Below are 72,089 nucleotides of genomic sequence, written 5' to 3'. Positions count from 1 at the left end.
TTTTAGGCAGTACTGATGAAACTCTTTTAACAGAAAGAAAAATGTTGAAAATCGCTGGGATACCAATTGTGTTTCATAATGTCTGCAATTAAATTAATCCGTAGCTGGGAGTTTTTCTTACCCTTCATTCTGTTCAACAAATTGTTAATGTGAAATTAGGAAGGATTTTTCCTCTCTTAGTGTATTGGCAGGGGATTTCTGATTTTCTGGAACTCACTGAAGATATTTTTCATATATCCAAGACCTTTTCATATATCCGGAATGGCTTGAATTGCTGTAACAGAGAGGATTGGGGATGAGATGATTAGTGTAGTAGTCGTACTTGGCATAGCATTGATGAAACTTCTTCCATTTCCCTAAAACTCTCAGTTGCCTAATGTTTACTTATTACTTGAAGAACTAGCTGCTCTTCTTCTTTATGTACCAGACTCATCAGAGCAACAATAAAGGGGGAGGGAGGGATTACTAGGGTGCAATATGGGCAGAAAAGACATGTTGCATGAATTTAGCAAAGGCTTCTCTGACTTCTCAGAAAGACCTGGCCTTGCTGCTTCTAGAAACTTTAGAAGTGTTAGGCTGTGTTCATTTTGTCATTCATGTCTGAAAGCTTTTAAAATAAAGTGCTTGTACAAGGCTACCAGTCAAATCTTAAAAGCTGGCTGTTCCCTCTACTCTAAATCTGCTTTTGTTCCTCTTCTATTCAATTATATAGAAGAATGTAATGCCCAGAGGAGGGCTTGAAGTCCAAACTGAGAAAACTTATGGTTGTTTTAGACTTGAATCTGTCTGAGGTGCTATTTAAGCATAACCATTACTTCTTTCATTAAACTCTTTTACAGTTTAGGATGCAGATGTGTTTTCCCGAAGCTTCGCTAAGACTTTCAAACTGTCTTCCTAGGGGAGAAAAGAAACCTGAAAAATACCATTTAAACTACTCTCCCTTCATAAACTTTAAATGAAGTTCAGTCTCTCTTGGGAAAAGCCTTCAAATAGAGAAATGTCATACTCTGGTGTGGCAAGCTGTGCTTGATGGAGGAGCAAAAACCAGAAGCCAGCTAGTCTTCTCCCCTTTGTCCCCTGTCATCTGCCTCTTCACAAAGCCGTTATCATAGAATCATTAGAGTTGGAAAAGACCTCTAAGATCATCAAGTCCAACCATTAACCTAACACTGCCAGGTCCACCACTAAAATATGTTCCAAAGCACCACATCTACATGGTTTTTGGACACTTATGGGGACTGTGAATGTCTGTGCTAACTGTCTTTCTGACTCCTTATCTGATCCTACAACTGACCCCTCCGAACGTCCCTTGCTTTTCCTCAGACGTCCCCAAGGAGCAGCGGCTGCAGGCGGTGCAGGCTGCTATCATGCTGATGTCCGATGAGAACCGGGAGGTTCTGCAGACTCTGCTGTGCTTCCTGAGTGACGTCACCTCCGTGGAGGAGAATCAGATGACTCCTATGAACATAGCTGTTTGTCTGGCCCCCTCTCTCTTCCATCTCAATATAGTGAAGAAAGAAAGCTCACCAAGGTACATTTCTTCTCAACGCTATAAATAGTCATATCCTTAATACAGACTGATGCTTTCAGTGGTATGCAGGACAAAACTTTCCAAAGCATCTGCTTTCCAGCACACGTTAAACAAGGCATGGCTTCAGCAAGAGGGGAAAACCCATGCTGCAGAGTCAGAAGCACACTTGTTTTCACAAGCCCAGAAGGCATTTTGGCTGTCTGTTGAGAATATGCAGTGCCTGCTTTCCATGCGAAATTTTCAGTGGGGCACTAGTGAGTTTTGTGTGACTAGTGTTAACATCTGTGAAGGGAAAGGGCTTGATTTTGCAGTGGCTGAAGTAAAAGATTGACCATGTTTTAAAGGATTTTAATATGTAGATTTTCAGTGAGTGTTTTTTCACTTTCAGTTTTCTAACTACATTCTGCCATTTGGGAAACCAAGTTTATTTCAGGCCACATTTTAATGGTGTGTAACATGGTGAGTGTAGACTAAACAGGGCATAGACCTGGTTAAATATTAGTGGTCCCTCCTGATTTTTTTTTCATCCCTCTGGTTCAGAATATACTGAGATTCTTGCTTATGTACATATATAACCAGTGTCTGAGCAAGTGCTTACAGCAGTAACTTTACACTATGTCTGTTAAAAATCCATTTCAAAATGTGCAACACGTAATGCAGGATGTGCATAACCTTTCCTGCTTTTACCTTTGGCTCAACAATATTTTAGGTAAACATTTTTCCTTTAAAAAAGGCCCAACAGTCTGAGCAGTCTTTGTGATAAATAAAAACTTAGGATAGGTTTTCCTCTCTGGTGCTCAGAACATCTTGCTGCTGTTTGCTTTCCTATTAAAAAGTTCAGCTCTTTTTACCTGAGATACTGAATTCAATTACAGAGTAATACAGAAAAAATATGCAACAGGGAAGCCAGATCAGAAGGACCTCAGTGAAAACCTGGCAGCTACTCAGGGACTTGCTCACATGATAATGGAATGCAACAAACTTTTTGAGGTGAGTGAGAGACTCAAACGGCATTATTCATGGCCACATAATGCAGCATCCTTTGAAGTATTTTTGTTTATGCTTACATTTTACATCTTGCATTAGCTCAGAGATTGATGGTGCCTCACTTATTTGTAAACTTGCTTCATCTAAAGTTCAGTTATTTCTTTATAGCTGTTCCCTTCTAGTATGCAAAAGATGCAGGGTAATTATTCTGTGACAGTTTTCAACCCAAATCACTGGATTATGAAATTTTAGTCTAATTTAAATCAAAATCTGTTGGTTTAAAATTTCAGTTTATTACAATGCTTTTAACACCTCAATTAAAACTTATTCCTCTGAAAAAGAAGAGTCCATACACTTTATTTCTGTGTGTCATGCAATAAAGTTAAAATCGCATAGCTATTTACACTGTAACTGGAAGAGAGAAAATGCTCCTATCTCCCTTCCCCAAAAGCACAAGGCAATGTTTCTGAGGGCTAAAGGAGAAACAGAGGTGTAGTGACATCCAGTTGATCAGTCTAATATGGTTCTGCATTAGTAGTGCTGTTCTGAGCCATGGACTGTTTCATTAGACTACTTTGATTTTCTATCTTGCATAAAGATAGAAATAGGTATACATTTTACAAATCATAGGCTCATTGCAATTGGATGCTGAATGGTCCATCAGCTTAGAAACACATTGCTTTAAAGAACAGTTCTCAGCAGGAGATCTTCTCTGTGTGTTTTCGCTCCCTTCTGTGGCACAGGTCCCACACGAGATGGTCACACAATCCCGAAACTCCTATGTTGATGCAGAAGTGCATTCTCCCACACTGGATGAGCTTGGGAAACAAGTGGATGAGGAAGGAGGGAACTATCAGATGTACCTGGAAAATCTCATGCAGAATCTCCAGAAAGAAGCAAAAGAGAAATTCAAAGGATGGGTCACATGTTCCAGTATAGAGAACACAGAACTCGCGTACAAAAAGGTAATCTGGGGAGATATGGAAGAAGCAGTAAAGAAACCTAAGCAAATTACAGCCTAGCTATGGGACACCCTGACATGTTGCATGGCTAAATACATACCCTTCTTTCTGGCAAGGCACACTTTTTTTTTTAAGGACTACTAAAAGCAATTAAAAATGTAATAGAATAGTGAATCAAATATGAGATTCCAGGAAAAGGCATATAAAGCAAGCTAAGGTCTCCAAAACAGATAAATAAGTGAAACAGCAAACAACACAAGCAAAGAGTGAGCTGGAACATTAAACAACAGAGAACATTACTTTAGTAAGCTCTCTAATGGGAGGACATGCAAAGTTTCTAACCAGCTCCTGATGTTTGCTAGCAGTTTGGAGAACACAGCCAAAACATAGATATTATGAAATCTTTTCAGGCTGCCCAGTGCTTTATTAGCCAGACCAGCCATATGGCCAGTTTTATCCCCGATCCTCTTGTCCTTGACACTGGTGGATTTTTGATCCTGCAGCTTTATTGAAATTTCTGAATTTGTTCCAGGCTCCATCACTTCTGCAGGGAAAGCCAGACCACTACAGCCAGGAGGAGGGTGCTGTAGGGTCCCTGCAGACAGTGGAGTACAGGACTGCTGGAAATGCAATAGCAAAACAGAGATCTCCAAACCAGAAGCAGCTAGTGAGAGGAGGGGATGGATTAGGAGTGGATTATACTAGTTAGGTAGGGGAAGGGCACTGGGACAAATGTGTGATCTGGATGGTGAGGAGGTAGGAGGCAGCATTACCCCTATTTGGGAAAGTGCAACTCCTCTGTCAGGGCAAAGAAACTGCAGTCATTCTGGTTTGTAGCCAGCTTCTGTGAGTGACCTCTCCAGGGAGGGACAGCAGGGCTCAGGTGGGGGCAGAATGTGGAAGAAGGGTGGGCATGTGAGACTACAGAGGGGATTGGGAGTCTCTGCAGCTCTAGTGTGGAGTAACTGGGGAACTGAGAGATTTGAAGAGAAAGAATTATAACAGCATGAAATAATTTCGGGGGGGGGGTTCTGGGGAAACAATCCTGGGTCTGTGGGAGGTACTAAAGCTTTCTGGAGCACTGACAATGGTATGTGAGAATGCTAGGGTAGGGAGGAGTTAGAAAAGCAGGGCTTGCAAGATCTAGTGATTACAGTTGAGTTGTTTACTGCCTGAAATATGACCCCTAACACCATGCAGAAAAGCTGTACGTGTAGAATCTAGGACATTCACCTGGTGCATAGCCCAGCACTTTCTGCTCGCCTTATTGCGTGTGTGGAGGTGTTTGAAGAAACAGGACCTGTGAGCAAGGAAGACTTAGCAAGCAGTCTGTGCTCATGGAAAGGCATTTTCCCAACCTCCACTGCAGCTATTTTGAGGAGCAAACATCTGTGTACCCAACACATAACTGAATCAACATATGTTCTGCTCTTCCACCAATTAACCAGGAGGGTTAATGGACCCTCAGTCCCAGGTAGTGTATCAAATTGCCCAAGAGAGTTGCTTTGTTTCAACCCAGGGTTGCAGTCTCTCGCTTGTTTTTTCTTTGGCACACACATATTCTTCATTATACTGAGGGTGCTTGGGGTGCTTTCAGCTCCTGCTTGGGGCTGAAAAAGTGTCTGTTACACCAGAAGTAATACAGAACTTCTGTGGCACTATGGGAACTAGTCCAGATATATACTGTTGTGAGAGCAGTTTTCCATCCAGGACTAGAATGCATATATTTTCATATGCAGTACAGCAGAAGCAATAGCAATAATATTGATGATTAGCAGGGAAATATGACTGCTCTGAAGCTGAAGTCAGACACACGTATTGAGATTTTGTCTTCAGTTATCATCAGCTGAACATAAGTATATAAATCATGGGAGTTTGTGTTCTTGGTTACTTTACTCCAGGTTGGGGATGGGAACCCATTAAGGCTTTGGAAAGCCTCAGCTGAAGTTGAAGCCCCCCCATCAGTTGTCCTGAACCGAGTACTGAGAGAACGTCATCTCTGGGACGAGGACTTCTTGCAATGGAAGGTGGTTGAGAGCCTGGACAAGCAGACAGAAGTTTATCAGTATGTTTTGAACAGCATGGCTCCTCATCCCGTCCGAGATTTTGTTGTTCTAAGGTAAGCTAAATGTGGTTCTCCGGTACTTTTGCTTCCTGCAGCGCATCAAGGAAGATCTGGACTTCTCTCAGCCTTCACATCTGTATAAATGTGCTCTGAGAACTCTATTGCTGGGCAGCAGTGTTGATTTCTCAAACTGAATTAGAATCATACACCTAGAGCATGCTGACCTTTTCTCTGATGTAATTTGAGCAGCACATATTCCTGAGGCCATAAATATAATTTCTTCCTTAGAACAGATGTCTGATAATAGCTGCTGTTCTCTCTTAGCTTTGTTTGTTGTCAAAACAGTGCAAATAGAATCCAGTTGTTTTTTACACTGCTTTTGCTGTTCTCTGGGGAACATTTGATGTTTAAGAGCCAAATGTTTAGTAGAGAAGATAGTGGTGCTTTTAAGCTAAGGCTGTTTATACAGTGTCTATATAAGTTGTATCTTGGATTTTCATTTGGAGTCTTTGTAAACCAAGAAATGCTGATCCATAAAAATCCTAGTGTGGAAATGAACAGAAAGAGGCAGTAGGCATATATTCTGCCTTTAAGGGGATGACATCTCTCAAATAAATGTATAGCAGTATATCAGTATTCCACATTCAATCCCAGTTCTGCCATTGTCTATGTGCCTGTACAGAATAGTCAAAAAAAAATCCTCTTAGGAACCTTCTGCCTTTGAAATCCTGGCCTTTGCTTGCTAGGAGCTATTGTGGAGCTACTGGCATATTTCACTTACAGGGTCAGTCCTACAGTTATTTATTTGAGGATGATTTTCTGCACTCCTGTTCTTGGTCTCTGCTTTCTTTGATTGAAATGATGTGCCAGAGAAGTACAAAGCAGTTTTGACAAAGGAAGTAGTCTAGTGAGTCAGAATTGTATTATAGGGAACTAAGATTGAAGGAAAAAGATGAACCCAATAAAATATAATTACAAAAGTACATCCCTTTTATGAACTTTAATAGTCTCTTGGAGAACGATAACGTGCAGATATTGTTGGTATAAGGGAAGAATTATTAGAACTCCTAGGGGAAGATTTCAAAAATGTTTTTTGTTAAGTTCTTCATAATGTTAAAACACCAGTGTTCCCATTACTCTATTTGATTTGCTTTATACATACTGGGATAAATTAATTATTTTATAATTAATTATATATTCTATATTTTCTATAATTACATATCTCTATTTTATAAATAATCTTCTTATATAATATTATTAATTTTAACCAGTGATAAATTTGGCCCTCTGCATGGCACCAAGAAGATTGTCTGGAAGCAGCAGGGAAGTTTTGATGACCGTAATTTGGTCCTCTTATTTGCCACTTAGTTCACTATTAGGTTTCATGGTGGTTTATGTTCTTTAAAGACCTGCTGCGCAGTCACATCAGTTAAAGAAAAATCTTACCATCCAATTCTCATTCTTTTCACTAACCCAGGCAGAATGACCCCAGAGGACTGAAATACATATCATAAAAATGAATCCTGGTGGGTTTTTAAGGGCTGAAAACAGCCCTCAGGCAGATCTGTCAGATTCTGTTGTTTATCTCTTTTGATTTATATGATTAAGTCTAGAGCAAGGCTAGCCAGTGATGTCGCCGTCAATTTGATACCTTGTGATTGGTGGGAAGTGAACAGTGAAATTATAATACACCTCTGGGGACAGGAATAAATATATTTTAACAGACGCCAATTTTCTCATTCTCAATCAAACTTTTGGCTGTGAAAGGATCAACTTAGTTGTTCTCTTCTTTTTTTTTCTATTCGACAGTCATAACAAGGGGATTAGGCTCCCTAGAGAAGCCTCTAATGGTAAGAGGAGAGGGGAAATGTTTCATATGCCTGAGATCTAACACAGCACTCAGCTGCCCTGCACAGGCATTGCTTTTCATTAAAGAACCCACAAGTGTTTAATGTTCATTAAGTATCATGGCATTTTGGTGAGTTAGGTGCCATGCCTGGTTTTACTACTGTAAGATATGTAGAGAACTACTGAAACTGGCCTAACTCCATGAAACTGGGAATAGGAATCATAAGTCTTCTGCAATCTCAGGGATACAGAACTTTCCACTTCACAAATGGCCCAACTCAGTGCCATGTAGTTACCAAAATGATATGGGCACGTGTAAGCACTGTGCCATCACTCACAGGAGATGGTTCATCATTTTTCACAGTAGATCTCAGGTGTGATTTCTTACTGCCCGTGTGGTTCATCTGCCAAGATAGCTCATCAATTTTATTAATGCATGGACACATATAAAACCTTCTGGCCAGTATCTTCCTGCAGTGTCTTGAATAACAGCTCAGTTTCATGTAAGAAAAATGCAGAATGTTAAAATTATCTCCTGAAGTCCTAACTTCAACAGTCCATGAAAGCAGCTTACCTGCTAAAACATGATACTTCCCAAGGAAGCATAATCCCTGTCTCAAGCAGTCCACAGCAAGATGCCACATGTTTACCCAGCACAGTAGGAATTTCTCATTTCTTCCCACAGTATAGGAAGGAGCATAGACCTATCCTCTAAGATTCAAGGCAGACGAGAAAGATGCGAGACACCAGAATATGTAGAAAATGCTTACAGAACAAGAAAAAAATGTTAAGTATTAAAGTTTAGATCTCCTGAACCTGGTGGAAAACTTCTGCAGCATGTAAGAGAGGCTAGAAACTTGGGAGAAGGAAAAACTGAAAGGACATTTTTTCTTTAATTCAGATGACCTTGAAACGTATCCTGGGAGTTTCAGAAGTCAGTGTGCGTAGTAGTGAGGATTTCTGCTCTACTAAACTGCATTTTTTGTTCTGTAGGTGTGCATGGGTGCAATGCACATTTTCAGCCTTTGCCAGATGGCTTATACTCACTCCATCTCCTTTCCAAAACTTCTGTCTGTCTGCAAAAGGCTCTATCGTGCCCTGTAGTGCATAATGGTTACAAAATGTTCCTGTGGAGAACAAAACTTCTCACCTGGAGCCTGTAGCAATGTAGATGGGTGCCCATTCCACATGATAGTCAGACTACCATCTGGGCAATATGAATTCCTAGGACAAGTCCATTGGCATTGCAAGCAACAGGATAAGCAGACAAGCAAACTGTAACTTTAATTCTGGTTCTGACTCATATCCTCAAAAGTTTCATTGCTAAAAGTGATTCCATCTTGAATATGTTCCTGCAGGACATGGAGGACAGATTTACCAAAGGGAATGTGCATGCTGGTTGCCATCTCTGTGGAGCACGAAGAGGCTACTCTTATGGGAGCTGTGCGAGCCATCGTGATAGACTGTCAATACTTGATAGAGCCGTGTGGCTCAGGAAAAGCCAGGCTGACCCATATCTGCAGGATTGACCTAAAGTAAGTATCCCAACTACAAAAAGTGGATGTCCATTCAGTAGGACAAAAGCCTCAAGCTCAGGGAAGGGAGATGTTGGGAACAGAAGGTCTGGTCAGAGTAGCTTTGGTGCTTTGGAGTCTCCCTGAAGTCTTTTCTCTACTCAGTGCCTACTGATGTTATGAAGTGATCTTAGAAATAAAATCTGCTTATTTGATTACTGTAAGGGAAAACTTCAGAGCATGCTTACAATGGCAAGTATTTGAAGTCTCCACTACCACCGTGGAAGTGTGGCAAGCCTGTTTCTATGGGGCATATTTCTTGAGTATTTAAGTTTCTCAATAATTTTCTTCTCATTTCTTCAGAGGACATTCCCCAGAGTGGTACAACAAAGGCTTTGGACATCTGTGTGCAGCAGAAGTTGCCAGGATCAGAAACTCATTTCAACCTCTGATTGCTGAGGGACCAGAAACAAAAATCTAAGTGTTCCTGGGAGCATGTGAGCATAAATCAGGGTCTGGCAGGGAACAGGAATACTGAAAGCAAAGGTCTTACTTATCTGTGGAAGTGTGACCAGACCTGGGTCTATAAAGAGTTGAAACAGGAATTTTATAGGAAAGTTCTTTTATTCTGTAGACTTCACCTTCCCCCCCATATCCCCTCTGCATTAATTTTCATTAATTTTGATTATTGAACTGAATATTTCTTCAGAGAGCTTTTATTACCTTAAAAACAGATTATTGCCATTACTTGTGTGTTACATAACTCTGGTATTTAAAGGCTTCTAAGAAGCATATTTTAATTGTAAATAAATCTTGTACAGTATGTATATATTTATCTATATTCTATCTATATATATGTATATGTATAAATTAATTATTTTGTATATAATTCAGTGAAAATCACTTGCATCAGTTGGACCTTAAGTGAATCTGTCACTTGTTCCTTAGTGTATCACTGCTACATAAGCTGTGTTTGCTGTTATCACAGAGCTACCAGGCATATTTTGTGTGATAACAAATGCCTGTTCTCAAATATGTTTTGTGTTTGTGTGTGCTATGAGAAGCTACATAGAAATAGATGTAGGAAGAATTAAGAGAACTAAGGAAGGAGGAGGTTACAGTACATTTAAAGATAACAAGGACTGAATCAGTTTCACCAAATGAAATATATAGAAATGCATCTAAGACAGACAGACATTTTGAAGGCCATTTATGTTTAGCTGCAGAACTGTGACTGTTAGTACAAGGTGTTGAAAACTTACCTGTTGCCTTAATTAATGATATCTCTGTCACTAGAGAACCTCATTATACTGTTCATTTCTCAGTACAAGATAACACTGTGTCTATTGAGGTGTCTGAAATCAGACCGGTAAGTTATTAAGCTGTAAATCTTTTTTTTTTTAAGCATTTTGTCTCGGTTCTGAGTGTTTCTGTGTTGCTCTTTCCTTCTCCTGTAGAGATGGCTAATCATTAAGAAACTCCAAAGCAGGTGTTCCACATCCAGTGGACACAAAGACATGCGGATGAATAGCATACCTTTTAATATATTCTTACTATACAAATAACTACACTTTTTTAAGCTTTTAAATACATATTGGAGATTTAAAAGACTAAATGTAGACTATGCTTGAAAAGATTGCTTTTATTGTAACAGCAAGCATGTTCATCTTACGTTGCACTGATCTGCATGATCCCACCTCTGTAGGCATTGGTGGGAGCAGGATTAGCCCCTGACTATGAGGAGTAGGAGCCATTTATGTCTATTACATAATTTCATTTTCAGGGACCTATTATTTTGCCAATGGAAGAATGCTTTAAAAGTAATAATAATAATTTGTCAATGTTACCTTTGAGGCAGGGTTCCATAATGTTTTTAACTAACCTAAGACCAAAAATGTTATTACATCTGTTCTTCAATAAGAATGTACAAGCCTGTTAATACTGATATTCATTAATCGCATTTGTTCACTTTGACTATATTGCTGCATAAACCAGCTGAGTCATTCATAGCCAGTGTTTTAACTCAGTCCTTTCAACAAAATCCATGAAGATTTAGTACAAGGTTGATTAAGCAGGATACATTTCCTACATGAAACTACAGCTTTGTGCTCTGATTCTGTAAACCAGGAAACGTCTTCAAAGCCAGTGCTTTGAGTCTGGCCCAGGTAAGGGGGCTGTGGGGTGGACCATGTATGGTGACAGCTGTTAGACCATGGTCCCATGTGCCATTGTGCACCCACATAAGGGGTGTGCTGGTGGGGGACAGTCCTGCAATCTGAGGAAGAACACCAGTGGGAGCTCAAGGTACACAGGGTGACTCATGGTGCTCCAGGGTGTCCCTGAGGAGCAGCAGGACAAAAAATTCACTGTCATCTTCCCCCAGGAGCTGTCTCACCCATGTTCTATTGTGTAAGTCCTAGGATCAGAGAGGTTGGCTTCCTGGGAGCTCCTGCCTTGAGTTTATGGCCAGCAATTGTTGCAATGTGCAATAATTGCGTGTTTTTAAGTCCTGCGGACAGGGGAGCACCCACACCCTTATGTGGCCATGTTGAGGTCTGGCAGTCATCCACTGGCTGCAGGGCACCACCACTGCCCAGGTTCAGCCTTCACTAGAGCAAGTGGTGGCTCCTGAGCTGGCAGAGCAAGTCTGGTCTCCTGGTTCCAGTTGGACTGCCATTCCAGAAAGGAGCACCTCCTCCCCAAAAGCCTGCGGCCATGACAGCAGATTTCGTGCTGGTTGTTTTCCAAACCATGAGCAATTAGAGTACTTCTGCTACATTAGTTTGCATAAATAAATACAATAGTGCCTCAGTATTAATGGGCTCAGAATTTGTAGCCCTGGGAATGGCAGTTGTCTGGCAGTACATCATTTCTTTAGGAAAAGAAAGGAAAACCTGTACAGTGGTTTTATCTTGTCTGACAAGTCATCGCTCAGCTGGAAGGGGCTCTGTGCCACCTGCCACCATTAGCAAGGTAGGGTTGTTTTCCTACCCTTGCAGAAGCTGTCATGTGCTTCTGGCATCTCTAAGCCATGTATTGTTGAAATAAGATTTCTTTAAAATGCACATTATGCCATGTCTACCATTCAGCTACCACAGTATTTTGTATTGTTACATTGCCATTGAGAATACATTATGATAATTGCATTTTTAAATGTTATAGTCATATCAATACCTCATATTTTTACCTCATCTCTTGGTATCAGTCATTAGTTGTTAATAAATAATTGCCAAGTTGAATAAATTTGCATACACTAAAGAATCATATTTCTTTGTGCTCTTATTTCATCCATTGGCTCAAGAAATGCTACACTTAAGCCCTTGGTTTCATTATTGCAACCTGCTATACACTAAAATGTTCTGATATGGGACTTCAGTAGTGATTCCAGGCTCAAAATGATACTGTTGTCCATTATACTTGTAGTATACATGAGCTTCATGGCAAAGATTATGTTTTCCAAAGAAGCCATTAAGCTAGGAAAGCTGGCTTCACAGATTCATAGAATATTCTGAACTGGAGGGAACCCACAAGGATCATCAAGTCCAGGCTTGAGAAATGTAAACTCATGTCCTCGACAGCTTAGGCCCCTGACTCTCACTGAATTCAACCATGTTTTTGCACCCATTTTCTTGTCAATAATTTAAATCTAGGTTCATAAGAGTGACTGTGGAGCTGGGATGCTGAATGCTGGGTTCATGTTATCAGATGTCAGCCATCTCAAATTCATCAAGCCACTGCAACAGAGAAAAAGATGCAACAGTAGGATAGTGAATCCTGTGGTTTGTCTTACACATATCTACAGATGGAATAAATGTTCCTTGGGATGGGTGTTGTGGTTTAACCCCAACTGTCAACAAAATACCAAGCAGCTGCACACCCATGCCCTACTCTCCCACCCAGAGGGATGGGGAGGAGAATCAAGAAAAGGTAAGACCCATGGGTTGAGATAAGAATAGCTTAATAATTGAAATAAAGCAAAATATGATAATAATTATTATTAATAGTAAGGGGTTAAAAAGGAGAGAAATAAAACCCAAGAAAAGCAAGTGATACACAATAAGGTTGCTCACCACCCACTGACTGATGCCCAGCCCATCCCCCAAAAGTGACTGTCCCCACCAGCCAACTCCCCCAGTTTATATACCGGTCATGACATTCTATGGTATGGAATATCTCTTTGGTCAGTTCAGGTCAGCTGTCCTGGCCATGCTCCCTCCCAGCTTTTTGTGCAGCTCCTCACTGGCAGAGCATGGGAAACTGAAAAGTCCTTGACTTAGGGTAAGCACTACTTAGCAACAACCAAAACATCACTGTGTTATCAACATTATTCTCATACTGAATCCAAAACACAGCGCTGTAGCAGCTACTAAGAAGAAAATTAACTCTATTCTAGCTGTAACTAGGACATGTGTTTATATCTCTCCAACTCTCTCTTGAATTTATTAAAAGAAGCTGAGTTTCAGAAAACAGGATGCTGAGCAGAGAGTCAGCTATGAGAGACTGTCTAGGAGGGGGGTAAGTATGTCCCACCATTCAGGGAAAGCTCAGTATTAAAATTTAGATTTAAAGGAAGCACTTTTCTCCAGTTGTCTGCATGGTAGAAATGGTCAGCTGTGTAAGTCCATCGATTCTTGCAAAAAAATACAGTATTTCATGTGCTCTCATTCCCATCTTTCCCTCCCAGCCCCCTGCAGCAATATCAGGGCAAAGAGATTGTCTTAACGCTAACAGTACTGATGTTTCAGCTCCTGGTGTGTGCAGTCTTTATAATGTTGAATTCTTGAGTATCCATCCTCTTTACAACACTTTGCAGGAGTCACCAGCAGGGCATCCCTCTGCTTGATGCATTTACACTGCAGAATCAGTATTGCCCTTGGAGCATCTTGATGTGCCTAAAAGGTGTTGCTCTTTGAAACGGCAGGTAATTGTTAGACACGAACACAAGCAGAACACACTGAGATGATTGGGAGATGGAAATATTGGAATAAATATGAAGAAGACTGCTGAAGCCTGAAAATCAGACAGTAGAGGATGAAAACACATACTGCTGCTCTAGCTCAGTAGTGATGTGAAAATGCTGGGGAACGAACAGAGACCTTGCCAGAAAGCAAGCAGTATGACTCACTGCCGATCCTATGGGGATTTAGCATGGCCATGTCATTCTCTCCTTGCCAGATATGTGTCAGCCACATTCATTTGGATGGGTGCTAGGCCAGGCAGACCATCTTGTTACAACTGCAGTTGCATATCATAGTGTTACAGGACCAGGAATACAAGGCATCAAACCACAGATTTTTAACAAGGTGGGTGTTAAGAAGTGGATTTTAAGAAGTACATTTTAAATTGTGACCCTCAATATTATGGAGCGCTCAGCAACACTATGTAAAATGCAGCAATGGAGGCAGAGCAGAACCCACCTAGCACTGTGCAACTGTAGACTGTCTTACTTATTTGTGCAAGACTGCTCAGCAAATACATGGGTGTGTGGAAATCAAGGGCAAATACGAGGCAGAGCAGTGGGTCTCGGTTAATGAGTAAATGACAGGGAAAATGTTCCAACGCTGCAGATAACTATTTGGCTGTCTTACATAGGCTAATACTGGGGGGGTCTCACACACTCCCAGATACCTTCTCTAATCCACAGCAGGTTTCAGATACCAGAGCCTCTACACCTCTGATGAAGGTTAGCATCTCTTGCAGAAAAAGTAACCTGAAGAGTTATCTCCTTCCACCCCTTTGATTCTGAAACAAGGATCTCTATCCCGATACCATACTATTGACCTCCCACAGGTGGTTATTTTCCACTGCTCTCTTGCACTGCTTGAGCCCAGACTTGGAGTCCAGCATGCCCTCTGCTCTGCTCAGTGCCTGCATGCCTGCTTGCAGGCTGGGCTCCAACCTTCATCTGCTCACCCACCCCAGGCTGCACAGGAGGCCACAGGGCTCAGCCTTCAGGGCAGGGTGATCATGGCCAGGTGGTCAATGGTCCCAGCTCCAGCTGCAACAGGGGGTCAGGTCTTGAGTACAGGGTGTCCCATGCCCTACACTAGGGGCAGAACGCCAGAGTGGGGAGAGATCATTTCTGCTTCTCTCCTCCAAGAAGGCAGGAAGGAGAGAGCAGTAAAATAACCATAAGCCTGTACCACAGCACAGGTGTTCCTCAGTCCCATTGCAATGACACAATGGGGCTCTTGCTTGGGGCTCCTGATCCTCTCCCAGGGGTGTGAGTCCAGCAAGACAGAGAGGCTAAAGGCAGATGTGGTTTGAATGCAGTGAACTGCTCTCTACCTTGAGCAGAGACTTGAACTGGTGTGCAGTTCATGGGCAGCAGTTTGCAAGAGACAAGATGGGATCCTGGCAGTGGTTGCCTGATTCTGCGGCAAGAGCAGTTGCACTGAGCTCTGCTGGCAGCCAGCTACAGGATTACAGCTTATTTCTTAATCAAAATATCAATTCTGCAAAAGGCACAAGGCAAACAGCCTAAAACTACAGATTCTGCTCTCTTTTACATGCTCATAGCAGCCCTGAGACAGGCACATGGCCACAAACACAGAGCCAGCATTTGCTGCAGTGAGGATTTGCAACAGCTTGCGATTTATGGGAGCAAATTAGCCACAGGGCCATCTGTACTTCCCCAGACCGCTGGCCTGCTCCTTGATGGAATGACTGCTTTTCCTTGAGAGGATGTGTATTGAATTACTTACTATTTTTTTTTTTTTAATTAAATAAATGTGGGAACCACAGGTGGTGGAGCAGAGGACAAGTAACTCTCTCAGCAGCATCTGTGGGCCAGCAGTACCCCAGCATGCATTCGGGACAGGTGTTGGCTGCAGGCAGTCTGAACCCCAGACCCATGTGGGGCAGCAGCCCAGGATCTGCCAGCCCACTCGGCCGGACCCCACTGCACCCTGCTGACACCAGCCAGACTTGGTCTTCATGGCAATAGGACCAGAAGTACCACAGCTGGTCTGGCTTGACCACAAACTGTGAGTCCTTTTTTGCCCCCATCTCTTTCATGAGGGTAGTCAAAAACAGGGTGTTTGTTTTTGAGCACCAAAAACCCATCCCTGTGCCACACTGCTGGCTAACCAGCACAAGCAAAGAGCCCACAATACAGGAAGTGTAGAGCACTGGGCTCACAGTTGCTATAGTATTTTGCCCTGTGTTGTCTGGTTTCCAGTGGGACAGGAACTCAGAACTGGGCCTCTGAAGAGAAGGTACAGGATTGGCCTGGACTTCTCCTTCCCTGAAGAGTCATGTTCCTTTTCTCCCGCCCCAGGAAGGAGGGATCACACCAGCCTGCACCCCTTACTCAGGCTCCCAGCTTTGGGCCCATCACGTCTGCTGCTTTGCAAAAGAGGCAAAAAAAAATATTTAGGGAAAACTTCCCATTGTTCAGTGGCTGTACTTGGGGATCCCTGGTGAGCAATAGGGCTGCTGGTGAGGAAGGACAAACTGCTGCTGCAGATGCATTGTTGCAGCATTGGCAGCAATGCCCACATACAGAGTGCACCAACAGCTTCCTCCTGGGGCCACGGGGCACCAAGAACACCATTTCAGAACAGGCCACCTTTCCTGCTTTCTACAACGTTGCAGAGCCTGAGTCAGATTGCCCTCTAGAACAGCATGGATGCTCACCTGGCCTTGCCAGCAGTGAACTCACCCACCTCGACCTCGGGAGAGCCACGACATGTTTTAACTACATACCCTTCCCGAACACCACATCATGCCCCCATCCACAAGCATAGCCTTGAATGGGGGTTACTGCCTGGCCATGCTGATGCCCGGCCTTTTTAAGCTGTGGTTATCCTCGTGCCATCCTCTCCACAGTCAAGCAGGTGCCAAGACACTTGTAAATCACTGAGCAGTGACATTCATTGCACTGCTGAAACCACCAGGACAGCAATGGAAAAGTTTGTGGCTATTTTCAATACAAATAAAAATAAAGGTTGCAAATTACAAAAAATTAAATGGGTATCGCTGGGCTAAGCCAAAATGTTACAATATGGCCTCCTTGGCCTCCCAGTATGTCTTGCCTTGGGCAACCTTTTTCAGCATTGGCTGGTATTTATCAGGAAAGAGATACAGTTATTGCATTTCTGTTTTTCAAATAATTGAGTAATTTAATCTTTTAAGTGCCTCTGAGATCACTTGTAATTAAAGACAGAAGATGAATGACTGAAGTACAAGAGCATTGGAGGACTTTAAAAATGAAAGTGTCCTTGACTACATCTCCTGTGCATTTATGTAATGATGATCCCACATTAATATGACCAAACAGATAAAAGGAGAAAATAATAAGAGCTTGGTTGCATTATTTTTCTTCCAGCCCAATAATAATATATCACCAGCCAGAGGAATGTGCCTGTGAATACCAAGCAGGAGCAACCATGTGCTGCTGAGTGCAGGACCCCACCGCCTCCCGCTGCGAGGTGCAAGGAAAAGCAATATCCGCTCACGGATCCCGCAGCAATGTGGCAGATAAATGAGTTACAAATGTCTATAAAATTCACAAACTTGCATCAGAAGTGGACTTAAAGGCTCAGCAAGTGCTTGGAGAGGCGACTGCAACACTGGCAGCTTCCTTTATGAGCATTTATTTTCTCAGCTTTTGGAAATAAGACCCATCTGATCCTAGTGGAGAGAGAGAGGCAGAAGGATTGCTGCAAAGTAATAAATATCAACAAAAAAATCTGTAGGGCCTGTAAACAGCTTTTTGTCTTCTAAATAAACTATACACCTTGATGTACCTATGTCATACCTTGGTAATTCACTTCCCATTTCATAGCCCAAATGTATATAAATATGTGCCCAAAGGGGGAAGAGGAGGTGATGAGAGCTGGAGCTGGCTCTACTTCATTCTTCATGCAGCACTAAGTCCCTGGACCATGCCTGCCCCAGGCTGCAGAAGCAGCAGCCTTGCACTGCTCAAGGTATCCTCCAGGCTGACCAGAGAGGCTGCAGCCTGCCAAGAAGACCTCCTCACCATCTTGCTCCCCTCCCTTTCCAGGCAGGGCATCTGATGGCCTCCAGCTCAACTGTGCTATTGCCAGACTACAAAATTTTGTCACCTCGTAAAAATTTATAGCACAGGTAGTTTATACCATTACACCTCTTGAACTAAACACTCAGCCAATTCATGGTTCCCTCTGGTGGGAGGAAAACCAGATTTCTTGGATCAGGTGTTGTGTTTGTGCAGCCCTGATGGTTTACAACATTGCTGAGAGCCTGTTACAGAGCCCTGAGCACAGAAGGCAGCAATACATCAGCCAGTTCGCTGCTGAGAGCCAAACTGCCATGTCAGCCAGGATCTCACCAGGGCATACCATTGGCTCTGCTTTTCCTCCAGGTCCCAGAGTATGTCTTGCCTGGGAGGTGCTGCTCTGGCTTGGGACATGCACCCCAGAAAGGGACAGCCCCGAGGGAAGTTTTGTCTTAGAAGCTCCTGAGAGCTGAACAGGTGGGACTGAGAAGTTTCTACTCAGGTCTTCTCATCCCCTGCAAGGGTTGATCCCATAAAAAAAAAAAAAAATCAGAAGTACATTATACATCTGAGGTTATGGGGGAAGTGTTAAAACTCATTTTTCCCTGAAAAACACAAAAACAAACAAACAAAAAAAAGAAAACCAACAAAGTTTTGTGTATTATTCTTCGTAAGGAAGAAAACGTTTCTACTAACAGGAAAGAACTAAAGTAGAAACTAATCCCACTTGCTGTGAATTTGTAGTATTTAGAAAAAATCATTGCTGTCATTCCCGCTGCTTTGTTCAGTGCCAATGACAGTGACCACCTCTCCTGCACTTCAGACTCCCATGGACCTCCTGGGACTTGGACCAGAAACACATTTGGGTGACCTCAGGAGAGCTGGGATCATATAACAATGCTTCACCATATGGTGTTGTGAATAATTCTTGTGATGAGAAAAAGGCTTTTGACAGTTAAATTCATCATGTAGGAGGTATGTCATTAAGGGAGAAATATGTCATTAAGGGAGGCAGGGAGTTTTCAGAGTAGATTCTTTTTAAAAAAAATTTTAATTTTTTAACAAAGAATATTTGAAGTCCCATGGCCCATTCCCACAGAAGGGGACTGCTCACTCAACTCTCAGAGCAAGGAACTCACACATCTTCTTGTGCCTGTAGCTTTTCTGCCCTACTTTAGTATTTTCCCTGGCTTCTCTCTGCCTCGCTGGCACTTTTGCCACTCCTTCAGAAACACAGAAAACATTACAAAATAATAGCCAGCAACATGTCAGCACCCACAAGTGTCCTGGCTGCAGGCTGCTGTTATTTCAACTTTCTGGTTTCTTAAAAATATTAATTTTCTCAGAACTGTTTGACAGTGGTGTTCCTGTTCAACTAGTCAGGAAAAATAAAAAGGGTGGGCTTAACAAGCCCACATCAGCTATAGCCTTAAGATGGCTGGTGAAAGGTGGTGGTTTGGCAATTCATGAGTGGTACATCCAAGACAGGAAGAGCCTTCTCTTTTCTTTTCCATGCCTCCTTTTCTTGGCCTTGCTTGAGTGAAGGAGGAACAGGAATGAACTTTCTCTGCTGAAGCTGAAGTCTGGCACTTAAAACTGACTTCTTCACCCTGAATAAGGGCATTTTCACCTAAGCAGTTTTTGCAAGCAGAATGAACAGATAAAGTTTTCTAAGTGACTCGAAAGCAACACAATACAGTGCATACAAAAAAGGGTAAGTTGGGTGTTTAAACATACTTGGACTTATATGGTCCCTGTCCTATTCATTGGTTTTGTCCATTTCTGTTCCCACTTCCTTTAGTCTTGACATTTCTATTCCTTAAGACGTTTAACAAAGATGCCACAAACTCAATGCTTGGTGCACAGCTATGCTGACAAAATCCCTCAAGCCTGTGAGTAACTCTACTGGAATAGAAGAATTGTCAAATTTACTGCAGTGTTACTATGGAATAAGCTATTGCACCAAAATACTCTTATACTGGTATGGTTACTTCCATAGGTTTTCTAAATAGAAACAGTGACTTTAAGAAAAAAATAATTCAAATAACAAAAACCCCTCCAAACCCCTCCAAACCCCTGGGTCTGTTGGAAAAACATCTGTTTAGCCACAGGCCCCAGCAATCTCCAACAAAAGTTACAGTTATTTATGTGGCACTGGAAAAACAAACAGCAACATGAACTCCTTGCAGAGTTATCATAATAGCCTCTCCTGAGGTACTCTGTACTTCATGCTGCAGGCAGAGAAACTAGACAGATTAAACAGTAAGATCATGTTACAATTTGTTACATTCAGTATCTTTATTTCACTTCTGAGATTGTTATAAAAACAATAGAACATTCATCCTGTCATTTACAAAGACATTCTTCCCACAGTTACTCTGCACAATCTTTTCAAGAAATAAACCAGAAGCTTTGCACTCACATCACAAAAATATTTTGAATAAAAATACAATTTTGTATTTTACAACATGTTTAATCTGAAGCATTGAGTAAACTGGTAACAACATTTCATTCTAGAAACACAGTTAAAAATAAAGTAGTCTACCTAAGAAACTGCATGTTAAACATGCAGAGCCCTGTTGCTCTTCAGAAAATAAACCACCATCCTCCACCAAGCTGTCTTTGCAGACTGACTATGGAGTCCCCTCTGCTCAAAGTCCTCGCTACTGTCGGCATTTCTGCCCTGGATGCACAGATGGGGGAAGTGCCAGATCACTGCTCACATATGAGCACTGAAGGGAGCAAGTGCCCCACAGCCCACGGCTGGATTGCAGGAGGTGATTACCGCATCGGTTTGCACAAGCACACGGCGGATCTCCTTGAACGGGTGTGCAGTCTTTGCCTATTCAGGGGCTTCTTTGTAAGTGAAGGGTGAGGTTTTTTTAGAAGATTTGACAGGAAACTCACACTGGACCCTGATTACACAAAATGAGGCAGATTCCCAAGGCAAAACCATACCACTATCTCCATCAGACCAGCGTGTATTTTCCGTAGCCCATCATTATGCAATTCGCTGTCTGAGAGCTGCACACTGCCATGCACAGGCAGCACCACAGGCAGGATGCTTAGGAGAAGGCTTTGGCAACTGCTGTGCCCAGCTCAAGCCAGTCACTACTCTGCAGCAATATTTAAAAACTGTTCTGAAGGCAATTGCACCAAAGGCTGCGTTAGTTCCACGGGTCACGGCACCATGAGATGATACGATTATACAGCAACAAATCCCAATTTACCTACAAATTAGATATCCAGCTGGTGCCATCTGCCTGTCAGTGGTTACATATCACCCAGCCTCTATGGGAAGAGCCTGCCGGGTCTCCTCCGTGCTGGGGCTGCTTTTTCACACACTGTGCTGTGGCTGGGCCATTCCACAGCACGCAGCAGAGACTGGATGAATGGTAACTGCTAGTGAAGCAGCAGGACAGACCAGTGCCCACCAGCATGGCACCTGCACTCTTCCAGATTTGCCCTGCCCAGGCCCCTTGAATCCCCTCAAACTCAGGGGAGGTATGTATGCCTGGCTTCTCAGAAAGACCAGGCTCAGACTCATTTTGTATTACCAACAGCAAAATATATAACATACACACACACACACATGTAACAAATAAGTTGGGCGTGACCTGGGTCCATTTTGTGTTAAATGAATATCACATTTTGTTACATACTGCAAAGGCATCTGACTGCTGGTGTAATGCATTGCAAGGTGATTCATGGCCATGCCATAGAGAAAGCCATTTGGCATTTCATATATTTAGGGAGAGCTATTTCTTCTCCACAGTGCACCAGGCACCAACAAATAAATATACAGCAGTTTGAAATGTTCTCTTCTTCAGCAAATCCTATCAGTCTATAAATAATTTTTATACGTTTTTTAATACTTCATCACTTACACTGAATTTTTGACCTTAATCTCAATACCAAAATATACATTAATGCAAAGAGAGACCATTTTAAGACTAGATCTAGAGGACAAATATATTAATCATTATGATAAGATACTAATTCTTTTCTATTTCTATGCATAATTCAAGAAAAATATAATCTTAAATTACAAATTAAAATAGTATTTCATAGGTAAGTTTTAATTTACAGTATAGAATCATAGAATCAGAGTTTTCAGATTAAAAGGAACCCTGGGAGGTCATTTAGTCATCTTCTAGTAATCTAGTAGATAAACATCACATTAAATACAGCATAATCAGCTTTAGTAGATAAATAATTCTTAATTAACACAAAGCACATTTCCTTTAAAATATTCTTTCCAGTGAGTGACATCATTCACATAGCAATAAAAATACAATTATAGCTGAAGGCAATGCAGGCCTAGAGTTCAGAGAACGGAGAAAAATGACCACACTGCTTTATACTGAGGACCCTCCTAATGCAGTAATTCACAAGGCAGGCAAAATAACATGGGACTTTTTCCCATTCTCTCTCTACTTCTACTAATAAAAAATTATGCTAATACTTTGCTATTTTATCTTGCTGAGAGAAAAACAAGAGGCCCTCAGACATTCAATAATACTTTGGGATGAAATGCTGCCAGGGCCAGTTGCTCAAAGGAGAACCTCCAACCAGCTTGTAAGAGGCTTGGACCAACAGCTCCACAGACTCAGACCCTGGCAAAAGCAGCAATAAAGTGCTGGACTACTACACCAAAATACTGGGAGTTAAAGTCTCTGCGCTCAACACAAATGGCACGCAGAGACCATCCTACTAAGTTACCACAAGTTTCCAGCAGGTAAGTAGCCAGGTAGCAGCAGAGTGACAGCTCTGTGCAACTTGCTCTGAGGAGGAATGGGGTGCCCTAGGCCTGCCATGTCCCTGGGTACAGGGCAACAGGGTACAGGGTCAGGCATGCAGCTTTCTGCCAACTGAAAGACATCCCAGTTCCTGCTCTTTGCTTTTTTTTTTTTCTGAGCAAATCAAAGAGAAGCCCTTCCCATCTCTTCCCAGCAAGATGGCATGACCCCTGAAATCCCCAGACATATTCCTGCTTCTTTTCCCCCAAGAAAGACACAGTTCCTTTAGCTGAAGTTCCCCACTGGCATCCTGAAGTCAGATGCAGCCTCAGTAGTAGTTAACTGATTTACCCAGAGTTCCCAGCAGCACAGACTCATTTCCCCCTGCTCCTCTCCCTGCATCTGCTTTAGGAAAGGAGGTGTTCTTTACCCTGGCACTGCTTTGTGCAATTCTCTCCCATCTTTCTTCTCAGTCACAATCCCTGCTCCAGTCAGGTTCTGGTTCTGCTTAAGCAACATCAGCATTAAACCCTAATATGGAAAAGTAAGCCATTTTGTTTCAACCCAGTCTTCTCTTGGAGAATTTGACATTCAGACTCTTCCATCACCCCACATTTTCAAAATATACTTAAACCTGTCCAACTCAGCAAGGCAAAACCAAGAAGGGGAAAACATCTGCTCAACAAAAGGTTCCAGGGAAAATTGTGATACAACTCCAACCACAGGAATTAAGGACTGGTCATAAACCAAATGTACTAAACCAGAGAAAATTATTTCTGGAAGCCATATGCTAGCAATCTCTTCTCAATGTCAATGTCCTGCAGTATCAGGCAATGTAAATGCTGAAGCAATCAGCAATTGTGCACTTATTTCAGATTTCCCACAGGGATGCAAGAAAAAGGACAGTGAGTGATGTATTCAAAGGGGCAGCTCTATTTATACCTTCTTTCTACCCTCTTGGAGTAGTAAGTAATGAAGAATATAGTAACAATAAAAGCAACAAATATGAAAGAGATAAAGGCTAATAATGACTTTCTGGTTCGGAAGAAGTGGCATTCAGGACACGAGACAACCTGTTCTGGACACAGCAACTCAGGAGTTTTAGGACCAGGAAAACCATTATTGTCAATTATTTCTCTGTAATGTTTCATAGAAGGCTTTGGTTCATATTGATTTGCAACGTAACTGTAGAGACCATATTTAGGAGCAGTCTTGTCATTAAAAGAATAGACAAAATATCCTTGCAGGTTAACGTTATCCAAGGTGTAAGCTGCAAAAGAAAACAAAGGGTTGAAGCAATGAATCAATGTCACTTTGGCATTCAAGAGCAGTACCATATGCCCATACATAAAGGAGGGTCAGGGGGATGTTAAACCCACATCTGCACTTCTCCTTCCCAAAATAAGGTAAGGTACAAGTACATCTGTGAAGTGTTTCTCATAAAAAGTAAGAATCTGTCAGCCATTGCCAGACAGTGTGATCTGTGAGTATCCTGCAATTTATTTCCCTGTGCTTGGTAAACACAGCTGTGAGTGCCTGACTGTGTGTAACGATCAGCACGGAGCCTATCATGAAAAGATGGCTCTTTGTTATGCATGAAAGAATGCAGGTTTGGAGTTCCCTGCACCTACACTTCTGCAGCCTGTGCCTCTGATTGCTCCTTCTCCCTTTGCAGGGCACCTCCGGATGGGGACAGTCAAGGAACTGAGGACGTCAGGCTGCACTTCTCACTAGCAAAGGCACAGTGACACAAGAAAAAGATGTGCACCCATGCTGAGGTCATGTACTGGGATATCACCAGTGCAAGTGGAAAGGTTAGGCAAATCACAGCCCTCTCTTGTTATTGACCAAAGTTTCTGATCCAAGATGACCTGTATTAGTCTTTATTGAGAACATGTCCACAATCCATACTGCTAACTCAGCTACTGGAAGAGGTCCAGCACCTGGAGTGTTAACCTTGAGCCATCCATCCCGCTTGACAAAAACAATCAATCCAAGGTAGTAAACGCAAAGTGTAATACTTTATCTCTCAAATCACTGTTTTAACAAATTAAAGGAACATCTAGCAGATGAACACGGGACTGAAAGTTAACAAATGATGAATTTTCATACACCTCTGGAAATAATTTTCTGCGGCCACATGCAAGATATTTAGCATGTCTAATGTACTTTTCACATCTAAAATGAAATAATATTTACCTGCCCTTTTACAGAGCTGCTACCCTGGATAATTAGTTTGTGTTTTAGAGCTGCAGGTGGATTTAATGGTGTTACATAAATGGTTACTGCTGGTTTTTGTTTTCAATTGGCAAAGATGAACTTAAACAGGGTACAAAGCACTTCAAAATACAGCCTCAGTCTAAAGGGTCCTGTACTGCATTCTGGAATCATTTATCTGCACAAACCTGTTGGCTCACCTGGAACAATGCAGGTGAGCAACATTACATGCACAAATATTTCCACATGCAGTCCCTGAAACCAGCTGGAGAAAGAAGGCACAACAGGGACTTTACGAGAAGAGCATACATGTACCAAATCCCCTATTATTCCTCTACAGTGTGACACTGAGGTAAGGACACAAGATTTGTAATCCACCTTCGTTACTGCACAGGGTCTTGCAGAAAAAAAATGCAAGTCTTGGAGAAACCTGAATCAGTCATGATGCCAAGGTCATGTAATGACAAGAAGGACAAAAGCACCAAAAGCACAATACCAGAGCTGATGGACCAAACACTACAGAGGAGTGTATGCTGTCTAAAGTGGGAGAGTGATGGCTAGTTAGCAGGGATATATTTATCCATGACAAAGAAGGTAAAAAGATAGGAACATAGTGATGCTTAGGCTGAAAAACACAGGAGCTATTTACAATCTGGACAGAAGTGGGGAGAAAGAAGTGACTGGGGGGATATTGTACCAGAACAGTACAAATGGCAAAGTTCTGTAAAAAACAGGGAGATGAGCAGGTGTTCTCACAAATGGGAACTGGGAGAAAAACTCATATCCATAGGTACTTTGAAAACAGAAGTGCCAAGAACTGGTATGGTCTAAAGTGGTAGGAAGGAGAGACAAGCAATACAGAAGAAACGGTTTGAAACCACAAGCCCAAATATAGCCCAAAGATACGTTTTTTAACTATAGATGTACAAAATATGCAGTCAATGCTGCAAAATGCTGGAGAATGAAATTTTGAGCACTTGATATTAAATTCAGTAATTTGTGAAAGAGGTGGAAATTACAGAGGAGGAAGTTAAAGCCAATACTTAATGGAGCGGGCAGGATGACCTAGCAAATTATGGAACTGCCAGACATCCTTCACTACCTATCAAAAGAGTGGAACAGATTATATAAGGCTTGATAAATAAGAATTACAGGAGATAATACATGATTCATGCCAATGAGCTTTACCTTATGGAAAATAAAACTTGTCAGACTAACTTGACATCTTTTTTATGAGATCAGCCGATCAATAAAGTAATGATGTTTTAAGTTATATACTTAGAACTTCACAAGGCAACTGACTTGGTATTATATGGCATTTAGATCAAGAAAATAGAGTGTTTTAAGGTCAAGGGGAGCCCATAATAAACAGATTTCAACTGGTCTCAAACAGAAGTAATAAGTCAGTCTAGAAATGCAATTGGAGGTAAGTAAGTGTCACAGTAGGTAAATTTCTACCATGATCATGGAGATTGGCTTTTAGCACTGAGTTATTTAATGATCTTAAATATATCAGCAACCTGAAAGAAATGTAAAACTATTTCTCACGAAGTTGCAAATAACACAAAGATTAGAGACATAATTCAGCAAGTGTTGCAAGGTTTGCACAAGCAAGCAGCTGGCATTTGAAATAACCAAATGTGAAGATGTCAAAGAACAAGCAGACCTACTTTGGCAGAGGCAGTTCTGCTTGGTGGGGGTGGGGAAAGATTTCTGCCTCTGTTTTAAAGTTTAAAATCTCAGTAAATCACCACAGAGTGTGTGTAACCAACATGCTGTCATGGTCAAAAGGGCTAATGACCTGCTTGGATGTAGGAAAGAGGACGGTAAGAGGTTACATTATACCTGCCTGAGATATAAGTGTGGCTATGGCAGGAATGGTGTGTCCAGGTCTGGGTTTACCCCTCTCATAAGGAACACTGGCACACAGGGAAAAGCTTAATAATTCACAAGTTTGAAATGATGTTTTATAGCAAGGGACACAAAGAGCTTTGTCTGTATTATCTATCAAAGAGATAAATGAGGGATAGCTTGTCTTCTGTCTGTGAATACCTACAAAAGTAAAATACATGTGGAAATGCATAACAAAAATTGCTTAAAGATGAAGCTAAAGAAATTAATACTAGAAGCAAGATTTATCTATATCTGTACACACACTACAACAGCTTATAGTGAGGTGCAGAAGATTCTTCCTCAGTAAAAATTATCTCATTTGGTCTTGCGCTTTTCGGGAAAAACAGCACGTGTTGTATGACAGGATGACTCAAAATGCCTCCTTTTTGCCTTATAATTTACAAATCTTTGAGACAGAGAAAAAGACTGGTTTGTGTTCTGAATAGCAGGAAACAGTCCAGGAAACGGCATAATGAGGTAGACAGCTGAATTATTATGAAGATTACTGTTGGATAAGATCACTGTTGGATAAGATACAGAGACAGCTGAGGAACAGAACTCTTACTCAGCCCTGAGGCACATCAGTGGAGAGAGGCAACAAAGCAAAGCAACAGTAGAAGTGCGATAAGATGAAATACTGACTAAATACATGTGGAGCTACTCACAAAACATGTATTTTAATTTATTGAATCCATAGAAAAGTTCTTCTGCTGTCTTATGCAGAATATGAGCAAGGTCAGTCTTCCTTATGTTTAGTAACACCAATCAATCATAAATCAAGTGGAAAACTATCTGTTATGCTGTCGTAACATTTTATTTATGAAGTATTCGACAGAGGACTTTTTTTTTTAAGTTAAACATCCTCTATCACACCATGTACATTAATATAATAGTGGGATTTGTGACTTATAAACTGCCTATGGTTCCTTACCTTTTAAAGCTTCATTGATGTAATTCTGTATGTAATACACTCGGAGCTTATCATGCACTGTATTTTGGTCATCGTCGATTCCATTAGCCATAACATAAATTGGGATATCGCCATACTTTGATTTAACCCACATGAGCAATTTACGCAGTCCCCAGGGCACTACTGCAGCTCTGCTGGGAGAGTGGAGCCATGTGATGTCATTGATCATTTGAACTTCAAGGTAGTGGTCGTATTTTACTGCATCTTCTTTCTCCGAGCCCACAAGGGTAGTAGTGTAGTGACTCAAGGCAAAGAAATCAAATGAGCCCTGTATTAACTTCTTTTCGTCTTCTGAGAAATAAGGCAAGTGAAAATTATACAGGTCAACACTGTTTATTCGGTGAAGCCATGCTCTCATTACCTCTGGGTAGTCACCATTCCCAAAGATGGGCTCCGCAAGCCAGCCAATGTCGAACTCTAAAATTCTGTCAGCAACTTCTTGGTCATTCCTGGAAAAGGGACAAGCTGGTTCTACCCAGTCAGCTTGCAAAGCTATAGATATTTTACCCTTCTGAGATCTCCTGAATTCTTTGTCATAAAGACGCCATACTTGCGCATGGGCTTTCAAAAGGTTGTGCCCTGCGGTATATGTCAGGTTTTTCACAGACGGTTCATTCATGGTGATCCAAAATTTGACATGGTCCCCAAGACTTGTAAAGCAGAATCTGGCATACTCAACAAAAGCCTGAACAGTTTCTGTGTTTTCCCAAGCTCCATATTTGGCAAGGGAAACCGGAAGCTCTTGATTCTCAATCATAGGTTGCCATAAAGCAACAACAGGAGTTATGTTAACTCTGAGAAGTTCACTAGCAAAACACTGATAATAATGTACAAGTGTATGGTTGATTAGAGAAAGGTTACCTAAAGGAAGGATTAAAGACCATTTCAGTGAAAAATGGAAGTGAGTGACATGCATTTCTTGCAGAAGAGAGATCTGGAGCCTGATAGCAGCAAAGTCAACACACTGACGCCTGCGTTTCGAGGTGTAAACTCCATCCACTTTAATAAGCTTCTTCGTCTGGTGAACATCCCACACATAAACACTAGAGTCAAGAAACTGGGCAGGTGTCGTGTCTACCTAGGTAGAATAAGAAACATACCAAATTCAAGCTGTTTGAACTAGGTAGGTGGGAACATCATAACCATCAGGCACAACAAGTAAAAGAAAATTTTAAGTCAAAAAATTGTATTTAGCATCTCTGATACTGGCATATGAATGGGCTTATATGAATGAATTAATTTTCTATTAACATGTGAGGTCAGCAAAGTACCAAATCTATGTATCATTTTCACCCTACTTTTCAAACAAACTTATGCTAATGGTCACCATGTTTATATCTTCTCCAAGTTGTTCCAGTTTGCATAAGAAACAAGTGATTGATCAGGGATAAGGCACTAAGCCTGTGACAGATCTCCAGAGAAGCAGACCTTCAGTCAAGACTACAGTAATTTTTAAAATGTTTTTCTTTCAAGATTAAGAAAGGCCTACAGAGAGACTGTCTGTTGTAAATTACCCAGTACATTCAGTTTCAAGATCACTCCCTGAATGCAGTAAAAGAATGAATGCAACATCACTTCTCTGTTCTGTTCTTTTCCTGACTATGATGAAAGATGAGTAATGCTCTGCACTTGATTTTAGCACAAATTCAGTGACAAGCAAAATTTTTCCTTCTTGCTAAAGACATCCTTTTTTATTTAACTCATACTGAACTCATTTCCCAGCTATTTCAGCAGGCTGTTGGTAATTGAATCAATTTTGTTTTGGGCCTCTGAGAAAACCCACTATATGTCACTCCAACAAAAAAAAAGCACTTCCCATAAGGCTTTAGAGTTTCAAATGTCAGAACTGCCTGTATGACATATTAATACAGCAGAAGATTATCTTCTCAGGGTCATTCAGAATTATACCTTCACTTTTTAATGAACATCACCAACACAGTAAGGACTAGAAAACAAAAAGTTCAATTACTTAAAATAACACCCAGCGTAAAATCTCCTCAGTCGTACTTTGGGTAACTCTTTCTAGATCCAAACCACAGGATACTAGTACCACATGCCTTTATTTGTCCTCTTCTCTTTTCAACCTTTGGTGTGTGATTCCCCCTGAGTTCAGATTTCCTTGTCCTGCCCTCTGTTTGAAAAGCAGGTGTCAGCCTACAACCAGTGTTCAACTTGTAGCTCAGGCTCTGCAAACTGTGTAAAGAAGCTGCTGAAAATCAGTTGCTATTTTCTCCGGAGAGGTCAGTACTGTGCTTATAGAAGAAAGTAATAAAAACCAGCATGTCTGAGGGAAATTGCTTTTCTGGAGAATTGTCCCTTGTAGATTACTAAAGCATGCATTTCCACTAATACTGTGGGAATGCTGTCAAAACAGTTTTTCCACTGTGATGCATCTACAAATCACACTACCTAAGCCTTACAGCACAAAATGTTTGAATGGCCTTCTGAAATGAAAATATTCAGCTTTGGAGGTTTTAGGGATGGGAGGGATTTTTTTAACTGTCGTAGGCTGACTGACTCCGCAACTTCATAGTTGCTATTGATTCCAAAAGCAGCAATTCCACTTCCAATTCTTAATCTATCTGAGAGCTAGGAGGATAATGACTTGAATTTTCTTGGAAATCAGTGCACCAGGTAAGGAAGCTGCAGTATTTTTCAAGAGAAAACAGTCAGATCTTATTTCTGGAGTGAGAAAAAACAAATAAGCCCCTCACACTCTAGCCTTAAGAAAGATTCTGTCTTTGTGGAAAATGTAAACTAAAAATTCTGTTCTTGGATCAAGCCTTTGAATTTACACCTCTTTACTGTGGTTAGAAAAGCCCTGCAAGCCAAAATAGCATCTGAGAATTACAGAGCAAAACAGTTAAAGAGATCGTAACTAAGCTACAGTTTTTATTCATGCTATAAAGTCTTAAAATTTGAAAGATTCTCCCAAAGTATCAAATTAGTTGAAATAAAGAGCAAGAGCTGTGAATTGGATCCATAATCTAGCTAGGTGCTATCCAGGGGCACTGCAGGCCTCTATCAGACACAGTATGACATAAAATTAAAAGGAAGGAATACAGAAATTTCACCTAAATCTTTTTTACTTCCTTTTACACAAAATCACTCTAATGACAGCATCAGGATATATATGTACAAGATGTAGAAACACATCACTGGAATTTTAAGAGTTTTCAGGAAGTTTTCTAAAACATATATACACTTCAGCAGTTTTAATCAACTTCCCTTTGAAAAGAACTGACTTCCTGTAGCAGATAACATATGTCCAGGGAAGATGAGCATCAGACCACTTTTCACTTCTGTAAGTTTTTCTAAGATGTTATTGTATCTCAATCTGACTGGTTCTCTTTGGTCAAACACAGAAAGCCTGGTGAAGAGGGAAAGACACAGTGTTTGGCACAAAACCCTTGTACTCATCTCCTTGCAGCACTGGTATGTGGTAATACATACTGGCAAAGACACTCTATTCAGCAAATGTATCACTATGAACTCGTGCACTGATCTGGCTGGACAGTCTGCTGCCTTTACTATCAGACTCACCTGAATGTAGTTGTCAACAACTCCCCAGGCAAAGCCGCACGGAAAAATACCTTCTATGGGCTGGTTTTCAGGCAAAGGTGGGAACCCATTTTTTTGTATCAGCTTTTGATAGAATAAAAGAGAAGATTTGGGCATCAGCTTCTTGTCATGGCTTTGAAAATCAACATAAAACAATCCACGTCGAATGCTGTATCCCCTGTGCCACTCAAAGCCATCCAGGAGGGACCAGACTGTGTAGCCAAACACATTAACTCCATCATACCGGACAGCTGAGGAAAGAACAAACCCAAATTTATCGTAGTGCTCGTTTTTCCTCTGTACATTACACTGGATCAGCAATGTTTGCTGCATTCTTGTGTAAGAACAATGCAATAGGTCAGATGAGTACTCAGGGCCTGCCTCAAAGCCTTTTCAGGGAAGATATTTCAACTGCACTCAAGGAGCCGCCAGGTTATGGGTGCACCGTGCAAGGCAGCAGAGGTACCTGGCTTGGCTTTAAATAAGCAAGATTTAGAAAGAGCAGCCATGCAGCAGTGGTTTGAGCAGTGCTGCTAATTAGGTAAGCTCTCCTTAGAGCAGAGCATGCTGCACCTGAACCATCTGCAGCAACTGAACTGGTGACTGCGCTGCACTGCCCTCTGCTAATCACACACTGCAGCTCACACCCAGGGAGCTTAAGTGCCCTTACTGCAGCACTACTCTGCATGCAAACAAAAGTTATACTCTTTTGTTTTTTCTCCTCCCCCTCCCGCCACAACAAATACGTATTGAGAAAACCCTGACAGCACTCTTGGTGTGCTCACGAATTTTTAAAACCACAGAATTTAAGTAGAAATGATAATGCAGGAAGACTCTGTTTATTTGATAATTCTGTCTTTTAACATCTTTTATGGAATAGCATTTTCCAGTTTAAATATTTAAGAATGTCTAAAAATATGCATATGTTCTAGGTCAACTGTTTGACTTCTAAGAATTACCACACACTGAAGGTTAACAGCAGGGTCTACTGGCATCTGTTAGTATTACCAGCACCATAGTTTTATTTTAAGATTCCAAATGATACTCACTTTTAGTTTTATTAAACACTGAAATTTAGCAAAATGTTCCTGGGCAAGGCTCATCTCCAAGAAAGCACAAAGGAGTGTGCTTATTTGAATTACATAATTAGACCCACCCTAATTCAGCAATGCATTTAAGCACATTCTTACATGTTCTTTTGAACTCGTGTTTGGCTCTGTAGGCAGCAAAGTTTATCTTTATTACTCACCATCTTCTGTCAACCCAAACTGGGTACTGACTGAACATAATATTTTCCAGCCTACTAACACTGAAAGCATTATTTCAGGCAACCAGAATATCAAGATCCTAATTTCCTGGTTTTATCACTGCACCTCATTACAATCAGTTACAAAGGACCACATGGATTCTTGATTGTAACCCTGTTTGAATCAATTAAATGAACAATGCAGTTAAATAAGCAACAAATTTGGCCCAGTCTCCGCCAAAGGTCATGAGAAAATGTCTAAGGAAACGGAATATTTCTCCCTCTAAAGGCATCATTCTTTTGTGTTTGGCAAATGTCAGTATTTTTCTAACGTCTGCATGCATCCATGATGACATCTGCCATACCAGCAGAGTAAAAGCCAATACAGGTTCACTGTGTTAACTGGTCTCAGTGAGAATTTCTTTGAACAGCATCTCACCCCTTCTGTAAGTCATCACACAGCACTCCCACACTTCCTGAGCACCTCGTAAAAATCCCCCTCAAATCCTTCTTTAAAAATGTATTAACTTTTAAGTGTCACCTACTAAAGAAGTAATTTGAAAAAATGTTGGAAGTTCCTAGAAGTCTGGAAGCCTCAAACACAGTATTCCACATGGATTGCACATTACTGGAAAACCACTATGAAAATTAATGTGTTCTTTTTTTCCCCTTTTTCTTTTTCCTTTTTATGTCTCACTTGTTTTCTTTATGTCTGTTGGTGTGCAAACCAGGCAGACTGAAACCTAAACTGTCCTTGCTTCTGAAACTTAGTGGCCTTCTCCAAACTACCCACTGCAAGTGACTCCTGTCCTGAGCAATCCTGCACAGTATGCCTAAAGTGTGACACTGTACAGACCAGAACTCTGCCAGAGCTGGATTAAAAATTAAACAGCAGTTCAGCACATGCTCTGCTTAGCTCAGTAATGCAAAAGTCGTCCAAGGAAACAGACTCATAAGGATCAAACACAGATCTTTAAAACCCTCTGCTTAGCTGCTCTGCAACCCCGGTGTCTGAAGGTGAGGCGTGTGAAGCCTTCAGCCCCTGCTTCCATGTGGAAGGTGCCCAGGATATATGTTTTGCCTCTGCACATGTCTGAGAAGAGCTTGGTCCCGCCCTGTCAGGGGCCTGGCTGCTCCTCTGCTCCTTAAGACTGAATTCAGGCCTGTTAACTCCCCAGACAATGACCTAACCCCTCCACTAGCCAACATGGCCCAGAGGAACTTGCATGCCCGCCTAGTAAACATGCTCTGCCTTACAAGACACAATTCATTTATTTGTTGCACCACAGACACAGCTGGGAAGTGAATATGACCCCAGAGTAAATGGTGAGATACCTACATATGTGAGAAGACATCTCCAACCAATTAGCAACTCTAATTAAAATTCAACTACTTTATATTACAGCTCTATTTACTCTAATCAACCTTAAATGGTGTCTGGAAGAAAAGAAAAATCAAAAATAGTAAAAGGATTTAAGGCTGTGAATCCCAAATAGAGATCCTTTCCCAGAACAAAATCAAACAAACAAGAAAAAACCAAAAACAACAACAACAACAACAACAACAAAAACAAACAAACAAAAAACCCCTACCAGAAACATGTACAGAGCTTGTCTACCACATGTAGTATCAGAACAGACACCTACATAAGCAGTTCAGCTGAAATCAGGAGCACACTTCTTGAGCAAATCTCTCTCATCGTGCTTTGGTTTACATTACAGAGTGGTCTCAGGATGCAAGATCTGGGTTCCTTTTAGGTGAAATTAATGCAGAAATGGACTTCAGGAGTATACACAGTGTGGACACCTGGCCCTCAACACCAACTGTTTTTACTGTACAGGCTTGCTCCAACTGGGCTGCATTTACTTGTTAATGTAGACGCAGAAATAAGAAGTTTGTCTGAATCAGTGCATGCACACAATAAGGCAAAGATACCATCCAGATCTAGCAAGCAGCAAAGCCACCTTTATTCAGCCCTGTGTCTAAATTAATTATCCTTTCTTCTCAGTGCTATATCTCCAAAGTCATTTCACTGTCCCTTGACTGCTGGAATGAATCTCATGGCAAATAGTTCAAGAACACATACTGCAGTGCTTTATTGCTTATTTCTCTCTTCAGAGAGAAAACATGTGCCTTTGTCTTAGTTCTTTAATGAGGTACAACATGCACAATGTGTTTTGTGGATCTTTCTCAACTAAATTCCCCCAGGTATTGCATAGAGAACTTTGGTATTTACATTGCATTTTGCAGATTCTAACAGCAGAAGATTGGGGTGCAATAATTTTCATTTTAATGACAACAAAGTCCCTTCTATAGATCCAATCTGTCTCTGCTTTCTTTTTTTTTTTCTATAAAAGGTTTAGTCAAGTGCTAGTATTCTTAAGTTAATATGACAAGTTTGTCATACTGTTGTTGCTGTTATTACTATTTATTGAGTGACACATTAAAAGGAAAGACACTTTGTAAATTGAGATTGCTTCCAGCCAGCTGTGCTTAAAAGCCTGATCCATGTATGTATTTCCAGCAATTTGAAAACTAAGCAGAAATAGGGGCAATTGAAATATGACTCCTTCATGAAGATGAGCTCTTCATCTGACTTCATGCAAACTAGTGATACTGTACTTGCAACATAGTTACTGTTTTGCTTCCATTCTTCTGGAAAAGTACTGACTCAGGTACTTTTTCACCTTTTAATTTATTTGTAATAATTAGGTTTGTGGGATAGCAGATGAAACCAACTGGGGAGTCCTCCACATCTGCATGAGTGTGAGAATAAAATAAAAGCTACTTTTACTCATCCACTGTATGAAAATGGTAATGTAACACAATGGCTATCTCATCTGAACTAATAGCTACAATAATGCTCTTTTTAAAACAAGAACAGTAAACTGTAGATGAGTAAATCAGTTATTAAATTGTAAATTAATAAATGAAAATACAATGAAAGTGGAAATGGGCATCCCAACAGCTTATTGGTGACTACTAGGATTGAAAAAATCTGTTTTCCATAAGGAAATGGGAAGTTAGAAAATAACCCTCATATAAGGTGGTGTATTTCTCTTCCTGTTTGGAAAAAATAAAAGGCTAACAAATTAAGTTATTTAGATTATATAACCTCAACCATTCTGTTTTCTTTAAACTGACGTAAATTCAGATTACTGTGACTGATGCCCACAGCTGCACCAATGTAAAATTTGTGTCAGGGCAAGGTGCAGAATGAAAAGGTTCCAATTTTTCATTTTTAAATTAATTATTTCATTCTTTGGTTTTTTTTTTTCCCCATAGGAATTCCTATTGCATAGAGTTTACCTCCTCACATATTTATTCTCATGTTTTGTACCTATGCATTCAGATAAGGAAAACAATTATTAATAAATAACAAAGTAAACTCTCCTAAGTCCACTGAGAATACAGTTCAGACATTTTGCACTTCCTCCCACCAAAGACAGTAGAATTTTTCCTGCTGACTTCAAAGACAGCAGCATCAAGCTCACCAAATGCTATCTTCAAGAAAAGAACAAACCCAGGAAAGGGATTTGAAGTCTCATTTCAAAAGTACCAAGATGAATGCTGAAGACTAAAATCAGTTTTCAGACTGGTGCTTTAACACATCTCTGTAGGCTATACTGCCTCATGATTTTTTCAAGCACATATTAATACAAACTCAGGCCTACCTTTTAAAGTTTCCATAATGAACTTTTTAAGATAGTAAATATATTTGGCATCATCTCTCTTGGTAGTACCAGAAACAAACCAGCTGTTCTCCACAATGAATATTTGGGGCTTGTTATATTCACTGTTTATCCAGTAAAGGAGTTGCCTCAGGCTGATTGATTCCAACTGCTGGAATTTCATGTGTGAGTCCAAAAGCTGGAAACTCAGGGTAGCTCCGAAAGAAAGAGCAAAAAAGTCTGCTGTTCCCTTGATATACTTCTTCTCAACTTCACTGAATTCAGGCAATAGAGATGAGAGGTTGCTCTTCATACTCTCTGGATAGTCACCATCTATAAATATGGGCTTAGCAAACCAGCCAAGCACAAAATCAAGGGATTTTTGACATTCTTTTATGTTTTTTTCAGTCATACGTTGAGGTTTTATCCAGTGTGAGCCAAGGGCAATGGACACTTTTCCTCTTTGAGTTGGACGAAAATGGTCATTGTAGAGATGCCAGACTTTAGCATGAGCCTGTTGAAAAGAAAGACTGTAATTAAAGGACCCAAAAATCCATTTTAAATAACACAATTAGTCTAAGTACGGACAGCCAGTGTCACGTTGTAATCAAATAAACACGGCACTTAAGGGCTCAGTCTTATTCTTTCATCAGTAATTTACAACACCTAAATTAACTTTTCTTAAATACCACATATCAACTAGAAATTGCTAGTTGGTTGAGGAAAGATGGATCTCAGTTTTCCAAGAGATAATATTCCAGGTAGTGAACACACTTTTAGCTAGGCACCTTAATTAACTTTTATTATTGAATTCAGACATACTTCTAGTACTTATGAAAATGAAAACGCATTTAACCAAACATATTTCAAAGTATGTTTTCATTATAGGAATATCACTTTATCTGTAGATTCACAGATATATAAAGAAGGAAAGTCTATTCTTAAGAACTGCCTAGATCTCTGAAACAATACAAAACAAAAAAACACCTTTGAACTTATTCTCTTTCAATCAGAACACACAGTATAGGAATATATAACTACCAATCTGGATTTTTAAAAGTCTGGTGAAAAGCAATTTGCCACAGGTCCTGAAAAATTATTCCAATAATTCAATTTAATTTATTAATATTTACTATTTACTCCTAGCATCTGATTTTAAGCATTTCTCTTGGTATAATTTTATCTTTTACTGTGAGGGTGTATTTTCTACCAAATTTCTTTCCTGTGATCTTACTTAGTCGGTTGAAACAGTCTCTTGATGTTCCCTTTTAAAGCTAAGCAGACTAAGTTCCTGAAGCCTTGCATTACCTTCAGGCATTACCTTCAAGCTCTTTAACCATTCTCATCGCTCTTCTCTGATTCTCTTCCAATTTGTCATCATCAGTTTTTAACTGCAGAAGCAGAACTGGACATAAAATGCCAGTAGTAGTCTTGCCAGCAGTAAAACCAGAGACAATCTAATACACTATTTCTGCTTATATGGCCGTAGAATTACACTGTGAGCATATGCTCATCTTAACTACCATATCTCCAGACCTATTCCTCACCTAAAACATATCTTTTCTTTGAACCTATCTTATCAAAGAATTTTGACTGCTCCATGAATCAATATCCCATCTCTTGCCATTTACACATTCATAGAAATGGTCGTTTTTTTCTAGGTCATTGGTAAAAATGTAAAAATATGAGATTTGACAACACAAAACTGGCCAATACCCCAGAGTTCTGTGCAGTCCTCCAGAAGGACCTCAGAGATGGGCAGAGAGGAACTGTCTGAAGTTCAACAAAGGCAAATGCAGAGTTCTGCACCTGGGGAGGGACAACCCCTGCACCAGTATGGGCTGGGAGCTGACCTGCTGGAAAGCAGCTCTGTGGAGAAGGACCTGGAGGTCCTGGTGGACAACAAGCTGTTCATGAGCCAGCAGTGTTTTCTTGTGGTCAAGAAAGCCAACGGAATCCAGGAGTGCATTAGGAAGAGCATTGCCAGCAGGTCAAGGGAAGAGATCCTGCCCCTCTACTCAGCCCTACTGAGGCCACATCTGGAGTGCTGTGTCCAGTTCTGGACCTCTCAGTATAGGAGAGACATGGAGCTCCTGGAGCAAGTTCAGCAGAAGGTAGCAAATGATTAAGGGGCTGGAGCACCTCTTTTAAGGAAAGGCCTGTTCAGCCTCAAGAGGAGATGACTGAGAGGGCACATCATCAACGTCTATAAGTATCTGGAGGGAGGGTGTCAAGAGGATGGACCAGGCTCTTCTTAGTGGTGCCAAGCAATATGACAAGAGGCAACGGGCAGAAAATGATGCAGAGGAAGTTCCACCTGAACATGAGGAAGAACTTCGTTACTGTGCAGGGGACCGTGCACTGGAACAGAGCCCAGAGAGGTTGTGGAGTCTCCCTCCTAGGAGATATTCAAGAACTATCTGGACACAATCCTGTGCCATGTGCTCTAGGATAACCCTGCTTGAGCAGGGAGGTTGGACCAGATAAACCACTGTAATCCCTTCCATCCTTACCCATTCTGTGATCCCGTGAGTCTGAGATCTACTCATTAGAATAAAGCCTACCTAATAACTATTCCCAATTTACAGCTGCATTTTGAGATTCATCAGTTAGTATTTGTTCATATGTGCTGTGATGACATGAACCTCCATTCTTACCGTACAGTCATAGATCCAATGAATATATATGACAGATAATTAATCAAATTTTCACTTGCATTTTTAGCTCTCCCTGGAATATAAACTATACACAAAGACTTATAATTTTACTCCATGCAATTTGCATGTTGGCAAATTTTATAATTAATTTATTGTTAGTTGCTGTTCAGTTTGTTTTTCACATACTCTTACCATTTATGCTTTGAACTATAATCCCCTCCAGTTGCCAGCATTACTAGGAAAATAGTTTTTGACATAGTCATTGTTAATTATCCAGGAAAACAGCAAATTCTATCATTTTACTGTTCTTTCAGAATTTTAATGATCACAGCTGGGAGAAAAACAATTGGAAGTAAAGGACAAGTAAAGGTAAGATCAATAATCAAGGCTCAGTTCAGTAGCCCCCAAACAGAAATCTGCTGCCTTTGAGTATACAAAACACCTGTGCAGATCTGACACCAGCTCTACAGGAGACTAGATCCATACCCTTTTAGACTGGTCGCCAAAACCCAAAAAGAATCTTGGAAACTGATTCAGATACACTCACATAGGTGTGTACTGCGATTCACAATCTCTCAGTCGCTCTCATTTATAATACATCAATAGCTGCAATAAACATGATGCAGCACAACCATCTGTCTGTATTAATACAACAGATTTTGATGCTAGCGAGAAATTACAGTAATGACTTCGAAGTCTCATGTCAAAAATAAGAGCTGACCTAAGTACAGACTTCATTTTACTCCACAGCAAAGCTCCATTACACTGATGAAAGAACAAAAGACATTACACATCATGACCAACACCCAACACTTTAAATATGATTTTTAAAATGCCACTGGGAACAAATTTATCACCACTTGCAACTCAAATTTGCACTCCCAAATTTTCCCTCATAAAGGAGCCATATATTCTTCCTCTGTTGGATGTGACTCATGTCCAGATTTCCTGTCTCAAATGCTAAGATACCAGCACGCACACTCTCAAACACACAGTTTCATCTCTGTCATCTGCACTTGCTGCCCATCCATAAAACATCTCAAGGACTGTGGAGGACTTGCCCCGTAACTCTTGGCCCTCCCTGTTTCCTATCAGTGGAGAGAGATCTTCCAGAATTTATGTAGCTCTGGATCTACCACGAAGAAAGGAGGAAGGGAATCCTGCTGGTTATCCCTCTATATGCACAGGGAGGGGCTATTTACTCCCTCATTGCAATGAACAAAGATGAAGTGTAGCAATGTGAGATCATCTCACTCAACTTTACTTTCTAAGCAAGTCACCTAGTCTGTCTCTACAGAAAATGAGACAACTTTTGTCTAAGACATGCAGGTGAGTCACTCTTTGGGTGTCCCTCTCTCTCTACTGATAACAGACAAAACTTGTTATTCAGTTTAAACAAGACATGTTCTATAAGTAGATGAAAGCAGACAAGAAGAAGCCCACTTAAACATCTGCCCTCTAGAGTGTGCATGAAGTGGAATTGTATTATTTCCATTAAAAAAATGCTAAACCTAGAAAACAGTGACCTGAATAGCCTGGCAAGTCTCACAGAGCACTACTTATACTGAGTTAATGGATTCCCAAGTACAATCTACTCAGCACAGCAGTCACAGTGTCACACCCAGCAGGACCACTACCTAGGTCCCAATAACTCTATGGATTAGTGGCAGGATTTCATGTACCTGAATGTGAGTGGCAGATATGACTCAGGACCCAATGTGAGACCTTGGTCTTCCGGAGCAGCAACTGGAGGCCAGGGTAGCTCAAGCGACACTGTACCTCGCCTGGGACAATTGAAACCTTCTAGATATCTATTACCTAAAACTGGAGTTATGTGCAGACAAAATAAGTAGGAAACAACCCACCATCAGTTCCTTTATATTTATCTGAAATCTTACTTCCAGATCACAGTGACTTATTTTTAGCTCACGTCCAACTAGGATTAAGGTCATGGCAATCCACACTTCAGTACTTCTACTGACATACAGCATGGTGACTCCATGTCCCTGTTTTTGCAAGATCCTGACGGGTACTTTGCTCCTTGTTAGCTCAGACAGGTGTGCAGTGCTCATAAATCACCTGGCTTGGTTGAAAAACCTTACTAAAAAAGGCTGCTGACAAACTGTCTCTAGGAAGGGTTGTGTAGTCACCTGTGTGTTATGAGCAGAACAGCTAAAACTTGTGTGCTGGTCTCCAGGCTGTTGAATTTGGGTAGTCTTGTTGTTATTACTTGGATTCAGAGAGCAGCACATACTGTTAGACACCAAACACTTGACTGACATCTTTCCGGGGGGTAATACCTAGATTCTTGAGCTTATTGAGCCTTGAGCTAAACTGGCATTGGGAAGCTGTGGATTAGGATGGGTGCTCTCTGTGCAGAGAGAACAGGAACAGACAATCAGGAATAGACCATCAGGAAAGCTTTTAAACAGCATCCACTTTATTCCTAAAGTGCTTTCATCCCTAAGAAAATCATTAAGTTCTATATCACCATGCAACTGAAAGACATAGTTTGTCCTTAGCTAAGCCCATTTCTATGTTTGTACTTCACTCATGTTTCAGGCTGTTTTCAAGTGGATATGTTCTTCTGCTGCTGACTTTCCCACCCATATACCCATTTGGACCACACTCTATCTATGTTCAACTATGAAACTCTGACATTGGTCGTATTTGATCAGCCTTAAAGAGATCTCTGTATGAATCAAAGTCAGCAATGCCAAAACCAAGCCTTGATGAAGTGTCAAACACATTTCCAAAGCAGAAAAAAAACCCCTGCAACATCATAGTGTGGACTAGTCCTACCTTCTTCCTGTAGTGATAGCAGAAGTAATTCAACACAAGCAAACAAGCTTCACAATCTGACAAAGTCCTACTCTCTTGCAGGACAGTTCTACATAGTCCAAGAATCATTAGGTGAAGTCAATTTAGTGATACATAGACATTTGTTTACCTGACTACTCCTCTGAATTCCTGCTCATGATCATTAAGACCTTCCCGAGCCTGGTACAGATATGGATCATTCTGCAAGTTCTCAGTACTTATATTTATCATGACGCACAACCTTCACAAGTGCAAATCAAGAATTATAATTGGGAACATCACGATTTCATAATTTGTGTTCATTCCTCCAGAAAAAGTTGCCTCAATTTTAAGTTGTGTCTTCTGAACCAGTAATAATACCATTCATTTCACACATAAACTGCACAAAAACACTGCTCTCCACACTCAGATGAATTATCCTGTATTAACTCTCTATTTGCATGTTAATGAAATTGAATAGAAAAGTGTTACTGTAACTTGCACTGCTGAGGTGACATCTCAAATCCTGTGTTCAGTTTTGGGCCCCTCACTACAAGAAGGACACTGAGGTGCTGAAGCATGTCTAGAGAAAGACAATGGAGTTGGGGAAGGGTCTGGAGTACAAGTCCTATGAGGAGCAGCTGAGGGAGCTGGGGCTGTTTAGCCTGGAGAAGAGGAGGCTCAGGGGTGACCTCATCACTCTCTACAACTACCTGAAAGGAGGCTGGAGCAAGGTGGAGGCCAGTCTCTTCTTCCAGGTAACAAGTGACAGGACAAGAGGAAACGGCCTCAAGTTGCACTAGGAGAGTTTAGATTGGATATTCGGAAATCTTTCTTCACTGAAGGAGTTGTCGAGCACTGGATCAGGTTGCCCAGAGAGGTGGTGGAGTTACCATCCCTGTAGGTATTTTTAAAAGACACGTAGATATGGGACTGAGGGACATGCTACAGTGGTGAACTTGTCAGTGCTGGGTTAATGATTGGACTTGATGATTTTTTCCAAGTTAAATGATTCTATAATTCTATGATTTAGCAATGCAAAGAGAAGAGATAGTTGGAAAAGGTGTACAAAGGTTTTTTGATTACTATGAACTGGGCTGATGTACCTCCAAGAAAACATCATTATTCAGTTCTACATCAAAAGCCCTTCTGAAACTGATATAATTATTTGAGTGACATGGGAAAGTCTAGTGTGGGATTAGTCACAATGTGCTTTGTACCAGGAAGGGGAAAATATAATGTGTTTTTTCCCCAATATCATCAAAAGTAAGTATTTTAACCAAAAACTACAACAAAGGATGTCACATTTCATATAAGTTTCACTGTTAGATCATAAATCAAGTAGGTTTTACCCACACAGTCTTTGGGCAAACATTCTCTTTCACAATCAAATTATATTCCTAATACTGAGTAACAGATATTTGCTTAAGGTTTTTCCTGTATTTCAAAACTAGTAAGATAAGATCTTCATATATAAAGCATAGGACTTTTCTAGATGTTAGTTATGTAGTAACTTAATTTTTCCCCAATAATTCCTTCCCAAATAAGTATTTTCTAGTTTTCTTTTTGAAGTCTGTTAGCCAACATTACCACAGATGATAAATTCAATTATTTTTGACCAATCTCATCAACCTGGGAACAGAATTTGTCTTGTAAATGGTACACAGAATGCCAAGTGAACATTTTTCAATCTACAACCACACAATGTAAAATTTGCTAGAATTACAGTTCTAAGTATTGACCACACACTTGAACTACCACTGTTTTGTTTCAGTTCCTTTCTCAATACAATTTAGTCACTGTTTTTCACACTGTGGTGGTCATTGTAAATGCTCTGATGCCTCATGAACATGAATGGATTTATTCCTGCCACACATAAGGCAAAAAGCAATATCACTCCTATTTTAAGAATTGGGAACAGAGATGTTACAACATTCATAGAAGAAGAAAAATTAAACCAGATACCTTAAGTTGTGGAGCAATGTTTTAACTCCAGAACAGTGTCTCTGTTTGGTGTGGTACTCCACATAAAAAGCACCAAAGATGGCATTAAGTCCTTGTCTGAAGGTGCAGTGGCTAGATAAAACACCAATTTTTCCCATCACAGGCAAAATACAGGAGCTTTGCTAGCATGAGAATGAAAGGGAGAAGGTAGCCTGAAAGCATGAAGCTAAGCCACAGCATCAAGATGCATTGCAGGTATTCCAAAAATATTAGCAGAAGGGAAAAATAAAAAACAAACCTAAAAGATAAGAAAGCAGGTAAGAGTTATTTTTACACTTTGCTACTGGATTTTATAGCAGATGAAAGACTGGGAAGGCTTGTACTTTCACATACCATATGCATAGCCATAAGTGAACATTATCACAGATAGATATGCAGCAGAGAGACACAAAGTGACCACAATGGGGTGGAAGGAAACAAAAACCCCCTTGACCTCATTGTGTCAGGTGACTGCTGTAGTAAACCTTTCCTTTGAAGTACAGAAAGCCGAGATGTTATGGCACAGGCCCTGAGTTAAGCCTCTCTCAGGCTTACCCTGCCTTTGAAAGGCCACTCGCTGGGCTAGTGCCCTGTGGCGTGGCAGCCAGAGAGAAGGCAGTTGTACTGCCCAATGCACTCTGCGCATCTCACTGTCACCATCAGAAGCTGTGCAAACACAGGTGTACACCTTTGGCAGGGATTCACCTCGCCTCATTTTTGTCATCACCTGCATCTGAGCACTTCTCACGCAGAGGAGGGGGAATGCCTCCAGGTCACAATTCACTCAAGCCATTTTTAATGCCCAGGTGAGAGCAAGACGAAAAGTGCCTGTTCCCCTCCACTCACCACACGCAGAGGCTGGCACGACCACTGGAGTCAATATCCTGTCCAAATAAACTAAAGCACCAAGAGATGAGTGAGCTGGGAAAGCAGTTTGAAGTCTCCTGAGGTGCAAAGAGTCTCTGAAATATAAAGGTCATCTGGAAAAGAATTAAACAGCATTTGGCTTTGAGAAGCAATGGGAGACAAGATAAAAATAGCTTTATTTCTGACAACAAGTGCTTCTGAGACACTTGATGTGTTTAATCATTTTCCGTTACCTCTGACAGAAAAGATTAATTACGGAACTGCACAAAAATAGTTCAAGGAATGTTGTGACCCATGTGAATATTAAGATATGAGAGATTCTTAAACAGAGTACAAAAAGAAGATAAAAGTACAGAGCAGTACCCTTGAGTGATTTAAAGCTTAGAGACAATCTTGCAGTACTGAAGTGAACTAAAATAGTCCCTGATAACAGACTCAGAACCTGGGACACAGTGCTCAGGCAGTACTTAGGAGAAGACCAAGACACAATCATTGCCATCAAAATTGTTTTGGGTGTGCTAGAGCTAAATAAACATACAAAAGCTCCAGTACTCACACTGACCTGCAAAGTGATCTACCAGAGCATGAAACTCATGCTCTGGTTTGATAGGCCAGACTCCAATCACAATGACATATTCAAATACACAAAACATAGATACAAGGGAAAAATACATGAAGAACGTAGTTGTAATCCACAAAAGCAATCGGACAGAACTGCACAAGCAGTAGTAAACAGCACAAACCAAGACAGTAACACCACTTTGCAAGAGCTGATAATTGTCAGACAATGTGCTTAACAAGAAGGATGAAAGAAGCACCACAACTTTGAAGGAACTCCTAGTGGGAAGAATGGTAACTAGTGGGAAGTTGTGGCAACTGAATACATCATATACCAGAAAAGCAGATGGAACTTCAATGGATTTTAAGCCACATTCTGGTTGGAAAAAAAGTACAATACTAGAATTAGCAGTGAGCAAAAAAGTTAATCATAAAACTCATATAAAACTGATACATCAAAACCAAATGCAGAATACATAAAACTGATAAAGCAATGCCCAGTCAGAGCACTGAAAGTAAATGGATGCTAAAAACTGAAATACACAATATTTGTAATAGTACTGCGAAGGAGAAGTCTTCCACTATGACTCCAAATCTTTGGTTTCATGAAGTTCTGTACAGACTGGATGGAGAGGGCAAAACACAGCTGAGGAAGAAGTACAGGACTGCCTGCAGGAAGCTCTCAACTACAGAACACGTGTTCAGAAGCCAAAAGCCCCAGGATTCACGACTCTCCCCTGCACTAAGGCAGAAGCCAAATGAGGAGACTGTTGCCTCCAAAGCAAAAGCCAGAAGGATAACCAAAGTAACATATGTAACCTTCAGTGACATCAGTCTTAAAAAGAAGGAACTACTTTTGGTTAATTGCAGAATCAAAATAACTACATAAATATATAAAAGGCAAATATTTCAAATACCTTTAAGGGTAAAAATTCTGGAAGAGGTACCTAATGTCAAGCATTTTTCTGTGTTTGATGTATCACCTGTTTTTCTGGTAGATGCAAATAAGGAAATCAAACACTCATCTGTGTATATTCACTCCCTCAACATACTGCTTGGAAATGCTCTTTCTACACACTGTGGAACTATGTTTGCTAACCCAAACATAGTGGGGTTATAGGTGTTTCACAGGAGAAACAATGTAATTCTGGTGGTTTAGTAGAAGCACATGAAGAAAGTCTCAGTGGTCGGCAGAAGATAAACAAACAAGAAAGGGCAATGAAACAAAATAGTGTGTTAGAAAGAACAATTTTCTTAGCAAGAGAGAGAGGTAAACACAAATAAGACTAAATTCCATTATCAATATGTGTACCCAACAGACAAGGAAGTGACAAAAAGATTTCAACTTGCTGGGCCTAATAGAACTAGCCAAACCAACAACCCAGCTTGAAAAGATCATGAAGACAACCGACAATTTGAGGGGAAAACTATACAATATAGAACCCAGGTTACTCATTACTACTATCCCCACATTTAAAGCACCCAGAATAGAAGCCTGATGCTCTGGTGTTAATAATTAACCCCGAATCTTATTCTGGGCACACCAGTAGATTAAAAACGAATTGATCCAACTGCTCCTGGAGATGTACTGGAATATTGTGTGCAACTTAATACTGAGAGTCTCCTAGGAGAAAGACAGAAAGAAATCCCTGTCATACCATACTACAAGAATATCAAATGATACTGGATTTGGCAAATCCATGTTTGTAGAATTGCGAAAGGCTGACAGACTGGCAGTCAGAAATTATTCCTGAGGTACATGAATGTGCTGCCCTAAAAGCTTCAGAATTTCACCCGGAAATAAATGGGAAGAGGCTTTTCCCCAACTAAAGTCTCAAAAGAAATTAGACTGCAGGAGTATTCATGGCAAAGTGTTTATGAGTCCTGACCATCAGGCACAGAAGCAGTAAAAATATTCCCAAACCTCACAAATAAGCTTATTGGAGTAACAACTAATTTCATGAAGATCAGGGATTTCTGATGCTCCAATCTGGCCTATCATAAAAGTAGACAGCAGGATTTACTGGGTAATGGTTGGGGTTTGAGCAATTAATTCTGTTATACCATAAACCACACCTGTCGTAGCAAAAAATGCCAGAGTCTAGTAGAACAGATTTAGGCTTTGCTGTCTTTGTGATTTTGTTATCAGGGCAAGGCTGGGGAGAATTTCCCCCTACATTTCCAGGGCAGCAATACCGCTTTACATGCAGCTACTGCCCAAGGATTTCACTGTGCTCTAGCTTTATGCAATATTCATATCATCCAAACATTGAAAAATTTATCAGAGGCTGATCAAATACATGTAATTTCATGAACAGATGATGTATTAGCCTACTGTCAGACTCAAACACCACTGAAAGAATGAATTAAACAAACATAAGCCATAACTTTGGTAGCACAATTCTAAGTGAATTGATGAACAGGTCAAGTGGTACATGAAAGAGAAATTAATAAGAAGCTCCTTGCTCTACAATTCACATAAGCTCAGACCTCTTCTGAGTTTTATTCTTCCCCTGGATTCTACATCTATGTTTGCACATATGATTAGGCCTTTAACCAAGTTGTTAAAGAAGGTGCAGCAATGGGAATGGGGATCAGGATAAAACCTGACCTCATCAGCATTCAAAAAGGCTGGCATAGGTAGCCACATAGGGGATGCTGTTCTAGCATGGTCACTTCATTTGCACCTCATTACCCCTCCAGAAGCAGTAGAGGTTATGTTATCATAAACCAAAGGAAGTCAGTCAGTTACTGTACAAAAAGGAGCATGTGGGGCTCCTGGGAGACTTAACACAGTGACTCAGAAATTCCAAAGTGGGCAAAAGGTGTGATTACCAAGCTCAGTATATTTAAGAGTATCAATAGTGTGGGCTCAGTAGAAGAATGAACTACAAGAATAGGTGGTCTCCAGAGCATATCATGGGAATCTCATCCAATTTGTTCACAAGAGAAGTCACGGCAAAGAGGTTAGAACACAAAAAAGGTAGCTTCCTCTGGGAGAAGACATTAAGGAACTGCTACAGAATTATTTAATGTGTACTACAGTAAATGTTTCTATAATTTAAACTAGACCCTCTCTTTTTTTAGCACCCAAAGATGTCAGTTCCATGGTTGCAAATATAAAATGACAAGTCCTTTATCAATCTCACAACAAAAAAGTAACTGCTGCAGTGCCCAGCTAAATCACTACAAGGTAGTGACAATCAGAGGTATGAGAACGGCATGGTAGTGGTGGTTTGACTACTCACCAAATGGGTTCAGAAGGTATTTCTGGATGAATGTGCTGGTCGATAGCTTTTCCCACTGTGAGTTCCTCTGTGAGAAAAAAACAGCCAATGGACAGCAACACTAAAGGACCTGGAGGAAGTCTCCACCAGTGGAGTGTAACAATAAGTAATAAAGAGGCATTTGGTTCTATGTAGTTGCCATAGGAATTATAAATTTAGTCAACATATATACAACCAATATATTAGAAGCTGTTGCAGATCACAGACCACAGCAGCCCCAAATGAATGAGGATCAAACAAATCTAATGACAGCCATGAGGTTAGCAACATTGTTTAATGATTCCAAAAACTTCAGGCTCTCAGTCAACCACATCTAACAAGACTTTGGTGTTTGTGCATGTGGTAAAGCTGAGCACCACTAAGCAAGGTCAAAACAAAATGACTGGATCAGAACTCTGTGCTATAACATAGGCAAACACAATCCAGAATGAAAAGGACTTCCTTGAGGTAATTGCTACAGGATTCTTTTTTAAAACAAACATTTGGATTGTTCATGCCCAAATCTAGTTCAGATACTCACAAGATAGTCTGAGTCTACTCTGCTGTAAGCTTGGTTTTCAAGTTTAACCATTCTGAGTTTAGAACTGTGCATCAATGACAAGAGGCTACGGAATAAGATGGAAAGTTCAAGCCAACCCTCTAGATGGATGCAAAAAGCAGTTCATCCTGATAAGCAAAGTAAACGTGAAGGTACCAGTTTTCAATCTTTGGACAACTCTTTAGATTAAAATTTGACCAGATATGAATATGGAATTCTTCCTTCTTTTTCTAATCAGTCTGCAACTGTTTATGTCAGATCCAGCTGTGTTTGCATGCATACCCAATATAAAGCAATCACTACAAACTATCTGAAAAGTTCTTGCTCATGCACATGTAATAGAACTGACTGAAGCGTGGGATTTCGCTTATACATCTTTAAAAGGATTGCTCAAGTTTCAAAAATCACTGAGACTGTAAAGTAAATTGACTTTAATCTAGTAACTTTTGGAGTAGCTTTTGTGTGATAGTTGCAGATAATAAAGCATTCAGCTGTAATATCTGAAGTCTAGTTGGTTGTAAAACCAGCCACAAAAGCAACGATTACAGTGTGCTGCAACAGCAAACAAATTACTCACAAGCAACAGCAATAAAGACGGCAGGGTGTCACTCTTGATGGGAATCCCTCTTGTGTGGTTTCCTTCAGCTGCAGGAATTTTGAATTTGGTTCTACATCCTGTAGCTGTAATCCTACTAACAGTTTTATACTTCATATTTTGCAAAAAAGTAGAAGAGTATTAAGTGCTGAGCAAATTGAGGAATAGCTATACCCTAGAAGAACAAAATTTGGACTACCCTTGGACCTATACATGTTATTATGAGGCAATACGAGGCAAGAAAGAGCTAATAGCTCCAAGAAGAACCACTGCTTGGTCCTGAAACATAGAAACCATAGGAAGACTCACAGCATTGCTAGATTCAGGAGTAACAGCTCACAGTTTGCGGACTACTGAAAAAAAAGGGATTATAGCCCAGCAAATACATTATTGCTAGTACCCAGCCACGGGATTTATATGAACTTTATTTTGATTTAGCAGTCATGACTTAGTGGTATCTGCTTTGGGTGACCATGAGTCTGTTTTAGTTGTAAACTGCTCAGTAATCAGGAGAGGAGGGAACTATTGCATGACTTGTTGAGTGCTTTCCTCCCTTTTGCATAAAGTCGGCTCTGTGGTGGCACAGTTCTAATCCAAATGGTATCACAGGCCTACTTCTAGGCAGCAGAATCCCCACTGTTGGGGGGGGGCAACTCAGATCTGAGAGAGATCCTGCCTAAGCAGGACGTGCTCCTGACAAAAGCATATGGGTCACCGGGGATCTTTGTCAAACTTGTGAGCCAGTGCAAATGTCATGGGAATTCCACAACACAAATGGCAGAAGATATCAGTCCTCCAGCAACTGAATCCCACTCCTATGAAGCAGAAAGCAGATCCAGATCCTGACATATACCATTAGGTGTCAGAAGGGTTAATGTCCACTTGTGACCTAAGATTCCGTTGCTTAAACAGTACCATTTGGGATGCCTTGGACTATCAAGACAACTGCACAGACAGATACTACACAAGACCTCTGGAAAACCTTTGTCTTCTGGACTGGCAATTGGAGGCAAGGCAGGATACTCTAAGCTTTTTAAATGGCACATGTTTGTCAATGTGTGCAGCTTTTTTAGCCCTAGTGGCTTTTAAAGAGGTAGCCTTTTGAGTACATGAAGTTATGACTGTGGGAAGGATATACACTCTGAAACATTGCATAAGACTAAATCGAAATTCTGGAAAGATTTGGGGAAACCAAGAGGACCTAAGCTAGACTTTTTCACTCCAGAAGTTTTACATGAGCAAATCCCTGAAAGGCTGACATGCCGAATCAGAGGACTATGCAGATGGAGAAGGCAAGCAGAACTGAATGACTCACAACCTAGTGGTCTTGATGCCTCAGCTATCTGCCCACCTTTGCAACAGCACAGTGAACCATAAAGCCAACTAACAAGTTTTAAATTATACAGTGGTTATTACTAGCTATAATTCTTCCTTAATGGTATTGCTTCCGTTAAGCTAGGCTATGAAAGGAAAATGTGGGAAACTGTAGGAGGAATTCAAGCCAGTTACTCAGCAAAGGCACATCTTGCCAGTGAGGATACAGTCACCGGAGGAGGCAGACTTTAGTCAGACATATTTATTTTGAAGTATCACTACACTCCTCAGCAGCCACCAAGAAGATAAAGTGCAGCTGTTCAAATCAGAACTCAGAAGAGCAAAAAGAAATTCCAATGCAGGGAAAGATGAGGGAAAAAAGATTCATAGAGGGAAGAGAAACTCTTGGGGTACCACATTTTAAAAGATTCAAGAAAGAGATTAACAACTTCAGTCAGGAGATGGAGGGACAAAATGAGGCATCCAATTTTACAGTGGAAACAAATTTTGAATCTTTCCAATTCTTCAGATTCAAGGATGATTTATGTGTATTTATCCAGTCTTTTCTACAAGCTTTTGACTATGCTGTAGTCACAGATTAAACTGGATTCAAATTATATCTCCTTTGATTTGGGAAATACATTTAGAACCTCATCCAAAGCATGCTGAAACCATGAAAATACACTTTTGAGGTATGAATAAGTCCCTTTATGTCTGTTACTAAATGCATGTTTAATGGTAGATATAAAATTGCTTTACTACAGAGATGAGTATTAACTCAAAAGTGTACACATAAAAGTTTTCCTGCTTTACTCTTGTAGCCTGTAAGCAGAATGAAGTTGGACTCTCGTAGAAGAGAATACTGCAAAAAAAAAAACAAAAAGTTTTTAAAATTAAATACCTAATTCTTTATAAACACTATCTTCATATTTTTAATTATCTGTAGAAATTAAGCAGTGTTTCACCTCTTTGTAGACAAAGAATCCAACTAGTTTGTCTGACATAATATTGAATAAATGTTTTAATGTAGCTGCTAAGAAGATAAATGTTAATAGCTGATATAAAATTATCAGCTACCATTGTTTCCTTTTTGAAAGTATATATCATATTTTAACATGAAACAATATAGGATAGGGGGGTTACTACATCAATGTACTGCAATCTCAGCCTTAGCAATAAAGATAAAAAATAACAGTAAAAGATCTAAGGCTGTTTTTTACCCAGTCCTTTGAGAAATAACAAGAAAAACATTAAAAAAAAAAGCCAAAGAAAAGGAAATGCAAATGCTAACTAGCTACTCTTCTTTCAGCAATTCCTGTTTGAGCTTCTGTGCTCTCAGCACCATAGTACTAGGCACTTTCTAACCAGAATTAACGTCATATTAACAGACTGAGGTAGTCATAAATATTGCGTCAGCTAGACAGACTTTAAACATACTTACCACAGTCAAGTTTAGACTTTACTCTGGCAGTGTAATGCACACTTCTGGAGGCCTAGGATGTAATTTTTTATTTTTTTTTTTAAAGAACAACTTAACATGCTTCAGGCTTCCTTAACCAGCTCTTTGCCAGTGCACTGTTCACATTCTCTCTTTTGGAGAGAAAACAGCTGTCTCTTGAAGAAGAGACAGTAACTTTGATATTGGGTTTTCTTTACATAAGAAACCCGCAAAAGATTATTTTCCCTTTGGCTAACACTACAGCAGAATGAAATCTAAGAAAAAAAAAAGTGTCTAAGTTGAAGAAACTGGTACAAGTTATCTTTTGTCTACTATATCAAAGTGTAATACTAAATTTCAAATTGCTCTAGAACAAAGTATAAAGCCAGTGATACCAAGACACTTGCATGTGCATAGACTGGACTATGAATACAAAAAATTAGGTGCCTGTATATCCACCCTTTTCCTTTCCTACTGATTCCAGATATGACTAAACACATATTTTTTTCCCTTGGCCATTTTGAATATAGATACAAAAATATAAGGACAAATGAAGATCTTAACCCATCAGTTAACTCGCAACTTCAGGTACATTTTTTAAGCACTTTCTTTGGGGCTGGCATTTATTTTGGTATAACCACATCTTTGGAAATTCCACCACCACACCGTGATATGCGAATATACTATCAAAGTAGAATAATATTTAAAGAAATATCTAAAGAAATTTAAAGAAATATTTAAAGAAAAGAGATTCTGGGAGAAATCCCAGTTTTAACATCAAAATGTACTAGAACAACAGAAATGCAAATTCACATTTTTCCTGTAACAGCATAATTCATCCTCCTTTGTCCAGCTATAGATAGGCCAGAAAGTAGCACTGCTCTGCTTCACAGTTACCATGAGAGCAGATATATCAGCAGTTGTCAGTTGTCAGGAGGCCACGTATGCTTACGGTAATTAGGTCAATATCTAAGTGAGACAGATGCCTATCAATTAAATATTGCCTGTTTTAAGGGAAGGCAGTTGGAAGTAAAGAGTTTGAAGAGATGTCTTGTTTCTAAGAAACTAACAAAGACACAGGTATAGCAGAAACTTTCAACATATTTCCATGAATAAATCCGTCAAAACAGTCTCAGAGCCACAGAGGTTTTTGTAAACTAGCTCAGTGTTCGTTAACAGTCCCACTCCCAGACAACAGATTGATCAGAGACATCTCAGGCTTAAATACGAGGAAAGGAAGAGCAATTAATCCAGTGGTTGATTTTTTTTTAAATACTCTCCTAATTTTTAGACCAGTACAAGGTCATGTAAGCAGCCAGATGGCTTACATATATTCTGGATTTGTTAGACAGAAAAGGAGATTAAGTGTACTGCTGTGTCTAATATAATATGTAGCTGATTAATTTCCATACATAGAACCTACATCTATTTAGCAAACAGTAGAGTTGAGGACCCAATATCTACAATAACCCATAGACCAGAAGACAATTAGAAGCCAGATTACACTAGGAGTGCTCCTGTAGAGCAGCTTCCAGGTTACCTTCATCCAAAACCAACCCAGCTGAGCACTTCAAAACTATTTCAGGCTACAAACCATAGTACAGCAATTTACATTTTTTCTCAAAATCAAACAGGAAAACAACCTTTGACTTTAAGAGATTCTACACAGTGCAGCAAGAGCATGACAGCCACTTTATCCTAGAGAGAAAGTTTTTCATCAGCCAAATCTATGCCAACAGAATGAGCATGTAGTACAAAGAATATTGAAAAAATGGATCTAAGACAGGATACATTAAATCAGGATGACACTTCAGATATTAAAAAATTCACAGATTACACAGTTTACATGGAATCATGGTTCAATCAATGATGTTAGAAAAAGCAGAGAAGTGGGCAGTCCAGTAATTAACTAGTTGCCTGAACACCAATGAAAACCAAATTAATGGCCTGAACTAGGGTGTGAAGGGCTTGAAGAGCCAGATGTTTTTGCTGAGACAAAGGGAGGAAAGCAGGGAGGGAGGAAGAAAGGCAGGAAGGAAGGAGGGGAGGAAGTAGAAAACATTGCATCACATTAACTGAACTTTTCACTGAATGCTCTTTTACACACGAACACTCCTAAAGAAGATACTCTGCATGAGACACATACACAAGTTTGTACTGTCTTACTGAGAGGAAAAATAATCTCTGCAAAAAAGTAGCACTTGGAAAAAAAGTGAGGCTCCATCTATAGCAATCAAAACCCACATTTCTCATACTACTTGATCTAGTTATAGACAACAAGTATATCCTCCCCTAATGTTCTTGCTCAGGTAAATAAGCCATGTTCTAGCAAGGCAATTCCTCATCTCTGCTGGAAACATCACCTGATACAGACTAGAAACAAATGTGTCTTTGTCACAGCTGGATTATATTGGCATCTGATGGTCATGCTGTGATCAGCAAATTCTCATCTTAAGAAAAAAATTCTGGAGTCTTTCTGTTCATCTGTTTATCTTGATTATCCTTTGCACTGGCACTGTTTCTTCAGTTTAGCTAATTCTCTAAATAGTACAATCCGAGCCTGTGCCAAGGCATGGGAGTTAAAATATGTTAAGAAGTTCAGCTGTGAACTGCCCTTGAGCCTGATGCTTCTACTTTCACTGTAGCTTACAATGATATTTACTTCAGCAATTTCCTAGCTACTGCTGAAAATTCTCTTCCTCCTCGCCACCATTTCAAGAGTCCTACTGAAAATACAGATTGATTACATTTATCATATTTTCTTTTTCTAGATAATCAATTATCACAGAAAGCTATCAGATGGGTCTGGCTCAACTTTAATAGTGTAAATTCATAGTGTTTTCTGTCCACTGCACCTGCAGTTATTTACATTTATTTAGCCCTCATCCCCATTAACCTTTCCTGTCTATGAATCCCAGTGCTCAATGTGACCACCTTTCTTGAGAGATCTGGCCAAAAGCATTTTGGAAGATCATTTTTTTAACTCTTACCTTTTTCGCCACCTGATGGTTGTTGTCTTTCCTTATGCCACTTTTACATAGGTGACTGGAGGATATCTGTGTTTTGTTCTAAAATAATAAGGTTTTTCATTTTGGAGACTGAATGCACATTTTAAATTTTTTGCTTATCATAGCCAGTAAATACCTATTGTATTACTTAAATTGAAATGAGGTTCAATAAATTCCTTGGAGAAAATTATGGGGCCCTAAAGGAAAGAGGCATTTTTTTGTTTCCAGACAGAGGCAGACTGTGACAACTAGTATACGGTTTGCATCTGCATATCAGTTCCAACTAGTGGGGAAAAGACTGTGTTAACTTTAAAGTTTTTAACCTTTTTTTTTTTTTATGTTTTAAACTGTATTTTCCAAGGACTGCTCTCTTTACATTTTTGAAAAAAAACATTAAATGTTTTCAACATACTCCAGCAGTCACGGTGGGTCAGCAGTAGCTGACTGGCAAAAGGGAGTGAAGAGCCACAGGATGTGGCTACTCAAAGTCCACGATATCTTACATGGGACATGGCTGTTGCTTGCTCTGGCTTTACAGGACCATGCAGGTGCTACCGACCAGCCTTGCAGGGGGGAAGCTAAGCTGCTTTCCTGTGTCAGAAGACAGCTCACCACCCAGGAAAACCAGGGGAGAGCATGAGATATAGGTCTTCCCCACAGACAAGCCTGAAATAAGGGAGACTCAGGTAAAATTTGCATATGATCCAGACCCTATGTCAGAGCCTGAGAAGTCACAGCAACACAAAGCACCTGTCATCTGCCCCACCTTTTCAGACTCTCATTAGACTAAGGGTAAAAAGTCTGTCTACAAAAAGTCTGGGTTTGAGTTTTTCACCACAGGTTTGCCTATAACCTGACAGAAATGGGACAATTACTGTATTTTTTGGTCATAGGATGAGAGACACTATGCTCACTACTCTTCGTTACTTGTAAAAGGACCCTAAGACAGCAAGCTGAAATGTAGATGTCTCTGGTTAACATGTCCTAAAATTAGCTCATGCGACTGCCCTCCTCTGTGTTCACTTCCACAGTCTGCAAGGGAGATGGCTGCACTGTGATGAAGCATCTACCTAGCAAAGCACATGCATTGCATTTCTCCATCTTCACCCAGCCATCACCAGCCCTCATGCAGCACCGCTGTATGACCCTGGCACCAACCACTTCAAATCACACAGATCTACACCAAAGGATTGCAGGTAGATAAGGACAGCTTAGTCCATGTCTTTACGCGCTAGTTGTGGTGCAGAGCCAAAGTACACACAGCTCCACCCCTGGTCAGCCTAGTGGACAGCTGGCTCAGAGCTGGAGAACAAGTCCTAGCTGCTCTTCCCTCTGGGATCACTGGGAATGCTGCCAAACCACTTGAGGAGAAATATCTTTACGCTAAACCACATTTTATAATGGTTATTGGGAAGTCAGCTATTGCAAGGCCAAGCAGATGCCAAACTGTGTCTCAGAGCTGATGCAAACGCTGCCTGGAAGACAGCACGATGATGATGCTTCTAAACTCTGAGTAATCTTCCATGCTACAGCCTCACTCAAAGTAGCAGAATGCCCTGCTGCTGTCAGCTGTAACTCAGGGTGGACATGAACCCCAGGTACTTTAACATTGTTTTTTCAGCTGTTGGGTATCATTTGCTATTGATAATCTTTGCGGATTGAAGACTGCCCCAGTTGTACCCACAAATTATTTCCATGCTATACATGAAGCTGAATGTGGGGACTCTGCAGGCTGTAACCTCCATCCAGCTCTCCTACTAGCACCACGAAGAGGAGCTCGAGAGCTAGGGGCCAACTGACAACAAAACCTATTATTCTGTATTGGCCATACCCACCCTTGGTTAGGCATACTGGTTTTCTTGCATGCTCTCCTGTGTCCTCAATCTGGATGAGACAAGCTGATAAAAAAAATTACTTGCATATCTCACAGACTACTCTTCAGTTAAAGCATCCATTTCACAGTCAACCAAAGAAAGACCATTTTTTTCATCTAGCATAGGTATTTTATCTGTATCCAAAATACCATGTTATGCTACAGGTGCAATAATCTATATTTTTTCCAGCATCTACATCAACGGTGTCATTCCACCAGTGCAGAACTACAACAGTTTCATTGGCCACACTCCAGAATGGCACCTACTGTCTATCTGTCTCCTGGACATATTCTAGCCTTTGAAGATTTTGAGACACAAAACTGAGACTCTGGGCTGGTGCTTCCCAAACCTATACACAGTTACTGCACAAACCAGCAGTGAATTATTCAGTGGTGGGATCGATAATAAATCTTACCAGAAACATCACGTGGGGACTATGAAGGTACTTTTTTCTTACTCTTGTAGTAAGTAGAACATAAGAATCACTGCAACAGGTGAGGCTGTCCAATTCATCTCATTACCACTGAAGCAGTTCCAGAATAAGGTGCTTTAGAGAAAAATCTTCAGCTGCTTTCACCAGTCACTCAAAAATCTGGAATCACTTTACTACATAACAAAAAATTGAGCCTGCCTGGCAGCTTGTCATTGCTACTGTTTCTATCTTATGCCCAGTGTCAGTGTTTGTGCCACAGCAAGACTTACTCTCTGACAGTTAACAGTTTATTTTGGTAAATTACATATTTGACACACCAATTAACTCTCTTGTCTCTCTATACCTCCCAGTATAATTTTTTCTCCTTGACATTTAAATATCTCACTCAGGCATTTCTACATGTCCTCAGGTCTAGAAAATGCTAGTACCCCACAAGTCTTTCCAGACCCTCCCAGGTCCTTTCCCACACTGGGAACATGCTGCTCCAATGTATGTTTGACCTTTTCCTATTTCTCTCTCTCTTTATAGTTCAGTGTTCCATACTCACTTCATTCCTAAAAAAATATTCCCCAGAAGCACTCATACAAAGTGAACAGTCCCTCAGCCAAACATGGAAAGGAGATATATTAATCATCCAGCTTAGTTGCCTGCAATATTGTAGCCTTTAGCCCTAAATGCTACACAATAATATCTACTGTATGCCCCCTCCTGGAGAACAGAAGGCTCCAGAGAGACGTTTTAACACCTTCAAGTGCCTAAAAGGGGCCTACAGGAAAGCTGGAGACTTTTCACAAGGGAATTTAGAGATTGGACGAGGGGGAATGGCTTTAACCTGAAAGGTTTAGATCAGATATTCGGAAGAAATTCTTCACTATGAAGGTGGTGAGGCACCAGACAAGGTTGCCCACAGAAGCTGTTGATGCCCCATTCCTCAAAGTGTTCAAGGTCAGGCTGGACAGACTTTTGAGCAACCTGATGCAGTGAAAGGTGTCCCACATGTAGAAGCCTAGAAGATAAGTCGTGGACTCTCTGACTTTTGTCATTTCTTTCTGACCATGAGCATCTATGAATCTTGGGTGTTCCCTTCCCCTCAAGGGTAGGATGCCACATCAAGGCAGTGGGGTTGGAATTAGATGATCTTCAAAGTCCCTTCCAACACAAACCCCCCTATGATTCTGTGATTCTGTTTGTGGTATTATGAGCCAAAAAGCAAATCCCAAGATATTTAACACAAGAAAAAAACCACCAAATGCTCCAGATGTCATCATGAGCCACAGGAATAAAACAAGAAAAATCAAAGATATTACCACAATCCTAAACCCTTGCAACAGAAGGCAAAATATATAGGTAAAATGCCTTAATTATCCTGGGAGTCTGGCCATGGCACGGAGAAAGGGAAAAAAAGAGACCTAACAAGAAACATCACTGTTCCTTAATAATTCAAATTCTTTCCTGACCACCAGTCAAGAGCCCACAAAACCAGATCCCACAGGCTGGTACCAGTATGGCATTCAGACCTACATTCATCCCCTCTGGTTTCTACAAACCTACTGCAAACTACCAGTAACATGGGAAACATTACTCTCCAAAAGATTCCAGCTTGGGTAAAGTGGGTCTGGTGTGGTTAAGGGTTCTTGCCTTTCATGGCTTAGTGTTACAAAGATAACCATTTCACCACCAACCAATTCTGAAGTGGCCTCTATTTCACTACCCTAAGCTGGGCTGTTTCTGAGCTGCCCTGTGCCACAGTTCACTGGTTCTAATATTCAGAATCAGAATGACTGTGCCAATTTGATGCTGCTTTTATTAGAATTTTTCCCCCTTTCACGCAACTGCCTCCTATGAGTACCACTTTTCTTTTTACCAGAAATAGGAAAGAGGAGCAGGATAAATGACTGAATAATTACAGTTTCACAGAAAAGTGGCACAAGCAGCCCAGCTACAGATATGAGACATGGAGTAACCACTACAGTGCAAGAATTCTGTCCTGACAGCTCTGTTTTATTTCTTTCATCAAAGAAGAAAAAGCATCAATCTGCAGCTTCAATAAGTCAGTCATATTGCAGCAGGTTACACAGCAATTTCACAAGGGTAAACTGACCCAATTTGAAGCACTGGGCACTCATCCAATGAAAGAATACAGAAGGCAGAGTGTGAAATGACTGACTGACTCAGTATATCAAAATGAAATTTTTCAGTATCACATTAAAATGGAAGACTAAGACTTTTCACAGCAAAATAAAAATAAAATTATTGATTTTTATTTCCCCTAGTTTTCAACTTTTTCTGGAAAACTGAAGTCTCTCAAATATTTTAATTTCAATGAATCAGCAAATTCCAGTTCAAAGGTTTTAGATCTTTCTGACTTGTTCTAATTACATTACATTACTTTGTGAATTCAGGAGGTATTAGGAAGATTAGAAAAAGCTAGCTAATATGACAGAGAGGTATGAAAAAAAAAGGATTTTTTTTTCTGCTAAGCATATAATTAAGATGCAAAACTGCAGCTGAATCATATTCCCACAGCTCTGTTCTCTTCCCTGCAGGATATACCCCAATATTCTCTTCTCATTCAAAACAAGAGGCATGTTCATGGTTGGGATGGGAAGTAGGATGATAAACAGAGTTCAAGAGCTCCTTCAGTGTATTTCCAAGGTCTTACACTTTGTATGCAGAGATGCTGCTTGAATATGGGAACGCACATTTTCTTCAAGACAAGAGGAACACATCTGTTCAACTTGCTAATTTACTGAAGTGCTTGAAAGTGACAGGCTTCCCCAAAAAGCTATAGGAAAAATCAATTCTCACTTATTTTCCTTAAGCTCCTTTGAGAAACCCAGACTTAATGTAGCATCCCTCTTTTCTTTTGCAGACTGCTCACTGTGTTCCCCACTCCCAGTACTGGTACCATTGTGGGGACAGCAAGTGGACATCATAAGCCAATGCAGATTTCTTGAATTAGGCCCCATCCTTGTGAATCACGGTCTGTGATTTCCTTAAATCACCAGTCAGCTTCCTCAAATAAATTAATATAACATTTATTAAAAAAAAAAAAACACACAGAATGACTCATCCATGGGGACTCCAGGTCATCTCATTTCACATCAAGTTTAATTTTCAACACTAAATATACACACAAAAATACAGTACTGTCCCACAGATCCAGCTTCTGCATTCCCTCTTATTGCCAGGCACCCCCACATCTCACCAGATCCTCATGCACTGTCTGTTTTCATAATACTCCTCTTTCCTATCACCTCACATTTCGTTAAAGACTCTTTCTGGCTGGGCTTTCACCTCGTGATGGCACATGTACTGGTGACGGACATTCTGTTGTGGTGGCCCTTCTCTCCACCAGCATTGTTTGTACCCAAGTTAACACTTCACTACAACAGGAAAAGAAATGAAGAATTAAAGAAGCACTGCAAAAAGTATGTCATCACTGTACAGTCAGGAGTCAGTTGAACATTCTTTTCAAACATGAGGTCAGAATTGTTGAACAGAATTTTAAACAAAATGTTATTACTTAAAAAATAAAAAATTAAAAATGTTAATAAATAAAACATTTTAAAAAAATCACTCAGCCTGACAATGCAATATATTCACAACCTTTCTCAAAGGAAAATACATGCTGCATAATTCTACCATTTCCATAGACATTTGAGTTAAGGAACCATAATTAGAATAATTAATCAATAACTAAGTTCCACAGTTCCATGCCTGCAGCAAAAAATTATTTTATTTCTTAAAATGCTGAAAGTTAAAAAAACAAATTGAGTAAACTTTGCCCTCAGCTCTGAAAAACAAGTGATGCAGTGGAGCTACTATATATTCAAGAGAACAAGAAAAAAGCTGACTGAGAAAAGGCATTGGAAAATCACTGTGAACTCCTACCAGAACATGTGACCAGCAGCTATAAGTTTATCCCCTTTCCCCACCTGACCATTTGATGTCTTTTCTAGAAGCAAGATCAAAACAAACAGATGCTACTGTCTTCCCAACTGTAAAGCAAATAGCTTGTAAAATATAATCCCAGTGATACCAACATTTTCTAGCCTTTAGTAAGGGCATTAACCGATTACCTACAAAAGGATTCCTGAGTTGACTTTTGGACTCAAAAAATTGAAAGGCATTTCCATAGTATAACCTCTCCTGGACAATTTTAAACTATTCAGCTGTCTTTACAGGTGTGATAAGCTGACTAAAACAAAAGTCAAATCTCAGCTGTCAACATGAGACCTCAAATGCAAGTAACAAAATTATCATGTGCAGACCTAAGTGAAAGCTCCCTGGAAATGTGGATGCCTCCCTGTCAGCTCAGCACTTGCTGAAGAACATGTCACAGGGTGTCTTGCAGCATTCCCTGGACTTTCAGCCTCCCAGGCTGACCAGATCCTGATACATGCAAAAGCCCCTGTGCTTTCTGCATGCAGATATCAGAGAGATCCAGCTGTCTGTGGTTCCAGTCCCTTGGTTCCTATATCAGTTGTTGTAAACAGCATCTGCAAAGATTTCAGTAACTGGGAGAATTTAGAATATGGGTTGGTTTGTTTTTTGGGGCATGCTTTTGGGGGTTTCTTTTTAGAATCAAAACAAAGCTAAACATTAAACTTTTGCAGTTCTCCATAACACAGAATGCTCTCTCTTTTCAAACTAAACACATAAAAATGAAGCAATACAAATGTGCTTCAACATGGCCAAATCCAGAGGTTCTTAAAATGCTTTTTCTTACTCCAGCATGCATGTCGAAGGACGTTCCCTGACAAATCTCCAGGGAGAAATACCAAAAACTTAACAGGCCAGGCTTTTTAAGAGTGTTTTGTGCTATCAGATTCAACTTAAAGCTACCACGGCAAGCCAGAAGTTGTCATTACTGATATCCTAAACAAGCTACTTACTGTTAATACAGATTGAATTTAATTTCCTTCATTGAACTATGTTCTCAGAATTAAATCATGCCATATATCATTCTGTCATCAATTTGCAAGCAAAGAGGAAGAATAGACATTTACTGGTACCTCCTCTGCCACCAAAAGCATCACATCTCTTTTCTCAAACTACTCCAGCTGTCTTAAAAGATTTTTGTTCCTACCATTAATACTGAAAGGCCATTACAGCAGCTCTTTCCTGCAAAGCTATCCGAGACTTCTAAGAGTCCATCTAACTGTATTGATAAAGAACTTTCATCTTTGTGTGTGTGTGTGTGTGTGCATATGCTCTTTCAACTCTGAATTTTCATCCAGTCATATTTATGTCCAGGAGTATTTACAGAGTGCATCAGTGTGAATCAAATTCCTTCCCTTCCTATAATTCATCTCCTACTCATCCCATTTTACTGAAGGCTCCAGTCCCTTGCCATGGCCAACATCACTCTCTCCTTTTGTGCTTTGTTATTCTTCCTTCTTGACAACTCACCTCTTTTTGCTTACATATTTTCTCTCAGGTGAAGCAATCCATCTCCTCCTCCAGCAGCTAGTCTCTTCTTTCATGGTCATGTTCTATGAGTCACTTTGTCCATCAGAGATCTGTCCAGTCTTCATTTCAGTAATTTCCTAAACATCCTGAGATGTTATCTACAACCATATTCTTCTGTTCCATTCTTCTGATTTAATCTAATATCAGCATTCACAGTTTTACCTGCAACACTCTTCTATATGCTTTGGCAGGCAAATACGCAAGCATAAGTAGCTTTATTTAATACTAAAACCAGCAACACACATCCTATAATTGCTAGAACCTGTCATAGGGTCATAGATTCACAGAATGGCTTGGGTTGGAAGGGACCTTAAAGATCATCTAGTTCCAACCTTCCTGCCATGGGCATGGACACCTTCCACTAGATTAGGTTGCTCAGAGCCCCATCCAACCTGGCCTCAAAGAAAGAGTTAATAAATGTGGGGAACAAAGCTAAAGTAGTTAGCTTTAGTCATATTTAGTCATATTCTGATTTAATTTGTCCCAAATCAAGAAAGATCAGAATCTGACCTTCTAGAAGGTGGGTATGTGATGAGTGAAACAACTTCCTCTTACGTGACAAAGCATTTCTTCCTTACAGAAGACAACACTTTCAGCAGAAAGGACTGTCTCTGCACTTTCAACCTGCTGACGATGGCGGAATAGAGGTTTCATGTGAAAAGCTCTAAGAGCTCCTAGCTTTCAGTCTAAAAGGAAAGGCAGGCACTAAAAAAGAGTGAACTATCTTGAAATAAAATATACATTTCAGTCTGCAAAATTGAAGCAAGACTTTATTTTCCAGGTCCCACGTGCAGGTAGGAATTAAGCCCATCAACTAATTACCTTTAAGTACTAGAAACCATGCATAGAAACAAGGTGAAATGGAAAAGTTTGTCAAAAAAAGGAATGCACAGTAACACGAGTTCTATCACACATTTTACTTAGGATTCCTCAAAACTACAACAAATACAGGATGTCTTCTGCTTGAGGAAAGAGGTTGAAGGGGAGAACCAAGAATATCTCACACTTTATGAGGCTTTATTAATGCACAATGAAACAGTATCAAGTAGACAGCTATACACTCATGTACCCAGTGAGACTTTATCAGATGTGAATTTTATGTCACCGATCTAAACACTCTTATCTGTATCAACCTGCTGTTAACCATTATCTTTCCAGCACTGAGCAGAGTCCTGCCCAATGTGAAAAGCGTGCTATTTAAAAAGGAACCATACTAGACTGCCTTGGCTAGGAACCAGAATTATCACCTAGGTACCTCCAGCAACAGTTACTGTAACAATTAAAAATCAGGCACGTGGCACACTTAAAATGAGACATGAAAACACAGATTTGGGGCTGACAATAGAATTTAGCACTGAGATTCCTAGCTATAAAGCCACAACTATTAAGCACTAAAAACCTCATCATGAACACAGACTCTCAAGAAATCCTCATCTTCATAATAAACAGGAAAAGAACTGAGGTGGGACTTAACATACCTAGAGGCTTGACCTGGTTTTCTTCCACACAGAGAACACAAATTCTGCTTCCATACCACTTTAGTGTAGTCTTTCCAGATCCTGCCTGCTGAGCTTTAGTAAGATTTCCCATAATCTCTAAAAAGTTTTTCAAGGTATAGAACCCCTACACTTCTTACATTTTACTTTCCTTGCAGTCCTGATATTTCTGTATTTCTGTAACTAAAAGTCACAGTACCCTGTAAAGATAACAAACTGCTTTTTTTTGTTACAGTGCAATATTTGAAAACAACAAGGAGAAAACAGCAAGGAGAAAGTTACAAATACTATCTTTGGAGCTAATTTTAATAAAATGCACCTCTTTGAAACCCAAACTCCTCTGTTTAACACATTTTAAAATGAAAAACAATTCATTGCTTTTTCTTTTGATGATTAAAGCTTGAAAGAGGTTCACTATAGCTTTTAATATAATTTGTAAACATAGTATAACCTTTGGTAGCTACTGGCACAGAAAACTGCAGCATCAGATGTGAACTTGCACTATGGTTTGACTGCACTTCTTTGTCATCTCCGACACTTGAAAGATACCTGATTCAAATAAATTATGATTAGAATAATCACTACTGTAAATATATACTACCCGACTGATACTCAAAACCAGAGCAGAACCAATTTCTTCTTTGAATTAGGTCCTAAGAAAGAAAAAATAGAAAAAAATACTATTACTTAGAATTATTCCTCCTTTTTTCTAAAAATTCTGTATGTGTTCACAACTACATGTTACTTTCAGGAAAATCCCAAACCACTTCACTTGCACTGAGTGAAAATTTGAAGGCCATCTAAATTTTGAAAGAAACAATAGGCACCAAGAAAAGACCACTCTCCTACGCTGAAATTACTGATACTTTATTAGGTTTAGCACTGAAGGTCAACAAAAGAGTACTTACCTTTTGTTTTGGAAAGAGTTTTGGAATAGAAATCAGTCTGTTACCATGTGACTGGTTTCCAGGCAGCAGTTCCACTCACTTCTTCAGGGAAACGACGTGTTCTTCTGTTTCTGCAAATGCTGTTTATATTGAGTAAATCCAAGTATGTTCAACTCAGACAACATACTGTGAACCATTAATGAAAAAACGCATTTGCAAAAACGAGAACATAATACACTGACCTCTCTCAACTCCTGCCTAGAGAAAGAGATGCATTATATACATGACAGATTGTTGGCATTACATTTTCTGGCTGTTGACTCAAGAGAATGCCAACTTATATGAAATATACTCGATCCATTCCATTTATTTGGTGAATAAACATGTACCATTTCCTCCATTTCTTACCACATTTGAAGGGCTTAGACACCAAAAGTAACAAATGTCAGTGGAAATACTATAAATGGGTGAAATTTTCACTGAAAACTGATCAACATCCCTCAACAGCACACCAAGGATGCATTAATAAAATCTTTTTTCTTATGAGATTTTTACACTATTTTTACTTGCTCCTGTTTATTTAAAAGTATCTCTTACTCTGTCCATTTAGCATCTATTATGATTCACTTAAGGAAGTTCAGAAAAACTAAAGGTAATAAAAAAATTCAGTACCATATGATGAAATCCATTCAAGCTAAATTCGAACATCATTACCTAGACCAAACTTTTCGCCAACCCTGAATTGAACAACTTAAATTGAATCAAAGTCTTATTTGATTATTTCTTCAGATAATAAATAAGTGACTCAGAAAGACAGAGCCCAAAATCCACATTTATATCTGTCAAATTTTAAAGAACTTATAGGAAATTATTTTGCCTTTTAGCATAATTAGGATCCAGTAAAATAAATCAGAAGGCATGAGCTTTCACTAGCTTTAGCTTTCCACTTCTGCGAGTCTTTGGTTTGAATATATGCTGAGAGAAGACACTTAAAACTGCATATTTTAAATAAGGGAAAAAAAGTCAGAAAACATGCATATTAAGAGTTGGTCTGCTCGTTTGCTAAGAATCAAACATTTATGACAATACATTTTATCTTTAAAAAACCCAAATATGTTCTGCAAACTCAGTGTCCCTGGAAAAAAAATAAAATATAAGACTGACACAGAGAAGGAAAAAAAGGATTAAGAAGAAACTTGGAACCAGACTTTTTTGGTAATGTAAGACAGAAGCTGCAAAAGGTTAGGCAACTGAAAGGGGATTTTCTTTGTGCGGATGATACAAGCACATCTTTTCTGGTAGGTCTATTAGGACTGTATCTTCCAGCAACACCATCTGGTGCTGCACACATCCTGTAGCTTATGTGATAGAGCAGTACTACTGTACACCCTGCTGACCCAAATCAAGGCTGTGCACACTCCTGAGAAACGAACAAACTCACCTACAAAACTATATGAAACCCACAGACACACATTAGAAAACATCATTCAAGTTGCAGTCAGTCACTCAAGAACTATGTAAGACGAATTTAATTTGTGCGTGGAAATGTAATTCATTCTTTACCATGTACTGCAGAACTTAATCTTTCCTTACACAATTACATACACTTTATCTACGGATATCAGGATGTGAAGAAGCCGCACTATGTAGCTTCCTACTTCATTGCTTACACAAGCTGAAAGGTCTAATATCAATAAGCTACGGAGATATAAGAAGGAAAAGGTGAGTTTCAGTGTTAAAGCTGTTCTCTCTGCTGGCTCTACCTCTGCCTCTACTGAGGACTCCTGCCCAGAGGAGTCAGAGATGAGAGCATCTCTGCATATATTGCATGTCTCTGATCTTCTCCGTAGGTGAGTTGAGATTTGGGGATCTGATCTGTAGAAGAGCTGGAACTATAATATAACTTACCAATACGCTAAAAAGATTACATGCCAGGAGAAAGGTACTATCAACCAGTGAACACTTTAGGTCTCAATTACATCTGTGTTTCAGTTCCTCATTCACGAAACATGGGAAAAAACCCCTGATACCATGCCACCTTACACTGTGCGTAAAAGGTCCACTAATGTGAAAATCCTGATGGACAATCACCAGGACAAAACTAATAGTAAGGTTCTGTCACTAAACCTATCATTAGTAGACTTTCCTGGTTTAATTATACTTTTTACATGGTGTAGGCAAGTCTGTAGCGCAGTTTCTCATTTGTTAAGTAGAAAAGCACCTTCCTTCAAAGAGCTTTTACAAGAACAAGCCTATGCTTGAGATTATGAGGGACTCCGATACTATGATGATGCTGGATATACACAAGCAGGAAACGTGGTCACTTACACACCATGGTAACCAAATGAAGAGCTTAAAGTTTTCAGGACCAGGAATTTAATCTCAAATTTTACCAACATTCTTCCCATCTATATTTTTCCTTTGGCTTATGTGTAGCACTAAAGAATGAAAAAGTAATGCAGGGAAGTGGCAAAAAGCCAAATAAGGCATGTGTTGTTTTCTTGGTGTTCATGTCTAATATACAATACTCATTAGCATACAATTCCTGCCAGTAAGTGTACATTGAGCAGATGGACATTAGCGGAGTATGTGAATGGGTAGTAAGGTACAACAGCTCCTGCTTTAAGGGCTACACCATTCCAGCTATACTGAAGCCTTTCACCTGTCGCTGGAAGGATTTGTGCACAGTTAATTCTTCCTGAGAATCCACAATGGTTTCTCCCAGCAAATACTACATACACCTACAAAAATACTTATGCCACTTACTAGACTAACTGGGGAACTGAAGCTCTCTTTTCCCAAAAAGTGTTCATACTCAAAAAACCACAAACTTCGTCAAGAAAACGTCTTTAAAACAGTTTAGCCACCTCTAACATAACATCTCCATTAACTCAGTAAGACTTTTTTATCAAATACATGAATGCCCTGTACAGTCTTATTTATTAAGCATTTCCACCTTAGAAATCCAGCACTCGACTGGCACAGCCAAGTGCATCCCCTCTACACCCAGAATGGCAATCGAACTGCTGGCATCAGGATTGAACATTTCTGCAAAATACAGAGTGCTTTAACTCTGCACCTTTCCACCAACTCGAAATAATCATAGCTACAAAGTTCCTGCCTCCCACCTCTGAGTTTTGCCATCCTTTGCCCATAGATTGGCTGCCCGTACTGTCGGGCATTGATTTGTCTTCCATGCCAGTGGTCAACCAGGGAACAGGTCTGCCAACGGGGAGGGCAAAGGATGGCCTCTGCACCCTCCCCCTTGGCACGGCCTGGGGGCCAAGGAGCTGCCAGGGCCCCTTCCCACCACCCACCATTTACCTGGAGCAGGTGGTGGGCCGCCAGGTATCCCAGGCGCGGGCCTCCCTGCACTCCGGGCGGCAGTCGCCCCGTACCGTAGCCGTGCCAGGCCACCACGTAGGGGTTGTCCATGGTCAGCCAGTAGCGCACCTGCCCGCCGAAGTGCCGGAAACAGAGCTCGGCGTAGTCGTGGAAGAGCTGGGGCAGGACGGGGCTGGCCCAGCCTCCGAAGGCGTCCTGCAGGGCCTGCGGCAGGTCCCAGTGGTACAGGGTGACGACGGGCTCGACGGATAATTCCCCGACCTTCACGCAGGCGGAGCATGCAGCCGCCGGTAAGCGCCAGTCCGGCGAGGTTGGCGGGCGCCGTCCGTTGGCGCAAGCCTGGAACCTAGGACAGCGAGAGAAGCGGTAGTGGGAGACCCGCCAAGGCGCCGCAGCCCCTCGACGTCGCGGATGACGTTGTTGTAGCTGTCGCTGGCCACGTCGCCGCCCGCGGCACGCCCGGCCGGGCGGCCCCCGGCGGGCGGTGGCCGGCGGATGGGCGAAAGCGTCCCAGACGGAGGCGCCCTTTGCCGCCCTGGCGCCAGCGCCTACCGTCTGGTAGGCCCCCCCCGGGCGCTGCCCCCCGCGCCCCACAGGAAGCCGTCGGGGAAGGTGTCGTGGAGGAAAAGCTGGTCTTGCGGGTAGGGCAGCCGGGCGAAGCGGGACCAGGTCCCCGCGCCCTGCCCCGGCGCCCCCCGTCCCGGCGCCGCGCAGCAGCAGCAGCAGGAGCACGGGCAGCAGCGGCGCGGCGACGGCATGCTCTCGGCGGGGCTTCCGCGACGGCAGCACCCGCCTCCACTCCTCGCCGCCCATTTTTATCTCACCTCGCCGCCCCTATCCCCGCACGCCCGGTGGGCACGGCCATTAATGATTACCTTCGAGCTGCGCCTGCATGCCTTCCAGGCCGGTTCTATCGGGGAGAGCTCCCGCCGGGCCGGAGATAGGGGGTGAGACGGGGAGGGCGGGAAGGAAGGGGGGGAAAGAGAGGCGTGGGATCCTCGGGGAGAGGTAGACCCTCTCTTGCCCTCGGGTTCGCCTCTGTGTGCCTCCACGGCCCTTAGGGTGAAGATTCCCGTCCGCGGGCGGCAGGCGCAGCCCCGCAGCCCTTCGCGCGTCCCGCCGGGCGCCCGCACCTCGCTGTGGCTTCTTTGACCCCTCGGAGGAGGGACCGTCGCCTCTGCCCTGCACCCTTTCCTGAATTGGCTTTTCGGAGGAGCCTGCGGAAAGACTCGACGGCCGGATCAGTCCTCTCTGAGGGGCTGAGCGTAGCCCCCTCCCGTCCCCCGCTGCAGTGCCACCGTCGGGGAGTCTGGGATCCCTGCGCCGGGCCAAGGGGAGGGAGCGATTCGTGGGGCTAGAGGGAAAAGACGAGGAAATAAAAACGATTTTCCCTTCACTCAGTATTTCCGTTGTGCTTCCTTGACAAGACACATGGCACTTGCGATCTCTCATGTAACAGTAGTTGCAGAGAAACTCGTTGTCCAAGGACATCATACACTCACTCCTCCCCGCCCCCTCCCCGGGAATTCGTGGGTTGTCGCCTCCCAGTAACAACACTTTTCTTTCTAGGAGTAGGAGCTTGGTGTATTTGGTTGCTTACTGCACAGCAAACAAATTCCAATTAGAAATGCCTCACGGATCTTTACGGGGAGGAAACAGATCGAGCTAAGTTTGCTTACTGAGTTACGCTTCTTAAGTTACAGTTGAGCAGGCGTGATGCATGGACTGCTCTTTAAAGGAAGGTCTCGAACTGCCATTTTCGTCTCCTTAGGACAAAACAGTTCAATCAGGACTACGAAGCAATAAATAACCCCACACATTGCAAAACCTGGTATTCAATTGTGTGAACTCAATATGTTTTGGGACATCTAAGAATAAAACATCTTGACAGGCTGTTAGGGTCAGGGAGATGTTCCCAGGAGATAAAGCTGTTGTTTAACTACAGAATCAAGGCATTTAGATAATTTGATTTTATTTATAGAAAATAAACACTCTTGGGGGAAAATTACAGGTAATTGCTAATAATGAGTCGATGGATTTAAATGCCGGTTGTGATCTGACAAAGTTTCTTCTAGTGCACAGAATGGGCTATCATCCCTCTTAAGTGCAGACAGGGCATTTGCCATGCCTGTTTCTACAACTTCCATCTTTTCTGCACTGATTCAGATCAGTTTTGGGGATTGATTTTTGCTGTTTTTAAAGAAGAGACCAAAGAAGAAGCAGGCAGGATTGGAGTTAGTCTTCCATTGCTGGTAATTAAGTACTTGCTCTGTTAGAGGGATGGAGGTCTGAACAGTCCAGGGGACCATCAACTCCCATTCCCTAAGGGAGGAAGTTTGTGGGGTGGGAACAGGGGGTGGCAGGCCCAGAACCAAGGCTGGTAATTGTCTGCCAAGAGTAAGTTTGGGATACAGTCTGACAAGGTACTGAAATTCAATTACTGTAAATTACTTCAGTTATGACAACAGAGCTGCAGCAACAGAAAAAGGTGTTTAGCATCACCCACTAGTTACTTGCAGAAGCTGGAGGTTAGTTGTTAAATGCACAGGGGCATTGCTGCAGTTGTCCCTTAGCAAGGAATGAAGAGCCAGGTTCCTGTTCAGCTACAGACCTGATTTCAGGGGAGGTGTAATGCCTTCACTGGATCTCTTTGCCAAAGTATCTTAAAAATTGGGATGTAGAGGCATGTCTCAGAAATACCACAGCCTAAAATAGGGTATTAGTGATGCTAAGTCCATTGATAACATTTAAGGAAAAAAAACTCATTGAGTCTCTAGGGACAAAAGATTCTGAGATATATCTTGATTCTCTTTTCATATGCTAATTGTTAACTAAAACCTACATCAATCCTATTTGTACTTGGGCAGCCCAAATAAGTAGGCACTTAGCTGAAGCTCCTTCATTAGGAGCTTGTTTTTTCCGGAGTCTGTCAACAATCAAAAGAAAGAAATAGCCTCATGGTGTTACTCTAAGTCAGTCTAGCCAAGATGTTTGTCAGCTTCTGGAAAAGGCTACCTTCTTCAAAAACTGTCCAGGAAGCCTACAGTGACTGTGCTTCTGATGCAAGCAGCCCATTTTTGAGGGACAAAATCTGACCATAAGTTGCTGGCACAATGCTGTCACTTCACCTGCATATCTGTCAGATGAAAACTTTTCTTTGTTTATTTGAGGGTTTTTTTAGTGTAAATGACAGAAAATGTACAATGTGGCTTCCAATTGTTTGTGTTTTTTTCTTACAAAGAAAGCTTGTTTTTGTGTTTTAGGACAACACAATCACTCACTGCTCTGAGTCAATATATTTTTTTCTAACACACAGCCTAACAAATTGTTCAATATTAACTATGCAGA

At 40.8% G+C, this 72,089-nt stretch overlaps 2 protein-coding genes across 6 annotated transcripts in view; one reads left to right on the top strand and one right to left on the bottom strand.

The window, feature by feature from the left end:
- Window positions 1–12,217, top strand: part of STARD13 (StAR related lipid transfer domain containing 13) — a 293,516-nt gene extending 281,299 nt beyond the window's left edge. For 4 of the 5 annotated variants that reach the window (XM_018071074.3, XM_008934242.4, XM_018071075.3 and 1 more), the window contains 6 exons: window positions 1,324–1,531; window positions 2,407–2,521; window positions 3,262–3,483; window positions 5,382–5,599; window positions 8,752–8,928; window positions 9,271–12,181. In XM_018071074.3, coding sequence (XP_017926563.2) covers window positions 1,324–1,531; window positions 2,407–2,521; window positions 3,262–3,483; window positions 5,382–5,599; window positions 8,752–8,928; window positions 9,271–9,388 — 1,058 coding nt within the window. In that variant the 3' untranslated portion in view covers window positions 9,389–12,181. Of the gene's footprint in view, window positions 1–1,323; window positions 1,532–2,406; window positions 2,522–3,261; window positions 3,484–5,381; window positions 5,600–8,751; window positions 8,929–9,270 lie in introns of all 5 variants that reach the window. The other variant, XM_018071073.3, reaches the window with a different exon arrangement.
- An 8,168-nt stretch (window positions 12,218–20,385) lies between these two features.
- KL (klotho) lies at window positions 20,386–69,499 on the bottom strand. Its single transcript, XM_025894974.2, is given in 8 exon segments — window positions 20,386–23,899; window positions 27,671–28,787; window positions 31,253–31,521; window positions 36,191–36,701; window positions 68,721–69,020; window positions 69,023–69,197; window positions 69,199–69,314; window positions 69,317–69,499. Coding segments are annotated over 8 exon segments (3,009 nt in total). The 3' UTR covers window positions 20,386–23,561.
- Window positions 69,500–72,089: the final 2,590 nt, after the last annotated feature.

This window comes from Manacus vitellinus, unplaced genomic scaffold, assembly GCF_001715985.3.
Source record: "Manacus vitellinus isolate BGI_N305 unplaced genomic scaffold, ASM171598v3 scaffold_2_pilon, whole genome shotgun sequence".
NCBI lineage: Eukaryota > Metazoa > Chordata > Aves > Passeriformes > Pipridae > Manacus > Manacus vitellinus.
Note: the sequence above shows the minus strand (reverse complement) of the source record. Positions and strands in the feature narration are given on the sequence as shown.